This window comes from Lolium rigidum, chromosome 3, assembly GCF_022539505.1.
Source record: "Lolium rigidum isolate FL_2022 chromosome 3, APGP_CSIRO_Lrig_0.1, whole genome shotgun sequence".
In the NCBI taxonomy this organism is placed as follows: Eukaryota; Viridiplantae; Streptophyta; class Magnoliopsida; order Poales; family Poaceae; genus Lolium; species Lolium rigidum.
In genome coordinates, this window is record NC_061510.1 from 326,833,641 (window position 1) to 326,905,729 (window position 72,089).

General features: G+C 42.8%; 2 protein-coding genes across 2 annotated transcripts; one reads left to right on the forward strand and one right to left on the reverse strand.

The window, feature by feature from the left end:
• Nucleotides 1-23,962: 23,962 nt before the first annotated feature.
• On the forward strand, nucleotides 23,963-24,834 carry LOC124697013. Its single transcript, XM_047229657.1, has 2 exons — nucleotides 23,963-24,190; nucleotides 24,286-24,834. Exons 1-2 carry the CDS (start codon nucleotides 23,963-23,965, stop codon nucleotides 24,832-24,834), a joined length of 777 nt encoding a protein of 258 aa, XP_047085613.1.
• Nucleotides 24,835-26,234: 1,400 nt separating this feature from the next.
• LOC124700014 (ras-related protein RABA1f) lies at nucleotides 26,235-28,028 on the reverse strand. The gene is made up of 2 exons (XM_047232216.1): nucleotides 27,748-28,028; nucleotides 26,235-26,726 (listed from the first exon to the last, which is right to left on the reverse strand). The coding sequence occupies exons 1-2, from the start codon at nucleotides 27,963-27,965 to the stop codon at nucleotides 26,294-26,296; spliced, it is 651 nt and encodes a 216-aa protein (XP_047088172.1). The 5' UTR covers nucleotides 27,966-28,028; the 3' UTR covers nucleotides 26,235-26,293.
• Between the last annotated feature and the right edge of the window lie 44,061 nt (nucleotides 28,029-72,089).

Genomic DNA, 72,089 nt, shown 5'->3' on the forward strand with positions numbered 1-72,089 from the left:
AATAGTTGATACTACTTCCAATGACATGTAGAACAAGTATATGATGATGAAAGATGGACCGGGGTTCCCAGCTATCTACACTAGTGGCAACTCTCCAATAACAATTGTTGGGTGAACAAATTACGATCGGGCAATTGATAGGATTGAAATAGCATTAAGACAGAATATCAAGATCATTAATCATGTAGGCATGTTTTCCATATATAGTCGTACGTGCTCGCAATGAGAAACTTGCACAACATCTTTTGTCCTACCAGCCGGTGGCAGCCGGGCCTCAAGGGAAACTACTGGATATTAAGGTACTCCTTTTAATAGAGCACCGGAGCAAAGCATTAACACTCGGTGAAAACATGTGTCCCTCACATCACCGCCATCCCCTCCGGTTGTCCCGATTTCTGTCACTTCGGGGCCTTTGGTTCCGGACAGTGACATGTGCATACAACTTGTAGATACAATCTAAGCAATAAGTATAGAGCTTAAATCTAAGATCATGGCACTCGGGCCCTAGTGACAAGCATTAAGCATAACAAGATTGCAGCAACAATAACTTCATAAACTTTGTAGATAGACAATCATAACGTAACAATCCATCGGATCCCGACAAACACAACACCGATTACATCGAGATGAATCTCAATCATGTAAGGCAGCTCATGAGATCATTGTATTGAAGTACATAGGGGAGAGAATACCAACTAGCTACAGCTAGAACCCGTAGTCCATGGGGGAACTACTCACGGAGCATGATGGAGGCGATGGCGTTGATGGAGATGGCTTCCGGGGGCACTTCCCCGCTCCGGCAGGGTGCCGGAACAGAGAGTTCTGTCCCCCGAATTGGAGTTTCGCGACGGTGGCGGCGCCCCTGGAGTCTTTCTGGAGTTTCGTCAAGTGGTATTGCGTTTTTAGGTTGAAAGGGATTTTATAGGCGAAGAGGTGGCGCAGGGGGCACCTGGAGGCGCCACACCACGAGCCGGCGCGGGCCCGGGTCGGGCCGCGCCGACTTATGGTGTGGTGGCCCTCCGGCCCCTCTCCGACTCTTCTTCGGTGTTCTGGATGCTTCCGGGAAAAATAGGAGGTTTGGTCTTCGTTTCGTCGAATTCCGAGAATATTGCCCGAACAGCCTTTCCGGAACCAAAAACAGCGAGAAAACAGGAACTGGCACTGTGGCATCTTGTTAATAGGTTAGTTCCGGAAAATGCATGAAATCATCATAAAGTGCAAGCAAAACATGTAAGTATTGTCATAAAACAAGCATGGAACGATAGAAATTATGGATACGTCGGGGACGTATCGGCATCCCCAAGCTTAGTTCCTGCTCGTCCCGAGCAGGTAAACGATAAAAAGAATAATTTCTGTAGTGACATGCTACTTACATAACCTTGATCATACTATTACAAAGAATATGAAATGAATGAAGTGACTCAAGGCAATGATCTATAGTTGCTAACAAATAGATAACATATAGTAAAACTTTTCATGAAGAGTACTTTCAAGACAAGTATCAAAAGTCTTGCACAAGAGTTAACTCATAAAGCAATAAGTTCAAAGTAAAGGCATCGAAGCAACACGAAGGAAGATATAAGTTTCAGCGGTTGCTTTCAACTTGTAACATGCATATCTCATGGATAATTGTCAACACAAAGTAATATGATGAATGCAAATATGCAAGTATGTAAGAATCAATGCACAGTTGACACAAGTGTTTGCTTCTAAGGTGGAAGGAAGTAGGTAAACACACTCAACATAAAAGTAGAAGAATGGCCCTTCGCAGAGGGAAGCATTGATTGCTGTATTTGTGCTAGAGCTTTGGTTTTGAAAACATATAGAGAGCATAAAGGTAAAGTTTTGAGAGGTGTTTGTTGTTGTCAACGAATGGTAGTGGGCACTCTAACCCTCTTGCCAGACAAACCTTCAAAGAGCGGCTTCCATGAATTATTTTTATTTTTGGGTGGCACTCCTTCCAACCTTTCTTTCACAAACCATGGCTAACCGAATCCTCGGGTGCCTGCCAACAATCTCATACCATGAAGGAGTTCCCTTTTATTTTAGTTTTATTATGATGACACTCCTCCCCACCTTTGCTTACACAAGCCATGGCTAACCGAATCCTTCGGGTGCCGTCCAACAATCACATACCATGGAGGAGTGTCTATTTTTGTTAATTAATTTGGGACTGGGAATCCCATGGCCAGCTCTTTTTGCAAAATTATTGGATAAGCGGATGAAGCCACTAGTCCATTGGTGAAAGTTGCCCAACAAGATTGAAAGATAAACACCACATACTTCCTCATGAGCTATAAAACATTGACACAATTCAGAGGTGATAAATTTTGAATTGTTTAAAGGTAGCACTCAAGCAATTTACTTTGGAATGGCATGAAATACCACATAGTAGGTAGGTATGGTGGACACAAATGGCATAGTGGTTGGCTCAAGTATTTTGGATGCATGAGAAGTATTCCCTCTCGATACAAGGTTTAGGCTAGCAAGGTTGTTTGAAGCAAACACAAGTATGAACTGGTACAACAAAACTTACATAAGAACATATTGCAAGCATTATAATACTCTACACTATCTTCCTTGTTGCTCAAACACTTTTACCAGAAAATATCTAGACCTTAAGAGAGATCAATTATGCAAACCAATTTCAACAAGCTCTACAGTAGTTCTCCACTAATAGGCTTAGACTACATGAAAAAAACTTAATCATGATCTACTTGAGAGCTCAAAACAATTGCCAAGTGTCAAATTATCCAAGTCATATGAGGTATTTTCCTTTTCCAACCAAATATAAATAAGTGCAATAGCTTCCAACTTTTATCATTGAACATTAAAAGTAAAACGAAGAACACGAGTGTTCATATGAAAAAGCGGAGCGTGTATCTCTCCCACACAAGGATTGCTAGGATCCGAATTTATTCAAACATAAACAAAACGAAAAGTAAACACACAGACGCTCCAAGTAAAGCACATATGATGTGACCGAATAAAAATATAGTTTCAGGGGAGGAAACCTGATAAGTTGATGAAGAAGGGGATGCCTTGGGCATCCCCAAGCTTAGACGCTTGAGTCTTCTTGAAATATGCAGGGATGAACCACGGGGGCATCCCCAAGCTTAGACTTTTCACTCTTCTCGATCATATATCATCCTCCTCTCTTGATCCTTGAAAACTTTCTTCACACCAAACTTCTCATAAACTTCATTAGAGGGGTTAGTACTCAAAAAATTTGAATCCACCTTGGTCCTGTAGTGGCACATTGCAAGAACTCAATAAAACATTAGCTACAGCTCTCCACGTCTAGAAAACCTCGCTTAAAGTCCACAAGAGACAATGCAAAAAACGAGACAGAATCTGCCAAAACAGAACAGCCAGTAAAGACGAATTTTAATAAAATACTTCCGTTGCTCAAATCAGAAAACTCAAAACTAATGAAAGTTGCGTACATATCTGAGGAACACGCACGTAAATTGGCATAATTTTCTGATTTACCTACAGAGAATTAGACCCAGATTCGTGACAGATAGAAATCTGTTTCTGCGCAGAAATCCAAATCTAGTATCAACCTTCGATTAGAGGCTTCACTTGGCACAACAATACACAAAACTAAGATAAGGAGAGGTTGCTACAGTAGTAAAAAACTTCCAAGACACAAATATAAAACAAAGTACTGTAGCAAAATAACACATGGGTTATCTCCCAAGAAGTTGCTTTCTTTATAGCCATTAAGATGGGCTCAGCAGTTTTAATGATGCACTCGCAAGAGATAGTATTTGAAGCAAAAGAGAGCATCAAGAGGGTTCAAAACACATTTAAGCCTAACATGCTTCCTATGCAAAGGAATCTTGTAAATAAACACGTTCATGAAAAGAAAAGTAACAAGCATAGGAAGATAGAACAAGTGTAACTTCAAAATTTTAAGCATATAGAGAGGTGTATTAGTACCATGCAAATTTCTACAACCATATTTTCCTCTCTCATATTAATTTTCAGTAGCTTCATAAATAAACTCAACAATATAACTATCACATGCAGCATACTTTTCATGATTTCCAAACACATAATTTTTATCAAGTTCAAGAATAGTGGAATTAAAACTTTCAAACTTACTTTTATTAATAATATAACAAGGTAGTTGATCAATCTCAATAGATATGGGACTCATAGAATAAGTCAAGAACTCTCCAATCCCATTTTCATTAGTAGTACAATTAATATTATCAAGTAACATAGGACCATCATCTAGAGCTTTATCATAGACATTTGCCAAATAAAATTCTTTAGTACCATGCATTTCGACATCATGCACAAACAAAGCATTATCATAAGATTTATCAAAGTAGCATGGATTATCATAGATAACAGTAGCATAATCATTCTCACAAGTATTACTCATAGGTACTATTTCCAGAGAATCCACAGGAACATAACATTCAACCTCTTCCGGTAAGCATGGAGGACAATCAAATAGTGTAAGAGATAAAGAGTTACTCTCATTAGAAGGTTGACATGGGTAGCTAATCCATTCTTCCTCCTTTTGTTCGTCGCTCTCCTCTTCTTTTTCATCCAATGAGCTTTCAGGTTCATCAATTTCCTCCTCTTTTTCATCCAATGAGCTTTCTTCTTCCACCGGTTCCTGCAAATTGTGAGTGCATTCTTGTGCATTAATGTGTCTCTCTTTATAATCACGGATATAAGGATTCCTACTGTAGCATTCTATGCAAGAATTAAGGATAGTAGAGACATAATCTTTAAGGTCCTTACAAACAACACAAGTTTCATAATTCTCAACCATGAAGGATTCTATCTCGGAGGCTCCCATAAATAAGACAAATTGTTCTACCTCTTCGAACCCATAATGAATATAGCAATTCCGATTATAGCTCTTAATAAAAAATTCCTCACTAAAGCCACATTGAAATTTTAGATGTTTAGTATCCTGTTGAGAGCAACAGTTTATATCATGGCATTTAAGCAAGATTTTAGCAATTGTATTCAGTTTTTCTATCATAGCACTCATTAATTTACCAGTTCTTGATTCTCTATAACAATTATAACATTCCATAAGCTCCAAGTAGGTTGTTGGTTCTCCCATAACAGCAGTTTTTTAATTTTTAGATTTTTCAAATTTTTATGGATTTTTGGGTATATGAGACAAATAAAACAAGACAAAAATAAACTTGACAAAAGTAAACTAAGCACAAATAAAATAGACAAAAGTAAACTAAGCAAAACAAAATAAAACAAAATAAAAATAGAGAGAGAGGTAGAGTGTACTCCCCAGGTGAACTTATGAGTAGAGCTATGCCTCCCCGGCAACGGCGCCAGAAACAGATCTTGATGACCCACAAGTATAGGGGATCGCAACAGTCTTCGAGGGAAGTAAAACCAAAATTTATTGATTCGACACAAGGGGAGGTAAAGAATACTTATAAGCCTTAACAGCTGAGTTGTCAATTCAGTTGCACCTGGAAAAGCACTAGTAACATGGGTGATGTGAAAGTAGCAGTGATATGAGAGCAGTAGTACATGATAACACAACAAGCAGTAATAGTAACACGGAGGTAATGGCACCGGAAAATAGTTGATACTACTTCCAATGACATGTAGAACAGGTATATGATGATGAAAGATGGACCGGGGTTCCCGACTATCTACACTAGTGGCAACTCTCCAATAACAAGTGTTGGGTGAACAAATTACGATCGGGCAATTGATAGGATTGAAATAGCATTAAGACGGAATATCAAGATCATTAATCATGTAGGCATGTTTTCCATATATAGTCGTACGTGCTCGCAATGAGAAACTTGCACAACATCTTTTGTCCTACCAGCCGGTGGCAGCCGGGCCTCAAGGGAAACTACTTGGATATTAAGGTACTCCTTTTAATAGAGCACCGGAGCAAAGCATTAACACTCCGTGAAAACATGTGTCCCTCACATCACCGCCATCCCCTCCGGTTGTCCCGATTTCGTCACTTCGGGGCCTTTGGTTCCGGACAGTGACATGTGCATACAACTTGTAGATACAATCTAAGCAATAAGTATAGAGCTTAAATCTAAGATCATGGCACTCGGCCCCTAGTGACAAGCATTAAGCATAACAAGATTGCAGCAACAATAACTTCATAAACTTTGTAGATAGACAATCATAACGTAACAATCCATCGGATCCCGACAAACACAACACCGATTACATCGGATGAATCTCAATCATGTAAGGCAGCTCATGAGATCATTGTATTGAAGTACATAGGGGAGAGAATACCAACTAGCTACGGCTAGAACCCGTAGTCCATGGGGGAACTACTCACGGAGCATGATGGAGGCGATGGCGTTGATGGAGATGGCTTCCGGGGCACTTCCCCGCTCCGGCGAGGTGCCGGAACGAGAGTTCTGTCCCCCGAATTGGAGTTTCGCGACGGTGGCGGCGCCCCTGGAGTCTTTCTGGAGTTTCGTCAAGTGGTATTGCGTTTTTAGGTTGAAAGGGATTTTATAGGCGAAGAGGTGGCGCAGGGGGGCACCTGGGGGCGCCACACCACAGGCCGGCGCGGGCCCAGGTCAGGCCGCGCCGACTTATGGTGTGGTGGCCCTCTGGCCCCTCTCCGACTCTTCTTCGGTGTTCTGGATGCTTCTAGGAAAAATAGGAGGTTTGCTCTTCGTTTCGTCGAATTCCGAGAATATTGCCCGAACAGCCTTTCTGGAACCAAAAAACAGTAGAAAATAGGAACTGGCACTGTGGCATCTTGTTAATAGGTTAGTTCCGGAAAATGCATGAAATCATCATAAAGTGCAAGCAAAACATGTAAGTATTGTCATAAAACAAGCATGGAACGACAGAAATTATGGATACGTCGGGGACGTATCACACACCTCTGCAGAGTGTAAAGAACCGTGACCTATCACTCCCTGTTCCAGGATATGGAACTGCGAACGCTGCCGGAAAGGAGCTCCATGAAGTTCTACTAAACCGGTGAAGGCTGACGGACATAGTTCTTCTGAATAAAAGCAACCTTTTGAAGAAATGGTTATGAAAACCTGCATTGGTATTAGACTTTCTGGTCTAATGCCGTAGTTAGTGCATTAAACACCTCTTTCCTATAATGAACTTGTTGAGTACGCTCGTACTCATCCCACTCTTAAATCCCCGCTTAGATATGGAGGCCACGAAGGAGGATCTACGAGTGCAACTCGAAGACCGAGGAAATCAACAACTACTTCAAGGGACATGAACCCGTCAGAGGAGTCAAACACCACATCCAACAAGGAGACAACCTAGATTAGCAATAGAAGGAACTAGCTTCCTAAACTTAGCTCCTATTTAGCTAGAATCTATTCATAGCCTCTTTAGCTAGTTAAATACTCTTCAAATAGAGTTCGTGTTAGGATTAGACTACGAGTCGTTCTCCTGGAGTTTATTTGCAGTTTTACCTCATTGTAAAGTAGGAGGCTGTGCTGATCTTCTGTAACAGAGTCTGTATGTAATTCTATAGACATGCCTTGGACCCGCATATGTTTCTCTTGTACCACTCGAGCGATATAATACTAGTGGAACGGTGTTTCATTGGTGTTATATCAGACTTGCATACTACACCATGCAGTGGTATGCCGGGTCACCACAGTTGGTATCAGAGCAAATGCTTTGACCTTAGGATTAAAACCCTTTAAAGGAGACCTATAGGATTGGTAGTGTCTATAGGAAGTTGTATTAGCTAAGTCAACTATGCTAAACCAAATACTTCTTATGACTTGAGATGGATATTCACTTGAGAATAATCCTGACACACTTAAGTCAACCGTTCTTATCTATATTTCCTAAGTGAAATTAGTTAGATAATCCCAAGTATGTAGCACACCATTAAGACCCTAAAATAATATATGAGTAGATCACAGTTGGTATATAATACATGGTAGTCCAAAGAAAGGATACAACCATAAGGAAGATATCCTATTGGAAGATGTGTACCAACATATGTTATGATTAAGTAAGAGTTATCCAGACCTGTAATAGGAATGATATCAAGTAATGAAGATATGTATAGAAATTAGGTATCCTATTAGAAGGTGTGTTCCAAGACAAGTAATGGGTAAGTAAAGTTTATTCAAGTTTGTGAAACAACTGATAGAAAATAATAAAAATAAGTTCTATGAGATAGGATAGACCATGATGAGTCAATCATGGGAGGTAAGGAAGAGTGATTGGAGTAAAATAAGTCTACTTATATAGTAGAGATAGTAATCATATATGATTCACCTGAGAATCATTATATGATGAATTAGAACATCATAAATATTAGGAGGAGAATAATAAGAAACCAAATGTTAAAAGGTAATGCAAGAGTTATGATCCCAAACCATGGGAACTATGTCAAGCACATCATGACCATAGTCTTATGATAAAACACTTGGAAGTATAGGAGTTATATCCTAATAAATATGTATTCATAGTAGCCATGTTAGAATTAAATGTATCATAGGAAGTAGTCCTCAATAGCACGTATATATGGTATACTATGTTATTAGTACTTCCAAAGAAAAACTAGGTTAACTTCAACTATCCTAGGCCATTCTGTTTCAAGTTTGTCTCATTGCAAATGTGCAATTAAGATAAATGTTGAGACAAATAGTAGAAATCCACATATTTGTGCTAAGTATCACTATATAAACCTATCTTATGTGGTGTTATATACTACGCATCTCAGCCTGATGTTTAGAGATGTCTTACTCAACTAATATATTCAGGCTTATGATGGTATGTATTATAAGCACAAAGCTGAATCTTTTTGGATTTTATTGGATTTTCATTGTTTGACTAGATCCATACATGAAGTTTAACTTTGATATGCAAATGCATGTTGCAATATCAAGTTCTTACTTGGTGCTATAGATCTAGAGGGTAATAATAAACGTGTGAGGAAGTGACGAATTCTGAAGATTCTGAAGACAAGATGAAGATTCATCAGAAGAAGGATGTAAAATTGTGGGAAGCAACCACAATACTCTGAAGGAAGTACAATCAGAAACTCATGCTTACCTCAATAGAGGATTACTTTAGTACGAAAGAAGCATGAAGGTGAGAAAGATAATAATTATGGTGAAGCTCAAGCAGATCCATAATTAATGTAGAAGAGGGAATGCATGGGAAATCACCTTGGATACTATATTCATAGTGGTTTTCTTGCAAAATAAACCATGAATGAAGAAATATGAGCTATGAAACCATAGCAGATATAAGAAGACCATAGTTGATATCAGAAGACCACAATTGGTATAGCATTATACTGCGAGATAGAATAGAAGATGTCTCGTCCAGTTGATCAAAACCTATAATAGAGTACACTTTTAGATAACCAATAGCCACAGTTGGTATAAGATAAACCACAACTGGTAGAACAAATAAAATTTTTCGAGTCAAATAATTAAGACCTATAAACATTTAGTCAAAGGATTCATGTTGGATGTCCACAAATTGAGTGGATACACCACAAACATTCTTCGCGAGACCTTAGAATAAGTACAAACCATAAGCTAGACCCAGACCAATATTCTAATCATAAGCTCAATAGTTGGAAGAAAAGGGAGTTGAAGAACATAAGTAAACTCTAAGGGGTAGAGTAAAGATTGAGTTGGATGTACAATAACTCAATATTTTGAGCAAGATAGAAGAAGAAGGTCTGAACTGAGAGGAAGTTCGATCATATTTTCATAAGATTATCGAACACTACTTTCAGAAGGATATCAGACCAGAAGCCGAGGTTTATACCTCGAGGAAGTAAGAAGTGGACTATAACTTGAGAAAGTGAGTAATATCTACTCAGAAGTACTTAAGCTCAAGTCAGCTAATGTTAATGAAGTTGGACGAAGGAAATACCGTAGACCAAATACGGTTCGAGAAGGCCCAAGACTGAAGGATGTTGACTATACCAAAACTAAAGTCCATTTGAAAGATTCTTTCATGGAACCTAAAGAATCCAAAATAGTTCTAAGTATCAACTATAAACCATGATTGGTTGGACTATATAAGTCTAATCCATTATTAGAAAAATAAACCATCACGACCAATTCCATAGTTAGTACCTTATTAAGCACCATTACTACAATTTTGGTAGTAAGGGAAAACAAAGACCTATTTACCAATTAGGAGAAAGTTATCAAATTAGTCTTCAGTTAAGACTAGCAACAACAGAAGAAGTCCCAATCCTTGAATCTTCAATGAGAAAGGAAACAAGCTTATAGAGTTGGAAGAAATCAATGAATCAAAGTAAGAACCATGGTTCAGAGACAAACACTATTGGATTCCAGGAAGAATCTGGACAGGGGATATATTCAATTATATCCAAAAGGATCACCAGAGAGTTCGAGAAAAGTTGTAGTCTATACAAGTCAGATCCACACTCCGAAACGTAAGAGAGTTCAAACTTCGAGGACGAAGTTTAGTTTAAGGGGTAGAGACTGTAATATCCCAGGTAATGGGGTTACAAAAATAGAGGAAACAGATGTGTGCATTGCATTCATGCATAGAAAATGCTGGGAATTTTCGCGCTTTAAAGTAAAATAGTCACGATGAATCGAAGTTTCACTTGATCTTGGTGGAATTGAAGTAGCTCATCAAGTCAAGCGCTATAAACCTCAATGTGACTTTGATAAAACCTTGTTTTGGGTAGAGATAATTTGATCTACGGGATTAGATCAAATGGAATTAAAATCAACACAAGAACTGATTAATCAAGAAGCAACTACTTGATCTTATTAAAGATCACAACATGATATTCCTTGCCACAACAAATGAACATCCAGTGAATTGGAAATCAAGTAACAATAATTGGAGAAACTATTCTTCACTTAACTTCCCCATGTCTTAAACTAATCCATGCACTCATCATAAACCCTATGATATCCATTCTACTTTAACCTTGGAAACAAGACAAGGAGATTCAACTTAAGAAATATATATTCTTCCCTATTCCAAATAGTTTTACATCAAACCTAGAGAGGTGAGAGTTCTATTATAATTATTAAAGAAGCAATAACAAACCTTGAGTTAAACCTTGGATATACATCCAAGTATTCAAATCATCATCTTCAAGACAACCCTAGAGAGAGATAACCATGGATGTTAAACATAGATCTTGATGATCACATCAACCTCTATGGAGCCTAATATTAGGTTAGCATTGAAGTCCTTCCCAAATGAGAGAGACCATCCATACTAATCCTAGTTCTATTTATTCAAATACCCAAATGGTTAAATCATCAGTTCTTGAGAGAACTTTAAATAAATATCTCAGGCATTCTCCTGGGATATAAACTATAGAGACAATCATAGTAGTCCCATACAAGAAGGTAAATTAGAAGTGCTATATCTTAATTGATCATTATAAGTTAAGTGATGATCATAAACCCTAAGAATTTGAGGTAAAGATATTAAGAACAAGTTAATCATGCCTAATCCATGATCATGCTCTGGAGGTATGTGAGGATAAGTTAAACCCTACTAGAATAAGTAGATTTCATTCCCACATGAAATTATAGGAAGATAACTAGTAAGCAACCCTAGGCTTATATCTTATCTTTTACTCCCTCCGTCCCTTTTTAATTAACTCGCCCGTAATCTTGCGCAAAACCCCCTATCGCTTTCTACTATCTACCCGCCCGTCCCCGCCGCTGACCCGAGTCACAACCACGTTCCCGCATCCACTCCTCGCGTCCACGTCCGCAGTCCCCATCCACTCCTCGCAGTGGCGACTCCTTCCTTGTCGCCGGCGTCCCGTCGCCGCCGCTCCCTTCTCCTCCTCCTCCTCCTCTCCGACGCGCCTTACCACCACGCGCCACCGCCGCTCGCCATCCCCGTCCCCTTCTCCTCCTCTCCGACATATGCAGAACATCTCCATCTCCACACCAAGTCTGGATCGGTGAGAAAGATTCAATTTTTTCGACATTTTTCACGGATCCGGTGGCGATGATGCGAGATCAGGTGGCGGCTGCCTCGAATCTGTGCGTGCGAGGCCTCGCTCCACTTCGATTCGACTACCCCAGTCCCCATCCTCCGTCGATTTCCGTCGCAGAAGGTATCGTCCCGGCCGTAATCCCTCGATCTTCTTCTGAGTCCCCTTCCTGTTCCCCCAATTTCTTGTTTGTTGGGCGGTCGGTTGCGCCCTCCCTTTCCGTCTGCTAATCTTCGTCTCGCGGATTTCTCCGGCAGCTAAGATGAGCGACAATCTGATGGGGAAGGTGAACGCGCTGGGGGAGCGGCTGAAGGTCACGGGGGCGGAGGTAAGCAAGCAGATGGCTGCGGGGATGAGCTCCATGAGCTTCAAGATGAAGGAGCTCTTCCAGGCGCAGACGCCGGCCCACAAGATCGTGGAGGAGGCCACGGCCGAGGCGCTCGAGGGGCCCGACTAGGCCGCCAACCTCGAAATCTGTAGATGATGGTGACTCCCAAATTATACGATCCAATCTCAGGTTCGCCGCTAGTCCCGCCGGAGGAGGCCATGGAGACGCCGCCGCCATTCCAGGAGTCCGCCAACTGCGACGTCTGCGGCTGCACCTTCTCCACCTTCCGCTGCCGCGTACGCATCCACTCCCTCTCACATCCATGTCGATACTTCTCGGTTGGCTGATGCGAATCGCACCGTAGATCGGCTGGCAGCGGCGGGAACACCATGCCTCTGATTTTCTGACGAATTTTACGCTGTTGCAGCACCACTGCCGCTGCTGCGGGAGGACGCTCTGCCACGAGCATTGTTCGTACCACATGGTAAAGCTCTTGGGGCTGGGGAGTTGGGGTTGTGAAGCTTAATTGATTGAACTTTTTTGCTTCGACTGGTTGCAGGCCCTGCCTCAGTACGGGATATACACGGACGCCAGGGTCTGCTATGAGTGCTTCAACAAATCCTCCTCCAGGTAGCCATCCCGTTGCTGAAATCTGATAGTGTGTGGTCCCTTACGTTTGGTGACTTAATGCAGTAAATCTCGTGGTAGTTTGAGTTGCAGTAGGGAATCACGCTAATTCTGTGTTGTTACACGAGACATTCTTGATTAGAGTTGTTTACGGATGAATCATGTGTCTCGGCATGTTAAACCACACTTCTAAGATAATGTTATGCTAGTACGGAGAGAACACCAACCGCAGTGAAGTTAGTGATGCATGATAATTCTGATTTTTTTTAAAGCAAATCACTCCACACTATCTAAAATTTTGAATGTAGCCTACTCAAAGTTCGTATAGAATGAGTTCCCGTTGTTCTGATTACGGTTCGTACATAATGGAAACCACCTTTGGCTGACCAATTTTTTGTTAAAAAAATGAACGGTTTCTGTATGGCTTTTAATTACTCTTATGCATGTTAAATGATTCAGCAAGTACAAAAGCCAAAGAAGGATTTAGGCAAGCAGCGACAACTCCGGAGGAGGCAGAAGAAGGTATGGCATTACATCCTTTCAATTTGCATTAGCATGCTGCTGCACATATCGATTTGTATTACCAAATGCTCTCCAGCAGCATGCCTGCCACCAAAGGTTGTGCAATATCATAGTGTTATCGTCTCTATACCAAATGCTCTCCAGCAGCATGCCTGCCACCACGGAGGTCATTCATGCTAGGATGATGAACATTTTTCCTAAATAATAACCCAGTTTTGTCGTGTTGCATCACAGTCCCTAATAAAGCTGCTTGATGCTTCGGCATACAGATTCTGATATTCTTTGCACTGGTGGTTGGTTTCTTGCAGAGGTCTCAGAATCAGCTTGAGAAGAAGCAACAACCTCTCTGGTAAGGAAGGTGCTGCGAAACCGGAAAAGTCTGATAAGAAAGATGTGAAACCGGAAAAATCTGACAAGAAAGGCACAAGACGGGAAAAGGATAAGTCTGATAAGAAGAGGTGCAAGATTGAAAAATGAAGTTGTTTGTTTTCCTGAACTGTTGTAATTTTTCTGGTTAGCTATATCTTCCAGGCATGTTGTTATGGGATCATAGCAGGTTTGCTTCATTTTATTGCTCACTTGTGCATACAATGCAATGCTCATGATTATGCTCTCATCTTTGCAATGATCAGAATATAACCTTGACGAGCTGCCACTGCCGGATGAAGATGAGCTGCCGCTGCCGGATGAAGAAGAGCTGCCGCTGCCGGATGAAGACGAGCTGCAGCTGCCAGATGAAGACGAGATGCCGCTGCCGGATGAAGGAGCGTGGCGAGCAGCGTGGCGAGCAGCGTGGCGAACTGGAGGCTGGTGAGCTTGAATAAGGGGAGGCGGGCGGCGGAGCCAATCTGAGGCAAGCGGTTCTCCAGGAGGGTGTCGACGAGGAGGAGGCGGAGGCGGGTGGCGGAGCTGTTGCTCCGGCAGCTGTCGAGCAGGAGGGGCTCGAGGAGAAGCGAGTGGAGGAGGCCGTCGAGCGGGGAGGGGCCGAGGAGAAGCGGGCGGAGGCGGGTGGCGGTGCTGCCGCTCCGGCCAGCTGTCTAGCGGGAGGTGGGCGAGGAGAACCGGGCGGAGGCGCGTGGTGGAGCTGCCGCTCCGGCGAGCTGTCGAGCATGAAGTGGGCGAGGAGAACCAGGCGGAGGTGCCTGGTGGAGCTGCCGCTCCAGCAGCTGTCGAGCAGGAGCTGGGCGAGGAGAACCAGGCACATGCGCGTGGTGGAGCTGCCGCTCCAGCAGGGTGGAGAGCATGGCTCCGGAGGCACTGGATCGATCGATCCAGCTGACCGATCGATCGATCGATTCCGAGCTGGACGGAGAATGGATCCAGATCTGATCGGATCTGACCGATCAGATCTGAGAGTTTGTTTTGTTATGTTTTGAAATATGAAGGACTGGATTGTAAAATGATATTTGTGAATCGTTTTCCTCCCCCAAGTTAATTAAAAAGGGACGGAGGGAGTACTTGTGAACCATTTGGTGATCATAAGTAGAATCCTACCATATCCATATTTCATAAAATAAAGAACCTAAGAAAACCTTAGAGTAAAACTCCATATTTAATATGGTGAGAAACCATCCATCCATATGAACAAAGTTAACTATAAAAAGAACTATAACAACTTTAGTTACTTTAATGATAAATTGAGGATAGTAATAGAAGTTAATTGGTAGAATATAAAACCAATTATCAATATCTTAGTAACTAAAGGAGAACATAAAATGTTAATTAAGCCACCACCTCATCCTGGTTAGGGGAGATTAACCCTAGCACATGCAATATGGTGTCATCTCATCTCACAACCTAGAATTAAACCTCAACCCTAGTTTATGTATCACTATGGTGATCATAATATAAACCTAGGCCATAACTGAGATTCAAACCAATTGCCATTAGGTAAATATCATTAGAAACCTAGTATGGCATATTAATAAAGTCTTAAGCTATATTATTAAACCTGGGAAAACTCTTGTGATACATCTTATAATTAGAACCATAAGTGTGATTAACAACCACTTATCTTTATAACCAAAGTCCAACGATGAGGAGAGTGATGTCTACTCTAGGTAAATCAAAGTGTTATTAAAATATAATACTAGTGCTAACCTTGACATAGGGTGATAATCAAAATTACAAGATCTTAATAAATGGAAGATCACATAAAATCATATGCAGGGAACTAAATTCTCAATTAAGAGCTCAAACCCTAATGATAAATTCTAAAACACTTGTAGAAATTATCAACCCTAATAATTCAAAATAGATTTGATTACACAAGAAAAAGGAAATTAAAATGAGTGCATAAAATCATGATTAATTACAATTTGTAATAAAGCTCACATATGTGAAATGTTTAATCAAAACAATTGAGTATTACAATAATACTTTTATTAGTCTTCATAAAAGACCAATTGTCAAACACCTGCAACACAGAATAATTGAAATTTGAAATAAAAAAAAACAGAAATCAAAAGAGAAATACAAAACAGAAAATAAATAAAAGAGAAAAAGAAGAAAAGCCTCACCTGGACCTTACCTGGCCGAGCAGCCCACCAGCAGCCCAGCAGCATCGGCCCAGGGCCAGCCCAGCATACCGTTTCGCCAGGCCATCGTCTTCTTTCTCCTCCTCGCATGAACGCCACCGAGACGACGTGCAGGACTTCGCCGGCCACCTCACCGTCGTCGATAAGGACGAACGCGGACGCCATCGACCAAGCCAGAGCTGCCCATAACCTCTCTCGCGTCCACCTTATCCTGTATCGCCAAGATTCGTGCCCAAATCATGCACCGGCATCGTCGTGCATCCCGGCCAGTCATCGCCGTCGAGCCGACGCTCTAAGCCTCGCCATGAGCTATAAAGACTTTCTGAAACTCCCCGGCGAACCCTAGTGCCTCTCCGCTCACTCAATCGTCCTCTGAACCTCTCCTTCTCTCGCCATTTCCACCTACTGGCCGCCGGAGTCGAGGAAGAACCCGACGGTTGGAGCCACCCCAGCACCCGTGCGGAGGTCCAGGAGATGCGCCTTGTCGAGTAGAGCATCTAGGAGGAAGATAGCATCCGGGGGAGCAGTGAGTGATGCCAATTTGGAGATTCCCTTTCGCAGTTCATCTCTGGCATACAAGCAATTGAGCTCGTCTCCGGCCGCGATCATCATCGCCGACCACCTCAACAGAATCAGGGTATGAATACGCACCTGTAGCCCTATAATTTGCATCAAATGGCCACCCGTAGCTTAATTTCGACACTTGGCTGGAGCTGCGCCGCCGCAGACATGGTCTCCGGCGATGCTCCGGTGAGTTTCTCGAGAGGCCAACACCACCAGCAGCCTCAGTGCGTAGAGAGGGTTCGGAAAAGCCTAGTCGCGCGTCCGGGGGTGCCGTAAAACGGCGGCGCCGCCGCACGCTGACTCACCGGCGTTTAACCGCCGGTAAAGTCAAACTCCCGGTCAACTTTGACTGGTCGCTGCTCACATGGCAGTCGACGTGTCACTGACCCCACAGGTCAGTGACTAGGGTTAGGGTCTGCCACGGTATCGAACCGTTTTCTTTATTTTAATTTCAATTCAATTATTACTGAAACTTTATAGATATGTAGAAAATTCTTTATAACTCAGAAAAATATAAATAAGATATCAAAATTCTTAGAAAATTAAACTCTATCCAATAAAAATATAATATGAAATTTTTATTTTTAATAAAAATTTAATTGTTATAAACTTAATAATTAAGTCTTTTCTTTTATTGAAAATGCAACAAAAATTCAGAAATTAAGAAAAAGTTCGAAAACAAATAAAAACCAGTAAGTACATTAGGAAAATACTAAAACTAATTTTCCTTTACTTATAACTTATTAAATCCTTAATAAGAGGATTTAAACCCTAATTAATAATTGTCTTAATTATTAATTCTTTAAAAATAAGATAAAGACAAATCCAATATTATTTTTAATTCAAAGTTATTAATAACTTCAACTTTATAATGAAGTTATCAAGCTAAGAACTATATGGTGATTAGTAAACACTAATTCCATAGTGAATAAAGATCACAACCTCATAATTGTATGTGAAACTCCAGAACCCTAATTCCACTAGAAACCCTAGCTCCACTATTTCATGTGAACTCTAAATTGCTTCTAACCTAAAACCTAGGTTAGAACATGTGATCAGGGTACTTTATTTCAAATCATAGAGCCATGATTAGCAACTAAAGACATACCTATGTCCACATAAAATGTAGAACCCTATCACTAGCAATGTAGTATTCCATGGATGCATACCCGTAAACCAAGATGATCAAGTAGGATCAACCAAGTGTAAATCCCTAGTCCCTATTTCCAAGACCACCATCCTTAACTATCCATGATTAGCATCACACCAATGTGATGAACCTCAGGAGCAACTATGCCAAATCTTGAGCAATACCTAACCATATTCCACTAAACCCTATTAGTATTAGGCACTTCTGAACCATAATATCCAGGAGCCAACTATGCCCTATTTTAGTGGATTCCATAATAAAAACTAGATCACCTCAACCCTAATTGTTATACTTCTTATTACTTAAGAAGTATGTTCTTCAAAAGTTATACTTTTGAAGTAAATAAATAATCATCATCAACCCTACCTAACAGGACCTATTAACTCTAGCTAGCTATCACCAGCAAAATGAACCAATCCTGATAGCAACCTTGTATGAATCATTGCTTAGGATGCCTAGGCTTAACTCAACCTTACAAGCCCTAGGTGTTGATGAATCCAACTTTGTTGGGATCCATCTACTACTTACTCCAGAAGCAATGAAAACCATAGTAAACCATAGAACCCCACAACCCTAATTATCATATTTGTTCTTTATTAAAGAACATGTTCTTCAAAAGTTATTCTTTTGATGTATATGATAATTAATCATTAACCATGCCATGTAGTGTTAAAACCAACCACTATTCATTAAATGTTAAGATTATACCAAATGTTATAGTTATGTGCTATTAATATTATTGTTATTATATATTGCAGCACCTGTTCATGATACCATGTAACCACACCTGAATAAGAACCTTGTTTGTGAACCACTCTAAAAGTGCAACACACCTAAACAAATCATTTCAATTCATTAATCCTAAATCATCGGGGTTAGGTCATGCTTAGAGCGATTGCATCTCATACTTATGCATTATTGCATCCTTGCCAATCTTTTAAACATCGTCCTTACCGGACGATGATGCTATTTCAGAATTTGGAGTTATTGCGTATTGAAGACCTTGCCTGCATAATCTTGCAGTCAAGAAAGGCAAGTTCATCACTTTCTCATGTCATTTGAGTATTTCTATCAAATTACTTGCAAAGAACTATGGTTATCACTATTGCATAAAAACCAAAACCACTATTTTCATAACTATGAATATGACTATGTGGTTGGCAATGGAACCATGGATTGTGTTGATATGGTGGAGGTTCCATTGCAAGGGTTTATATCCATCTAGGATTAAACAACAAATGTCGCCAGTGATTCTTGTGCCGTAATAACCGTGTTAACCATAAGATCCGGAGTGGGACAGAGTAGTCAAAAGTGTTTCCACCTCTCGTTCATCAATGGATGCGCTTTACCGTAGTACACTTGTAATCCAAGGGGGCAAGCGGTGAGGCTGGGGAGTCCTAAGTCCCCACGGCATTGTCCGTAGTACACTTGTCGCCTGAAGGAGCAAGCGGTGAGGCTGGGGAGTCCTGAGTCCCCACGGTATTGCGGTCTATGATGGGTTGCAGCTACCGGCGTAGGAATGTATGGTAGAGCCCTGCATTGACGTCGTGGTTGGGGTCCACCCTGAAATCTACGGGAATAATGAGACCGGTGTGGACCCAGTGTCAGGGCATGCAACAAAGGGTGGGTGTTCGAGGTAGTGGAGGAACATGATTGGCTAGACCTTATGCCGGGCCTCACACCGAAGGAAGTGTGGACGGGAAAGCTGCCCGGTTGGCACCAAGGTTAAGATCTCTTATGGGTAAAGCAACACACCTCTGCAGAGTGTAAAGAACCGTGACCTATCACTCCTTGTTCCGGGATATGGAACTGCGAACGCTGCCGGAAAGGAGCTCCATGAAGTTCTAGTAAACCGGTGAAGGCTGACGGACATAGTTCTTCTGAATAAAAGCAACCTTTTGAAGAAATGGTTATGAAAACCTGCATTGGTATTAGACTTTCTGGTCTAATGCTGTAGTTAGTGCATTAAACACCTCTTTCCTATAATGAACTTGTTGAGTACGCTCGTACTCATCCCACTCTTAAATCCCCTGCTTAGATATGGAGGCCACGAAGGAGGATCTACAGTGCAACTCGAAGACCGAGGAAATCAACAACTACTTAAAGGGACATGAACCTGTCAGAGGAGTCAAACACCACATCCAACAAGGAGACAACCTAGATTAGCAATAGAAGGAACTAGCTTCCTAAACTTAGCTCCTATTTAGCTTGAATCTATTCGTAGCCTCTGTAGCTAGTTAAATACTCTTCAAATAGAGTTCGTGTTAGGATTAGACTACGAGTCGTTCTCCTGGAGTTTATTTGCAGTTTTACCTCATTGTAAAGTAGGAGGCTGTGCTGATCTTTTGTAACAGAGTCTGTATGTAATTCTATAGACATGCCTTGGACCCGCATATGTTTCTGTTGTACCACTCTGAGCGATATAATACTAGTGGAATGGTGTTTCATTGGTGTTATATCAGACTTGCATACCACACCATGCAGTGGTATGCCGGGTCACCACAGTGTCCTCCCAAAATCTAACAGTCCTACCATTTCCAATTTTCCATTTATAACCAAATTTAACAGCTCTAGATGCCCACATCATACACTTCCAGAAGACAGAGGGATTTATGTCTTGGCAACAAAAGATATTAGGATTTCTAGTATTATATTTAGCATCTACTATCTTTTTTCCAGAAACTACCTTCCTCATATATGTATCTTTTAATCCAAGAGCCAACTAGACAAATATTTAAATCCTGGAGGTTTGGTATACCAAGCCCCCCATATTCCTTCCTCATACAGATAGAAGGCCAATTAGCTAAGTGTATTTTCTTATTGGGAGCGGCTAGGAAACAGTCGACTGAGATATCGACGCGTACAACATGCAATATCTCAGCCGTAGCGTACCAACATGCAGCGACTACAGCAGTATGTCTACCCGGCCATGTCTAGCTAGCTTCCTACATGTACCTTGAACAGCATGTCGTACAGAACTTTTAATATGGACTGAGCTAACTAGTAATAGTTTGGATTCCACTTAGCTTAGTACTGGAATTTCACGGAAAATTAAAATTAAAACATGCTTTAGACAAATGTCCACAATTTAATTGAAAAGGTGACACTGATCTAAAATCGAAGAGCTTTCTATGTCTCAGTTCGACTGAGAATTTCTTAAGTCGTAATCATCCACAAAATAATGATTCAGTTGCACTTTTGTGTTAGAAAAGTGCAACTAGGCCGAGTTGTATTTTTCTTTAAAATGCAGTTGCACTTTTCTTAGGTGATTGAGACTTAAGAAAATCTTAGTCGATCGAGACATTAACCCAAAAAATTACAAGCAAAAATATGAAAACCAAAAAGAATATGCTAGTTGCACATTTCTTGAGAAAAAGTGTAACTCATATAAAAAAAATCGGTTGCTAGTTATACATTGCTGAAGAAAAGTGCAACTCACATAAAAAACTTCTAGTTGCACATTTCTTTAGAAAAATGTAACTCGTATCAATAACCATTTGCTAGTTGCACATTTCTTAAGAAAAAGGGTAACTCAAAATGGAAAACCAGATGGATTTGCACATTTCTTTAAAAAGTGCAACTCACATCAAATATAGGTTGTTAGTTGCATATTTCTTTTAAAAAATTGCAACTCATATCGAAAATCAAATGCTAGTTATACATTGCTGGAGAAAAGTGACACTCATATAAAAAACTTCTAGATGTACATTTATTTAGAAAAGTGTAACTCATATCAATGACTAGTCGCTAGTTGCACGTTTCTCGCGAAAAGTGCAACCCATATTGAAACATGATAGAGTTTCACATTTATTTTGAATAAATGCAACTCATATCGAATATAGCTTGCTAGTTGCATTTTTCTTATAAAAAAGTGCAACTTGTAGTTTTTTGCTAGTTGCACATTTCTTCTCTATCAAGAAAAACACATGTTGATAAATAGTCTTGAAAAAATAAAAGCACGACTCGTGGTGTCACAAGATAAAAATAGAAAAAATACTAGTTGTACTTTGGTTTAAAAAAATGCAAATGTGGAAGTGCAATCTATTTAAATGACAAAAATATTACCAATATAAATAACAAACCAAAGAAAATAGATATAAAGCATGGTGGCACTAAGGTGCAACCACGGAAATGAAAAATAAGAAGTATACAAATAATGAGAAAGAAGGCAAAACAAAAAAATCAGAACAAATGTCCTCTAGTTTGCTTTTTGTACTAAATGGAGACAGATCAGCATACAGTATGCGACCGTAATTATGTTGTAGCGCGGAGAGTGGCTGTCCTAGTGGTTGTGTTTCCGCACCGTGAGACCAAAGGTTGTGGTTTCGACTCCGCCCGCCTAGCTCTAATCTGTATTTTTTTGATTCCGTCCATAGTTTGCACGAATCTTAAAGATGATCCAATGGTTCTCAAGGTCGACTGAGACATAAGGAAATCTCAGTTGCCTGAGACTTAGTAAATCCGTTTCTTATTTCCATCTACATCATCCCACATACAATTAGCAATCTGATTATTGATAAGATCTATGGCCCACTTGGGGAACTTAAAAAAGGAAAGCATGTATACAGGGATGCTAGACAAGACAGTTTGAATGAGGATTCTTTTTGCCTCCAAAGACAACAATTTCCCTCTCCATCCTGCCATTCTACTAAGTAAACTATCAACCAAAGGTTGCAGATCTTCTCTTTTAAGCTTACTAAAGTGTAGAAGGAGTCCTAAATATTTAACACGAAACTTCCCAGCCACACATTGAAAGATATCTAGGAAAGGAGCAAGTTCATCCTCTTCCATGTTAATAGCCATCAGTTCACTTTTATGATAATTGATTTTCATCTCTGATACTTGTTCAAAACAAGTAAGAGTCCATTTAAGATTTATGGTATTTCTTTCATTTTTTTTGTAGGAAGAGTAATGTGTCATCTGCATACTGCAGACTAATCACTCCCTCGGGGACTAAGTGTGGACATAATCCTGTGATCATGCCACAAGATGCGCCCTTATTATCATTTTGGAAAAGACAACAACCACAAAATTAAAAAGGGGAGGAGCAAAAGGATCCCCTTGCCTTAAACCTTTACCAGTGAGGAAAAAATCTCCCTCAACATCATTTACCTTAACCCCAACAGAGCCCCTTGGGTAATCTGTTTAATCATAGAGATAATTTTCTTCCCAAAACCTGTAAGATGTAGAATTTCATAAAGAAAGTCTAAATTTACTCTATCATATGCCTTTTCATAATCTATTTTGAAGACTATGCCTTTCTCTTTTTTCCTATGCACTTCATGAATGATCTCGTGGGCTGAAGATTTTGCTGCTTCTTTTAGTATTATTTTGCTGCTTTCAATGGAACATGTCGCATACTCGTCTATTCTATAGTAAAGCCACAGGAACACAGCCATATTCATCATGGCCCATGAATCCACATTGAAAGCACCTGGAGAGTGGCCCGTTGTCTCGTGCACCGGAACCTCGTGTGCACTATTTTATTAGGTAGCATTCTGTTACAATTTGTCCACGCAAACAAAAACAAAATGAATCACACTGAAACTTGGTGAAACGGTGAGGCACAAATCTTAAAACAGAAAATCGGCGACACAAACATGCATGGGATTCCCGTGCAAGGGATAAAAGCATTTCTCAGAAGACCAGCACCTGCTTGCCTTGGCCCTCCAGGTGACGTGAGTGGTGAGTCTGTAAGCGGCAATCATATGGTAAAGCCACATGAACGCGTAAAAGTTCATTCAGCTTCTCCCCCTCTTTTTCCAGCATCAGAAGCACTCCTAGAGTTCTTCGTCTTCCCATGCAGTCAGTCTACTGCTCTTGTACGGTAGATCATATATACGCACATTGTTGTTGGACTTGGCTTCAGGATCTACTCATTTTCCTGAAGAACTGATCGTTTCTTGTAATGTCATGGAGTCCTTGAGTAGTTGAGTGCAAGCAAACGCGGCACATCTGTGTGCAAGCCGCGTATATAACTTTGATTGTTTCTTGTTACAAATATCAAAAAAGGTTGACCAATATTTCTGAAGTTATTCACAGGGCATTTCCTCGAAGCAACCTATATTTCTGAAGAAGGAAAAAAACAAATAAAAGACGATGTTGCGTCTGCCCATTCTTGCAACCAAAGCAGCAACCGGTTCATTATTAGTCGGAAATCCGCAAGCAACTATTGAACTGAAAACGAACGCTCATTAGTGAAACAGTTTGGCAGGGATCACACACAAACTTAAGCAAATCCCATGTCATCATCATATACCAAGATTTGCACACTATCAAAAAGAGAAATGTGCAAGTTGAAGACGAACACAAGAGAACGGAGGAGAGAAGTGCACAGCCTGGCGACGAAGATGATCAGCAAGGGATCCATGGACTTGGTGCTGGTCCCTTGCGGGCTTGCGATCATGGTCGGCTACCACCTCCTCCTCCTCTACCGGATCCTTCGCCACCCGCACACCACGGCCATCGGCTACGAGAACCACAACAAGCTCGCCTGGGTCCAGCGCATGGCGCAGGTGCTTGTTGCTTATCAGTTCCTGTTTCTTCTCTTCAGCTTACGCATGGGAGTAATCGCTGGTTCTCGTGGCTGATCGCGTTTTCGATCATGCAGGCGACGGCGCCGGAGGAGACGGCCCTGGCGCTGAGCGTGATCTCCGACAACATCTCGGCGTCCACGACGCTGGCGTCGCTGTGCATCGCGTTGGGCTCACTGATCGGCGCGTGGGTGAGCAGCGGCAGCGCGCCGGAGGCGGCGCTCACGAGCACGGCGGCGGTGAAGTTCACGGCGCTGCTCCTCTGCTTTCTGGCCTCCTTCACCTGCTTCATCCAGTCCGCGGGCCACTACGTGCACGCGAGCTTCCTGATGAGCGCGCTGCAGGGCGGGCCGGACGCGCCGCCGGCGAGCCACGCGCAGCGCGCGGTGATCCGGGGCGGCAACTTCTGGGCTCTGGGGCTCCGGGCGCTCTACTTCGCCACGGCGCTGCTCATGTGGGTCTTCGGCCCCGTGGCCATGCTCGTCTGCTCCGTGCTCACGGTGGCCGTGCTGTGCATGCTCGACACCAGCTCCATGCCGCTGCACCGCCACCAATACCTCCCTCGGTCCACGGCCCGATGCAGGGCTGCGAGCGAGCGAAGCCACAGCCTCGGCGCGTTGTTTTAGCAGGCGTACTATCTTCATTGACAGTGGAGACAATTGCTCGTGCATGATGTTGGAATATTGTTTTTCTCTTACTGTAGTAAAATGAGTGCTGAGCTATCTTGACAAATTTCTGGATTGTAGAAAAATAAATGGATATATTTCTCGATGCTTCACACGCCTATGATTTTCCTCAGTTAATGGAAGAGGTAGTTTTCAGAGTCAAAATCAAGATCATGTAAACTTCAGAAAAAAACTGACACTTCGAATTTCTCCAGTGTCAAAGTATTGCTTCCATAAGACGAAAACGCAAGGGAGTGCAAAGAATGGAACTAGGCTACAGACAACCTCATTACCTCAGTACGATCATGGGACAAAAATCATTCCCAAACGATTTAAATGTTCAGAAAATTTGTTGAAACAGTTCAGTTAGGTTGGTCATGCTGTGACGGGTCACTACATTTCACTGTTCCGAATTTTACAGTCACAGATAGACCTCATCAACGTATCCATCCCACCCAACAACACCCACTTAAAAAAGTGCTACTCCCTCCGATCCATAATCACTGTCGGGAATTTAGTTTAAATTTGGACTAAATTGAACTGAAGTTCCGAAACTTATTATGGATCAGAGAGAGTATCATCTTGGTTATATTAGCATTACTCAACACAATAAATCATTGAAATAATGGAGGTAGCGATAATAAATAGTCCAAGGAAAATGTACGGATGGGTCAAAAATAAATCTTTAATCACAAGCTGTAGCAATTCTGTAAGGCTGAGATATGTAAAATTGTATCACAGCTGCGAACAAAAAATCTAGCTCGTTTTGGAAACCTTCCATCTAAGTAGTTTGCATACACAGACAAGCAAATATGATGCTAGTGAAAACAGTACACAATACCCAGCGGGAAAGCAAAATACATGAAATGGGGTCATCTCATGTTCAGTTTGCTATTTAAGATAATTAATGTTTTGATGTCACGTGTAAATAAGAGCATTTCAGCTAACTATAATGTTCAGAAAGAACAATATAAGTACTTCTAAAGAGCCACCACACTGCCAAATGCAGCCTAAAGAAGCAGCATAATCAATACTACAGACCTAAAATGGTAGCATATGAGAACATATAAGGTGATAAGAAAACATGGATCTTTAACGCAATTTCTGTACATCTGGGGAAAATACACAATATAACGGTATAACCATGTAAACCTCATACTGGCTACCAGTTACAGATGACATTTACCAAGTAGAACATAACCTATTGTGATACAGAAGATACAGTACCATCTCTGAGGGCTATATAGTATACAACCTTCCCAATCTGGGGTTAAATCTTGATATCTAAATGAATTTCTTGGTGCACCAATATAATCTTCTCACAAACATCCAGGTTAGGTGGCAAAAATGAAGTCCATACTTGAAGTTCCCATCATATAATCAGGTGAGCATATGGTCCCTCTTCACGAGCAAAACGAATTTAGGATGAACAGCACCCTGCCTTCTTCACAGCAGAGACATCATCCTTGCCACCGACATTGATGGTTTGCCCTCTTGGCGGAGCAGCAGGGTCATCACCTATGTCGAGGGCCTTCTTACTGACCACACGATAGATCTGAGTTAGAACCTCAGTGAAGGCGTTCTCAACATTCATGGCCTCCAACGCAGATGTTTCCATAAAGTAGGTGCTTTCCCTCTCAGCGAAGGCCTTGGCATCCTCCACTGATACAGCCCTAAGGTGGCGCAAATCAGCCTTGTTGCCGACAAGCATGATAACAATGTTTGCGTCTGTGTGATCCCGGAGCTCCTTCAACCACCTCTCCACATTCTCAAAGGTCACATGGCGTGTCACATCATACACGACAAGCGCGCCAACAGCCCCTCGATAGTACGCACTTGTAATTGCCCGATATCTGCAGAGGAAGATAAGAGCACATGTTAAGATCATGCTGCAGCAACTGAAATATTGAGGACTGATGTAGGAATTGTGCTGATGAAACTAGAGATTGACCGAGAGAAGACTGAGTAAGCTATGTTAGGACATGTTAGACAACACATTCTCAATAGAACCCCTAAATCAGATTGTCAAACACATGTGGCCCGCCGTGCCATCCCAAGTGCTAATATTTGTCAGGAAATGATACAAGAATAATTCGGTAAACACCATCTGACTAATCCGTGCATGAACAGAGGAATATGCTTCGTACTCCAGCATGGTGCTGTTTGGGCAACAATTAGAGGAATTTAATACTTGATCTATAGCTGGTTACAGGTAGCGTTTAATTTAGAGCCAGATTCGCAAACACAAGGTGCACGTATGCCTCTTACAGTTACAGATATTGCAGCCTGCACTATAATGTTTTTTAAATACAATGTCAGGTGGACGATAGGATTTAAGTAGAACCAGCTCACATATCTATACATCATTGTCAATATGACAGAACAAACAACACGTATTCCAATAGCGATTTCACAGAGGATCTGCTGACAGCGATGGTTTGAATTAACTTAGATTATTGACCAACACAATATAAAATATTTTATTCGTCGAAACAGAACACAAAGCAACCCTCTGACTAACATTCAGGGTGAATAAAAATCCAGTACTCTACAGAACAACACGCATAATGAAGGTTTCCCTGTTTAGGACCGCCGTGATGACTCATGAGAAGAAGAACAATGCTCCATGAGGGCAAAGTAAAATACTATAGCATTCTTAACATGATACTTCGTCATTTCGCTATTGATCGTGATTATCCTAGAACAAGCCTATACAATGGATTAAGAGCTACAACAAGCCATTAATTATTTACCGAAACCGACCGAATTTCCTGGAGAAACGGCAAGCTATATGAAACGGAAATACTGGTACGGCGGTGAAAGCGGGAAGGAAAGCAAGCGATAGAGGAGAGCAAGAGCAAAGGCGTTAGTTACCTCTCCTGCCCCGCGGTGTCCCAGATCTGCGCCTTGACGACCTTGTCGTCGACCCTGATGCTCCTGGTTGCGAACTCGACCCCGATGGTGGACTTTGACTCGAGGCTGAACTCGTTGCGCGTGAAGCGGGAGAGCAGGTTGGATTTGCCGACCCCGGAGTCGCCGATGAGCACGACCTTGAAGAGGTAGTCGTAGTCGTCCTCCGCCCTGTACGCCATCGATCGTGGTGCGTGTTCCCCCGACCCGAACCGGCGACGACCGCCTTCCTTCCTGGCGGTAGGCGGGTGGGGAGGGGAGGGGAGGGGAGGCCGCAGCAGCAGCGCTTGTTCCGGGCCGCGGCGGTGGGAGAGGCCGAGGGGGAGGCGCGCGCGGTGGGTGGCGTATAAGAGAGGGGTGGAGGAGGAGAGGTGGGGAGAACGTTGAGGAGAGGGAGCGCACGCAAAATAGAAAACACACAAACTGAAACAGGACACGGGTGCGCTGCCCTTTCGTCTTCAGGTTGTTGTTGGTTCGTTGAATCCCCCGCTGGCTGACGGCCGTTTTGCTGCTGTTTTTCTCTAACCAACACATGAGGATGTTCCACCACTGCACATGACTCCTCCTCGGCTTGTGTCAGATATATAATTCCATCGTCCATGCCTGGGCAGCTGGGATCGTGCAGGCGAGCACGGCGGTGTTGTTTCTGTGTCGACAATGATAATACCCACTCCCGTTAGTAAGAGCAACTCTAGCACATCCCATAAATGCATCGGAATTGTAAATAAGTTGCTCGTTTTCAGTTGTTATTGGAAAACTCACGCAGATCATATCTCGTAAACTCGTCCGAACCGGGGTATATTTTAAAGGGGTCCGAGAAACCCCTTTAATGTTTTACGAGGGACATATATTTTCCCTCCTCCTTTCCCACCGTCGATCTCCGGCGCCACCAGCGGTGGAATTACAGGAAAATGGTGCAGGGTGCACAACCTTTCCGGATACAAGACAAGGCAAAAAATTCAAACCAACAGTACACTAAATTGTAAAATAGGCAACGACTTGAGCACATACCCTTCACATGAAGAAAAAGTCAATGAAATTTTATTAGAACATAGAGACATGGATGGAGCTGACAAACAAAGTAATACTAATAAAATGGAGAGTCCATTGACATTCGATAATACTGGTTAACTACAGTAAAATGGGAAACCAAAGTTGACATTGACTAATAAAATATGGTGCTGCCAGCATGGCTTCCTTCACAAAAAAAAATACAGTATGTCCCAATAACCTACAAAAAGGACAAATATGGAAAATCTTCAGCAAGAACTATAGATTGTACATGTAAAATGAGAAAATTGATTTACTCAAGTGGATATGTTACCTTTTAGAGCTCTCAATTTCATGAAGCAATCAACAACTCCATCATTAGTGACTTTCTTCATTTCTTCATTCTCCACATAGCAAATAAGGTTATCCCTCAAAATACCATCATTGAGGCAATTGCGCAAATATGTTTTCACAATCGTCATTGCCAAAAAAACATCTCTCAACTATGGCCGTGGCAACAGGCAATACTAGTACAAGCTTCAATAGCTGGTAAACCAAAGGATGGCATAAATGCTTTCTTGTTTTAACCAATATATGGGAAAGCCCAACAACTATTTGTATATTGAAGAATCGTAGAGTTTTGCCGAACTCATCGAATTCTCCGAATTAAAATCATGGAATGAGTCTCTTGGACTTAAAGATGTGTACCAAACAAGCATTCTAGAAGTTGTGTCATTGAAGCGACCATCAAGCTCTTGAAAACTAGCCAATCAAAAACGTCATTGAAACAATCCACCTGAAAATGGTGTTTGTTGGTAATTTTAGTTCTTTGGCATTTGTTCTTTGGGTTAACATAGGTTTCCATTTCCAACTTTTAAGATCACATTTATCACAAAATGCAAACACTTCATCGAGGAGAGGTCCTCATTCGTGGCCTCTAAGCTGAACTAAATGGCTTCTTGTTGATTTCAGGATTTCATTGCATTCACTATGTCTTGATTTACACTCGAGTGATTGTGACAAGATGTTTGTTACTATAAAAATAGTCAACATGAGCTGCAAATAGAACACAAAATCAGATGACTGAAAGTACAGTAAAAATCCCAATGCTTGATCTCTATTTGTTATGTCTGTGTCCTCCTCTTACACAAATTTTAACACTTCGATAATTGTTGGGAACAAGTCGACCAAGCTTTTAAGTGCTTTCTCCATGAGTTACATAGTAAGAAGCTGGATGGACTCCTTTTTAAAATTGATTTTGAAAAGGCATATGATAAGGTGAAGTGGCCTTTCCTCCAGCAGGTACTTCGGATGAAGGGGTTTGATAAGATTTGGTGCGATCGTATTAGAAGTTTAGTTGAAAGGGGAAGTGTGAGAATTAAGGTTAACGATGATATTGGCCATAATTTTCACACTCGTAAGGGATTAAGACAAGGAGACCCGTTATCAGCTATTCTCTTTCATATTGTTGCGGATATGCTGGCCATTTTGATAGCTCGGGCCAAAGAGGAGGGTCAAGTTGGAAGTCTTATTCCACATTTAGTCGAGGGTGGGGTATTGATGGCGTGTATTTCACACGTTCGTTGGGCAACCCCAAGAGGAAGGTATGATGAGCACAGCAGCAAGTTTTCCCTCAGAAAGAAACCAAGGTTTATCGAACCAGGAGGAGCCAAGAAGCACGTTGAAGGTTGATGGCGGCGGGATGTAGTGCGGCGCAACACCGGAGATTCCGGCGCCAACGTGGAACCCGCACAACACAACCAAAGTACTTTGCCCCAACGAAACGAATGAGGTTGTCAATCTCACCGGCTTGCTCGTAACAAAGGATTAACCGTATTGTGTGGAAGATGATTGTTTGCGAGAGAAAACAGTAAAAACAAGTATTGCAGAGATTGTATTTCAAGTAAAGAGAATTGGACCGGGGTCCACGGTTCACTAGAGGTGTCTCTCCCATAAGACGAACAGCATGTTGGGTGAACAAATTACAGCTTGGGCAATTGACAAATAAAGAGAGCATGACAATGCACATACATATTATGATGAGTATAGTGAGATTTAATTGGGCATTACGACAAAGTACATAGACCGCCATCCAACTGCATCTATGCCTAAAAAGTCCACCTTCGAGGTTATCATCCGAACCCCTCCGGTATTAAGTTGCAAAGCAACAGACAATTGCATTAAGTATGGTGCGTAATGTAATCAACAACTACATCCTTAGACATAGCATCAATGTTTTATCCCTAGTGGCAACGAGCACAACACAACCTTAGAACTTTCGTCACTCGTCCCAGGTGTCAATGCGGGCATGAACCCACTATCGAGCATAAGTACTCCCTCTTGGAGTTAAAAGCATCTACTTGGCCAGAGCATCTACTAATAACGGAGAGCATGCAAGATCTTAAACAACACATAGCATAACTTTGATAATCAACATAACAAGTATTCTCTATTCATCGGATCCCAACAAACGCAACATATAGAATTACATATAGATGATCTTGATCATGATAGGCAGCTCACAAGATCCGACAATGATAGCACAATGGGGAGAAGACAACCATCTAGCTACTGCTATGGACCCATAGGCCAGGGGTAGACTACTCACTCATCACTCCGGAGGCGACCATGGCGGTGTAGAGTCCTCCGGGAGATGATTCCCCTCTCCGGCAGGGTGCCGGAGGCGATCTCCAGGATCCCCCGAGATGGGATCGGCGGCGACGGCGTCTCAGTAAGGTTTTCCGTATCGTGGCTCTCGGTACTGGGGGTTTCGTCACAGAGGCTTTAAGTAGGCGGAAGGGTAGGTCAAGAGGCGGCACAGGGGCCCCACACCACAGGTCGGCGCGGCCAAGGGGGGGGCCGCGCCGCCCTAGGGTTTGGCCACCCTGTGGCCCCACTTCGTCTCGTCTTCGGTCTTCTGGAAGCTTCGTGGAAAAATAGGCCTCTGGGCTTTGATTTCGTCCAATTCCGAGAATATTTCCTTACTAGGATTTCTGAAACCAAAAACAGCAGAAAACACCAACTGGCACTTCGGCATCTTGTTAATAGGTTAGTTCCAGAAAATGCACGAATATGACATAAAGTGTGCATAAAACATGTAGATAACATCAATAATGTGGCATGGAACACAAGAAATTATCGATACGTTGGAGACGTATCAGCATCCCCAAGCTTAGTTCTCGCTCGTCCCGAGCAGGTAAAACGATAACAAAGATAATTTCTGGAGTGACATGCCATCATAATATTGATCATACTATTTGTAAAGCATATGTAAAGAATGCAGCGATCAAAACAATGTGTATGACATGAGTAAACAAGTGAATCATAAAGCAAAGACTTTTCATGAATAGCACTTCAAGACAAGCATCAATAAGTCTTGCATAAGAGTTAACTCATAAAGCAATAATTCAAAGTAAAGGTGTTGAAGCAACACAAAAGAAGATTAAGTTTCAGCGGTTGCTTTCAACTTGTAACATGTATATCTCATGGATATTGTCAACATAGAGTAATATAATAAGTGCAATAAGCAAGTATGTAGGAATCAATGCACAGTTCACACAAGTGTTTGCTTCTTGAGGTGGAGAGAAATAGGTGAACTGACTCAACATTGAAAGTAAAAGAATGGTCCTCATAGAGGAAAAGCATCGATTGCTATATTTGTGCTAGAGCTTTGATTTTGAAAACATGAAACAATTTTGTCAACGGTAGTAATAAAGCATATGCATCATGTAAATTATATCTTATAAGTTGCAAGCCTCATGCATAGTGTACTAATAGTGCTCGCACCTTGTCCTAATTAGCTTGGACTACCCGGATTATCACCGCAATACATATGCTTTAACCAAGTTTCACAAAGGGGTACCTCTATGCCGCTCGTACAAAGGTCTAAGGAGAAAGCTCGCATTTGGATTTCTCGCTTTTGATTATTCTCAACTTAGACATCCATACCGGGACAACATAGACAACAGATAATGGACTCCTCTTTTAATGCTTTAAGCATTTGACAACAATTAATTCTTTCTCATTAGAGATTTGAGGATGTTTGTCCAAAACTGAAACTTTCACCATGGATCATGGCTTTAGTTAGCGGCCCAATGTTCTTCTCTCACAATATGCATGCTCAAACCATTCAACTCAGTGTAGATCGCCCTTACTTCAGACAAGACGAACATGCATAGCAACTCACATGAAATTCAACAATGAGTTGATGGCGTTCCCCGATAAACATGGTTATCGCACAACAAGCAACTTAATAAGAGATAAAGTGCATAATTACATATTCAATACCACAATAGTTTTTAAGCTATTTGTCCCATGAGCTATATATTGCAAAGGTGAATGATGGAATTTTAAAGGTAGCACTCAAGCAATTTACTTTGGAATGGCGGGAAAATACCATGTAGTATAGGTAGGTATGGTGGACACAAATGGCATAGTGGTTGGCTCAAGTATTTTGGATGCATGAGAAGTATTCCCTCTCGATACAAGGTTTAGGCTAGCAAGGTTATTTGAAACAAACACAAGGATGAACCGGTGCAGCAAAACTCACATAAAAGACATATTGAAAACATTATAAGACTCTACACCGTCTTCCTTGTTGTTCAAACTCAATACTAGAAATTATCTAGACTTTAGAGAAACCAAATATGCAAACCAAATTTTAGCATGCTCTATGTATTTCTTCATTAATGGGTGCAAAGCATATGATGCAAGAGCTTAAACATGAGCACAACAATTGCCAAGTATCACATTACCCAAGACATTTTTAGCAATTACTACATGTATCATTTTCCAATTCCAACCATATAACAATTTAACGAAGGAGAAACTTCGCCATGAATACTATGAGTAGAAACCAAGGACATATTTGTCCATATGCTACAGCGGAGTGTGTATCTCTCCCATAAAGTGAATGCTAGGATCCATTTTATTCAAACAAAACAAAAATAAAAACAAACCGACGCTCCAAGAAAAAGCACATAAGATGTGGCCGAATAAAAATGTAGTTTCAGGGGAGGAACCCGATAATTTGTTGATGAAGAAGGGGATGCCTTGGGCATCCCCAAGCTTAGACGCTTGAGTCTTCTTGATATATGCAGGGGTGAACCACCGGGTGCATCCCCAAGCTTAGAGCTTTCACTCTCCTTGATCATGTTGCATCATACTCCTCTCTTGACCCTTGAAAACTTCCTCCACACCAAACTCGAAACAACTCATTAGAGGGTTAGTGCACAATATAAATTGACATATTCAGAGGTGACACAATCATTCTTAACACTTCTGGACATTGCATAATGCTACTGGACATTAGTGGATCAAAGAAATTCATCCAACATAGCGAAAGAGGCAATGCGAAATAAAAGGCAGAATCTGTCAAAACAGAACAGTTCGTATTGACGAATTTTAAAATGGCACCAGACTTGCTCAAACGAAAATGCTCAAATTGAATGAAAGTTGCGTACATATCTGAGGATCATGCTCGTAAATTGGCGTAATTTTCTGAGCTACCTACAGGGAGGTGGACCCAGATTCGTGACAGCAAAGAAATCTGGAACTGCGCAGTAATCCAAATCTAGTACTTACTTTTCTATCAACGGCTTAACTTGGCACAACAAAACTCAAAACTAAGATAAGGAGAGGTTGCTACAGTAGTAAACAACTTCCAAGACACAAAATAAAAACAAAGTACTGTAGGTAAAAACATGGGTTGTCTCCCATAAGCGCTTTTCTTAACGCCTTTCAGCTAGGCGCGTAAAGTGTGTATCAAGTATTATCAAAGGGTGGAGCATCAACATTATTACCAGGGGTGTTGGGAGTTTTATCAATTTTAGGCCTATAGTAATTCTTTGGTTTAGGCACCTTAGAGACATACATGAATTTTTGCTCCTTACCCACATAAGCTTTCTCATTAAATTTAAAAGAAGAAAAAGTTGAACCCAATTTTCCCATAGCTTCTTCAAGTTTACCAATCCTATGGGTTTGATTATCATGGATAGCGCAAGTTTCTAGAGTAGCAATTCTTTTATTAATTCCCTCTAGGATTTTATCAAGTTTATCAGTATTATCAAGTAATGTTTCCAATTTAGTTTCAACACTACAATTTTTCTCTATGATTTCCAGTTTTTTCATAACATCCTCAAGGGAGGTTTCAATTTTAGTTTCATTAACAGGTGGTGTTCCAAATAAACTCTCAATAATGCAACTAGCTTCTAAAGCGGAAGCGCCTAGGAAGTTACCTCCCGCGAGACAATCAAGAACATATCTATTCCAGCTAGAGATAGCAACATAAAAATTCCTGAGTAGGATAGTGGTGGAGTGTTTCTTAGTGCACCTATTATGGGCATCACTAATTCTATACCAAGCATCTTTTAAACATTCTCCCCCTTGTTGCTTAAATGAACGAACTTCAACTTCAGGATTACTCATTTTAACAATAGTAAATAAAGCGAACTAGATAAAGTAAATGCAAGTAAACTAATTTTTTTGTGTTTTTGATATAGCAAATAAGATAGCAAATAAAGTAAAACTAGCAACTAATTTTTTTGTATTTTGATTTAGTGCAGCAAACAAAGTAGTAAATAAAATAAAGCAAGACAAAAACAAAGTAAAGAGATTGAGAAGTGGAGACTCCCCTTGCAGCGTGTCTTGATCATCCCGGCAACGGCGCCGTAAAAAGAGCTTGATGGCGTGTATTTCACACGTTCGTTGGGCAACCCCAAGAGGAAGGTATGATGAGCACAGCAGCAAGTTTTCCCTCAGAAAGAAACCAAGGTTTATCGAACCAGGAGGAGCCAAGAAGCACGTTGAAGGTTGATGGCGGCGGGATGTAGTGCGGCGCAACACCGGAGATTCCGGCGCCAACGTGGAACCCGCACAACACAACCAAAGTACTTTGCCCCAACGAAACAATGAGGTTGTCAATCTCACCGGCTTGCTGTAACAAAGGATTAACCGTATTGTGTGGAAGATGATTGTTTGCAGAGAAAACAGTAAAAACAAGTATTGCAGTAGATTGTATTTCAAGTAAAGAGAATTGGACCGGGGTCCACAGCTCACTAGAGGTGTCTCTCCCATAAGACGAACAAGCATGTTGGGTGAACAAATTACAGTTGGGCAATTGACAAATAAAGAGAGCATGACAATGCACATACATATTATGATGAGTATAGTGAGATTTAATTGGGCATTACGACAAAGTACATAGACCGCCATCCAACTCGCATCTATGCCTAAAAAGTCCACCTTCAGGTTATCATCCGAACCCCTCCAAGCATTAAGTTGCAAAGCAACGGACAATTGCATTAAGTATGGTGCGTAATGTAATCAACAACTACATCCTTAGACATAGCATCAATGTTTTATCCCTAGTGGCAACAGAGACAACACAACCTTAGAACTTTCTCATCACTGTCCAGGTGTCAATGCAGGCATGAACCCACTATCGAGCATAAGTACTCCCTCTTGGAGTTAAAAGCATCTACTTGGCCAGAGCATCTACTAATAACGGAGAGCATGCAAGATCTTAAACAACACATAGCATAACTTTGATAATCAACATAACAAGTATTCTCTATTCATCGGATCCCAACAAACGCAACATATAGAATTACATATAGATGATCTTGATCATGATAGGCAGCTCACAAGATCCGACAATGATAGCACAATGGGGAGAAGACAACCATCTAGCTACCGCTATGGACCCATAGGCCAGGGGTAGACTACTCACTCATCACTCCGGAGGCGACCATGGCGGTGTAGAGTCCTCCGGGAGATGATTCCCCTCTCCGGCAGGGTGCCGGAGGCGATCTCCAGGATCCCCCGAGATGGGATCGGCGGCGATGGCGTCTCAGGAAGGTTTTCCGTATCGTGGCTCTCGGTACTGGGGGTTTCGTCACGGAGGCTTTAAGTAGGCGGAAGGGCAAGTCAGGAGGGGGCACGGGGGCCCCACACCACAGGTCGGCGCGGCCAAGGGGGGCGCCGCCCTAGGGTTTGGCCACCCCGTGGCCCCACTTCGTCTCGTCTTCGGTCTTCCGGAAGCTTCGTGGAAAAATAGGCCCCCGGGCTTTGATTTCGTCCAATTCCGAGAATATTTCCTTACTAGGATTTCGAAACCAAAAACAGCGAGAAACAAAGAATCGGCACTTCGGCATCTTGTTAATAGGTTAGTTCCAGAAAATGCACGAATATGACATAAAGTGTGCATAAAACATGTAGATAACATCAATAATGTGGCATGGACACAAGAAATTATCGATACGTTGGAGACGTATCAGGTATCAGTATTGCAGTACGTTGATGATACCATCCTTTTTATGGAACACGATTTAGCTAAGGCCGTAAATATGAAACTCATTATGTGCATTTTTTAGCAATTATTTGGTCTTAAGATTAATTTTCATAACAGTGAGTTGTCTTGCTTTGGTAAAGCTACAGAAATGGAACATCAATATAAGATCATCTTTGGATGTACATCTGGAACTTTACCTTTCCGGTATCTTGGGATTCCTATCCACCATCGGAGGCTTCGTAATTCTGAATGAAATCCGGTGAAAAACCGTTTAGCCTCAAAATTAGGATGCTGGAAAGGAAAGATGTTGTCTTATGGCGATCATCTTGTGCTCGTAAACTATGTTCTTACGAGCTTACCCATGTTTATGTTATTATTCCATGAAATTCCTAAAGGGGTGAGAAGGAGACTTGATTATTATCGCTCTCGCTTTTTTGAAAAGAGGATGATGGCAGGAAGAAATATAGGTGGAATATAGTGTGTCGGCCAAAAGACCAAGGTGGCCTGGGAATTGAGGTTCTTGAGTTGAAAAACTTGTGTTTGTTAGTTAAATGGATTTTCAAACTTTTACATGAAGAGGGGATGTGGCAACAATTACTGCATAATAAATATATCAAAAATAAAACATTGGCTCATGTTGAGTCCAAACCCAATGATTCACCTTTTTTGGAAGGGACTTATGCGGGTTAAACTGGAGTTTTTTACGAGAGATACTTTTAAGGTCGGCAATGGGACGCAGTGCGTTTTTGGAGGACACGTGGCTTGGGGATTCTCCTCTATCTCTCCAATATCCATCGTTATATAATATTGTCCAACGGAAAAATATGTTGATTTCTATGGTATTGACACAACATCCTCCGAATATTGGTTTCGGGAGAACGTTCAATGATTATACAAATAAAATTTAGGGATTTCTATTTTCGTGCCCTCAGGTCCTTAGTTGTACTCAGTTTTCCCCAGCTCCTTAGTTTTTCCTCAGTTTTCCCCAAGCCCTTGTCTGAACCGCAGAAGGAGCTCGGACGGAAGGAATCCGTTAAGTTGACCGTTCCGTGCCGACGAGTGGGGTCGTGTCGTTTGTGGGGTCGCGTCGTGTGGGACCGCGTGGGACGAGACGAGGCCGTGTTTGTGTGGCCGTAGCGTGTGGGGCCGTAGCGTGTGGAGCCGTGTGGGTCCGGGACGGGGGCACGAGTGGTTTCGTCTCTTCCGCCCGTATTAGCGCTTTCAATGTACCTTTTTCCTCTCTATCGCTCGATCTCATTCATATTTGATAGCCCAAATTGGTAGCAAATCTAGAGCAGCTTCTCCTTCTGTTTTTTAACGCCATTCATTTCTTTATGCCTTCGTTTTTACCCAATCGGGTAGGAAATCTAGGGCACAAATCCAGAGAAAAAATATAGGATAAGCCGCATACAGCAACCAACATAGCATAGATATATTCAGGACAGATCCAAAAGTAGTACCGATAGATCCAACATAAGCTACAATTTACATGAAATTAAGCTGCTCTACGTATAGAGCAAATCACATACGAGAGTGCAAGAGGCACGTTCAACGCCTCCGTGTAGCGCGTGTGACTCGCTTGGAGGTTGCGCAGTGAATCCCAAGTGCTTTGTGTTTGGCCATGTACGCATGCACGTTCACGGTCCTTCCAACTCTAGCGCCACATCTGCCAATGGATTCAGCATGGTTCACCAGGGAGTTGAAGTCGGTGGCGCGGAGCTTCCTGTTGCGTAAGGGGCACTTGTAAATGCCTCGAGCAAAAGGGCCATCGTAATGGCCGGACCGCAGCCTCCCGAGGACGTGACGAGTCTTGGTGTGGAAGGACTCGTCGTCGCCTGCCGACGTCGCTGCTCCGCACCCGTCACGTAGCACCAAAGATCGTGCAAAAAACACGGAGTCAATTGCAACGATGATGGAACAGAGAGTGAACAAAAAATCATGCATGATAATATGGGCTCGAAAAAAGAGGTAGCCTCGGTTACATTGGACACACTTATATCCAGGATTTGAGTCAGCAAACCAAAGATCATGCACAACAAATTTGTACACACCAATTGTTTACCGACCAAACCCCGAATCAATTTATGCCCAAATATTCATCATCATCGGCACAAATCTTAAACAAAAGCAAATCACAAACACTAATAACGCAAGATCTAACACAAAAGGATCGAACTAGGAACAGACGAACAAGAATAACGCAAGATCTAACAAAAAAGGATTGAACTAGGAACGTGACGAACCGTAATAACGGTAGATCTAACACAAAATGATTGAAATGAGATAAGAACTAGGGAACAAAGGGTTACCTCCGGCTCGTTGTCGACGATGGTGGTGTCGTAGGGGTTCTCCGGCGCGTCGTACCGCACCGGTTCGTACGGGTCCCAATCGACGGGGACCGGACGGTGGCGGCGGCCGATGCGCCGGCCGCTACGTTGGAAGCAGCGACAGGGGCCTCGGACGGGGCGGCGGCCGATGCGCCGGCTGCTACGTTGGAAGCGGCGACAGGGGCTCGGGCGGGGCGGCGGCCGATGCGCCGGCTGCTACGTTGGAAGCAGCGACGGGGGCCTCGGACGGGGCGGCGGCCGATGCGCCGGCCGCTACGATGGAAGCAGCGACAGGGGCCCGGACGGGGGCGGCGGCCGATGTGCCGACAATGGGCATCTCATTCTTCTCCATCGCCGGCGGTTTTCTTCGGGGTTTTTTCTTCGGTTGTGGAGAAGATGATGGGACCGGGAGAGGCGGTTGCAGTGAGCCAGTGAGAACGTGCGTCGAGGGAGAGAAAGAGGGGCTCTATAAAGACGAAGGTGGCGTGTACCGCAACACGCGTCCGCTATGCACGGCAACACGCGTCCGCTATGCACGGCTGCAGCGTGCACCGCTACCCGAGTCTAACCCCGGGACGTTTGGTGTACTCAGTTATAACCTCGGGCCTTATACGTAAATTTTATCCGTACTCGCTTTTCCCCTCGAGGACTTAGACCGGCAAGTGCAATATACTCAGCTTTACCCTCAAGTAGCTGGTCAACGGAGAGTCAACAAATGAGATTAACATAGCTAATTGAGTCATTTCATGCGCAAAAAAATCCAAAAAAATAAAAACATAGTGGCAACTACTCATGGAGTCTTCCTACGCAACTCCGCCACCTAGAAAACCTTAACAAACATATATAAATCAAGTTTTACCACAAATTTCCACTTCTCGGAATCACTAGTGTAGCTATGAAGATGCATGGTTTTCCACCCAAACCCCTTTGCAAAACATCTTTCCCAAAACATAGTTTGTCTAAATGATGCCATAATTGTCACACTCATGTATATTTGAATTGCAAATAATTTGATGTAGCCCAATATGAATTATATTGTACAAAACACACATTTTTCATTTTGTAATTCTTTTGTTTGAATCCCTTAGTCTATTTACTATTTATGTGCCCTTGGATTCTTAGTACTACTCAGTTTTGCCCTCAAGTACTATCACACATGCTCTGAGAAGCCCAAACTTATCCTGATTTGTTGAGCCGTTGTCACACGGATCGACTCCACGAACCGTTGATCCACTGATCTAACGGGCAGTATACCCCTATCCGTCTCTTTGTGGCAACCTCTCTCTCTCTCTCTCTCTTCGTGGCCACCCATCTCTCTCTCTCTCTGTCGGTGGAGAATGCAATGACGAGTTTGCCACTTAATATATAGTATTGGTATAAACATGAGGCATACATATTTGCGGATTTCGGTGATTGCATTATTTGTCAGTCCTCTAACAATTATCAACTATCTTGAGCTGTCCTTTTATTTTAGGGAATATAGTTTGGGATATAGTATTGGTATTTTGAAACGGCCTAAAAGTGGTATAATTTTGTTATAAACATGAGGCATACATTTTTGCAGATTTCGGCGATTGCATTATTTGTCACCCCTCTAACAATTATCAACTATCTTTAGCTGTCCTTTTCTTTTAGGGAATATAGTTTGGGATATGGTATTGGTATTTTGGAAAGGACTAAAAGTGGTATAATTTTGGTATAAACATGAGGCATACATTTTTGCGGATTTCGGCGATTGCATTATTTGTCACCCCTCTAACAATTATCAACTATCTTTAGCTGTCCTTTTCTTTTAGGGAATATAGTTTGGGATATAGTATTGGTATTTTGAAACGGCCTAAAAGTGGTATAATTTTGGTATAAACATGAGGCATACATTTTTACGGATTTCGGCGATTGCATTATTTGTCACCCCTCTAACAATTATCAACTATCTTTAGCTGTCCTTTTCTTTTAGGGAATATAGTTTGGGATATAGTATTGGTATTTTGAAACGGCCTAATGGTATAATTTTGTTATAAACATGAGGCATACATTTTTGCGGATTTCGGCGATTGCATTATTTGTCACCCCTCTAACAATTATCAACTATCTTTAGCTGTCCTTTTCTTTTAGGGAATATAGTTTGGGATATAGTATTGGTATTTTGAAACGGCCTAAAAGTGGTATAATTTTGGTATAAACATGAGGCATACATTTTTGCGGATTTCGGCGATTGCATTATTTGTCACCCTCTAACAATTATCAACTATCTTTAGCTGTCCTTTTCTTTTAGGGAATATAGTTTGGGATATAGTATTGGTATTTTGAAACGGCCTAAAAGTGGTATAATTTTGTTATAAACATGAGGCATACATTTTTGCGAATTTCGGCGATTGCATTATTTGTCACCCCTCTAACAATTATCAACTATCTTTAGCTGTCCTTTTCTTTTAGGGAATATAGTTTGGTAATTTCGGTGAATGCACACACTAACTTTGAAAACAACTACAAGTACATCCCAACTCGAATAATGGATTTGTAACTAGGTATCCCTTGTAACAACTTCTAGCGCCCGGTGAGCAATGATAAGAATCCGATCGTAATTATACAACAAAAAAACAACCAGCCATCGATTAGCTTGCTTCTTCAACTCGATCAGCCTGCCTTAACCGCTTGTTCATTTTCTTCGCTTCTCCCTTCACTTCCACCAGCTTCCGCATTGGGAGCATTAGGCATAATCGGAAGGTCCCTAATCGGAACGGCTCCTCTCTCCGCCGCATTCTCTACAGCAAGTCCCCCCTCCCAAATTGCGCCCCCAATAGCGCCAATTGATTCCTCGCAACCGAAGCCTCCGAACGTACACATCGATCCACTCGAAATGCCCGCATTTCTTCAAGATCCGAAAACAACAACGTGAACCCTAAATCCCAAATTCGAGGGAATAACAAGAAAATCGAGAGAAAACAGAGAAATTGGAGCGAGATCTAACCTTATCCCCCTCTCTATATGGCAAGCTCTCGCATGCAACGAACTCACGTCCACGGTTGCCGTTCTCGTCCGTCTTACGGATCGACCGCTTCGCAGGCTCCCGGCGTGGGCAGTCGGGGCATCTTGTCAAAGGCACGGGTCCATACCGCGGCCATGAAGAACGGGAGGTCGAAGAGAAACTAGACATCACCCGCGTGCCGGAGAAGGGCTGCCGCTGGCGGAGAAGAAGAACAATGGGGCGCGGAGAAAGAAAGGGGAAGCAATGGCACGGGCATGGGCGCGGGGCTAGCTCGGGCTCCCATTTTGCAACGGTCACCTGGGTAAGCTGTGGGTCCGGCGCTCTCACGTGGACAAGTTGTGGGTCCCACGATGATCCGGATAAGTGGAGACGTGTCCACCGCGGGGCACCAACAGCGGCCCCACTTGCCAAGCACCAACCAACGTCAACTAAACGGGATTCCTTCCGTCCGAGCTCTTTCTGCGGGTTATAGACAAGAAGTTGGGGAAAACTGAGGAAAAACTAAGGAGCTGGGGAAAACTGAGTACAACTAAGGACCCGAGGGCACGAAAATAGAAATCCCTAAAATTTATGGTTACACTTTTGTCAGCGGCTTATGTCTATTCAGCTTTCTAATAAACCTGACAAATTTGTTTGGAATTTAAATGAATCTGGTCTATTCTCCGTTAAATCTATGTACCTTGATCTTATGAATGGCCACACTAGATTCTTACCGAAATATCTTTGGAATATTAAAATTCCTCTTAAAATTAAATTTTTTATGTGGTTTCTCAAATAAAGTGTTGCTTACTAAGAATAATTTGGCAAAGAGAAAATGGTCGAGATGTAAAAAACGTTGTTTCTGTAACAACATTGAAACTGTTGATCACCTGTTTCTTCATTGTCCTTTGCAAAAAAAATTGCGGATGATATATTTTACATATAACATTTCACCTCCCTCTAATGTGACTAATATGTTTGGTAACTGGCTAAATGGAGTGAAGAAAAATGATAAAACCCATATTCGAATTGGTAATTCGACAATTTGTTGGTCTATTTGGACTTGCCGAAATGATATTATCTTTAACAAACAAAAGTGAACCAATTTTTGCAGGTTATTCTTCGTGCGGCGCATTGGATACAACTATGGGTGTATATGCTTCCGGAGGACCAGCGGGGTACTATGGCTACCGGGTGCAACCGTCTGCTGGAGGTCATTCATGACTGCTATTTCCAGGCTATTGGATAGCGGCACATTAGCAGAATTCTGGATGGATAGTTTTTGTGTACTTTCCATCTACCTTTCCTTCTTTTGGTTTCAACAATAGCAGACACTTCGTATGTATTAAGCACTTTTTGGCGACAATTATCAATAAATGGTTGTGTGCATCGATTAATGCAGAGGTCATGGCGCTGCTCCCATATCTTAAAAAAATAGAGCTCCAACGAGTGTATCTTGGCCTTTTAAGGCATTGCTCTTGGTTTAATCCTTTTCGGGTTTCAAGCTGCATGCCCACAACCTAAGGCCTTGCTCACTTCATCGAGATTAATATCTCGAATCATGTCCCTCCATTTAGCTGATCCACCAACCACATTCAACAAGGTAAAAATCATTCCAAAGAAATTATTAACACCTCGGTGATTCCTTACTATAGCCACAACAACTAACTGGAATTGTTGAGCAAAACAATGGACATAGTAGGCTATGCTACTTTCTCTCAAGATCAATGATTTGAAGCCATTGATTTCACCTTGCATGTTACTAGCACCATCATAACCTTGGCCTCTGACTTGCTTGAAGCTCAACTTATATGTTGTAAACAAAGAATCAATTGAAGACTTAAGGTAGGAAGAGGTTGTATCCTTGACATGAATTTCTCCTATAAATGTTGCAACACTACCCAGCCAACCAGAGGGTCTGAGAGGGGCAAATCAATCTGGTTCGTCCAATCCCGTAGCAACAGTAACTTTGCAAACCCACTTTTCACCATGACCGTCGGATGCGTTAATTTGTTTCTCACTTATTGGTTGTCTGAATAGGTCGATGACGGACGGGCCCTTGCGTGCGTGGGGTCGGCGAGCAGAGGTAGCGAGAGCGCTCGTTCAGGTCGTCTTTCTTCCCTTGTTTTTCTGTGCGCGTGCTGGTGGGTGAAACCCTAGATCGGACCCGGACCCGTGGTGAAAAAATCCTCCCTGGTTCTCTCTGGTGCGTGGCGGCGACGATGGCGTGCAGGAGGAAGAGGGAGGCGGAGCTGCGCCGGCCTGCCCAGGTGGCCGTGCGCGCCCTCGAGCTCGTCCAGCCGCGGTTGCCCGCGCGCCCTCGATTTCATCCAGCGGCGGCTGGCCGCGCACGCTGGCGGCGGAAGGCACCAACCGAGCGGCGGCGGCAGAAGGGAGCAAAGGAGCGGCGGCGGCTGGACGCGCGGTCGCGCGGCCGGACGATGGTGGTCTCGGCGACGCTCATAAGCTCGTCCTCGTTCTCTTGGAGGAGCGGCGGCGGCTGGACGCGCGGTCGCGCGGCCGGACGATGGTGGTCTCGGCGACGCTCATAAGCTCGTCCTCGTTCTCTTGGAGGAGAGCCACCCTCTCCAGGCTCGTTCAGGCCTCCCCTCCTCCCGCTTCTCGCCGACAACGGCGCCTGCCTGGCGGCGGCAAAGAGTGGACGACCAGTGGCAGGTACGAGTCCCGTTCCCCGGTGACTTGCTCGTCTTCACGCGCAGCTGTCTGCTATCCTGCTCGTCTCCAACTGGGCCGGCCCTCCGGCCTCCGGTCCGCGCGCTGCCTTTTGCCTCTCCGCGTTAGATCCGCTTCTAGAGTTTGATGTATCCTACACAAATGGTGACAGCGGACAGTATTGGTGATCTGCTGCGGGTATGCTCTGCTTTTTGATGTTTAGGTCTCAACTCCATATGCACTCTGTTAACCTCCATACTGACAGGATTATCTCATAAATACTTCGGTTTGGTAGAGGCTGAACATGTACTACATATGCTTTAAGCACTAAGCGGTTGTTGATTGTAACCTTACTCAGTTTTCCAGAAGAATGATGGCTTGTGAAATTTGCGGAGTTAAATGGAATGTTGGCACATGGCACTTGCACTCAGGTTGTTTCCAAGGGAAGATGTTTGCCCTTCCACACTGCTTCACCTAAAAGAAAGATGCATGCCCCCATTCTTTTTGTGATATGATCACGTCTTCTTGTTTCTCTAACAGGTAACTTACTGTCACTTGGTGTCATTCTCTCTGGTTTTTTTTTTGCTATTACACATCATGCCCTCAACATTAAATTATGCAACATCTGTATCTACCTAATATTTCTAAACAATGTCAGGATTCAGAGGGCTTCAGTCTGCCCAGTGCAGAGCATTGGTGACACCAACATCTCTTGGGTCGCTTGGTGATGGTTACATTTAGAAGAGGCCAATGAAATCTATATAACTGATGAAATGTTCCCGTTCTACAAATAATCAAAGCATGAGAGCCTTCTCTATTTTTCCCAATCAATTTTGTATGTTTGTTGACTTTTGTCATTTGTTTCCCACTTGCAGAGGGTTTTCTGCAGCACTGCTGGGTGTCGAGGTAGTCTGGGTGATGTGGGTTCAGCTCTGATCCATGACCTCCTTCATGCTCCAGATCAAGCCCTCCATCAAGGTGTGGAAAATATCACTCTCGATAAAATTATGGCGATTTCGGGATTTGCGTAACTATCTGGATTTGCGTAACTATCTAGATTTCTAAGTGAGATTGGAATTAGAATATATTGTTTTTACTAATTGGCTTTGTTTTCTTAAGATAATTCGTTGATGGCTGATTTTTGGCAGTAGATGCTGCCCCTCTGAACAAGATTGGATTTTGATGAACCCAAGCGGTACTCCTCTCGGCGTTTCTCTCATTTGTCAGGTAGTTTTGTCCTTCCATTGTGTTTCCTTTTCATTCTAGATTGGTGCTCCTATTGTTTCATAAAGCACTCAGAGCTATAAAATTATTTTACCCGGTAGTTGGATAATTTATAAAGATGAAACTAGCTTTTACCAATGTTGGCAGCTTCTTTTTGTACATTTGCTTCTGCTTTCTGCTGATCGTCTGGAAGGACCTATATAACTAAAAAATTAATAATAGTGTCCCATATTCAGGAGACCCAAAATGGTTGTACCTTGCATCTTAGTATCGTGCATCTTCCGTCAGGATTCTACGATTCTACCTATGTTCTGCCGGTGCAATATTTGGGATACAGTATACCTTCTTAATCTGCGTATGTCGTTGGGCTACAAGTGAATGGCCTGATTAGTGAAACAAGCATCGATATAGCCAATGTTTTCTAATTGATACCAGAATATGTCAATGCTTGAAGCCATTGGCTATATCAAAGAGGTTAGAGCCCTTTTTCTCTTCTTCACGGAAAATCAGATGAGGAGAGTGGCAGCAGTCAGAGGTTGGAGCCCTCTCCAATGCGTCGATTGCTATCCTGACCATTTATACATACAGCCTGGTATGTCTTGGACTCTTTTTTTCTGTTATGCGTTTATTCAAGGAAATTTGTTACGCGTGCTTGTTGATTTTGGTGTTCCTCATTTGAGGCATTATCTGGGTAAACCACGAAGTTCCCACTTTGTCTTTGTTTTACTAGAGGTGCTAGAATTCTAGGTGACTGCTCGTTGGCCGATTAGCATTGAATAAGCAAGAATTATTTTCTTACGTGTCTCTATAGGGTCTTACCGATTATCAACAGTCAATTTTGTTTTGTTTGATATTATTCCATTTTTTCAGGTTTTTGCTTTTGTGGGTGAGCTTGGACCGGTTTGGTTTTCTGCTAAGGCCCTTTATATAAATGAACATAGTTCATTCATCCGCTACGAGGTCCACAGAGAAGGTTGGTACTGATTTCTGCCATGTCTGAGATCATGTATGGTTGGATATATTTGTTTCTAACTTTCTGGTGGTTATTTCTGTTTTGAAATATATTCTTCAGTCCATGTTGATGCTCTACATTCCTGAACTTATATATATATGCCTTCCAGTCTATTGCCTATGCTCCAACGCTTTTTTTTCCATTTACCAATATCAGCAAATAAGGAACAAATAGTCATTTAAAGATTTCAGTTTGCCCAACTTTGTGGACTAAAATAATTAGGCAACCTAAGAACTGATTCACTTTATTGTTTTGCTTTGTTAGCAGCCACTGGATCATCTCTGTATCCTGACTTGGACTTCACAGAATTTTATGACATGTTGTGTTGTTCTTAGCAGCCATATACTAACTTTTCACAAGTACATCTTTTAGCAGGCACACAAACATCTTAATACATGACAAGGTCATATGAGTACATTTTGTTCCTTTATAGTTTCATAGTGGACAATTCTTTTTTTTGTCCGTATGTTATTTGTGTTTGAGCCATTCATTTGTTTGGTTGGTTCCTAAATTTGTTGTATTATTTCAAAGATGTGTGTTTTAAGTTCTACTTGCATTTTTTGCAAAAGAGTGTGTAGCGAGGTTATTCGTCAAAAGTATTTACAAACCATGGCACGTCTAATTGTAAGCCCCTTGACCTGGCTAGGATCACAACCCCACAGATCTTTTTCGTCGTACTCTGGTCTTTATCGTAGCCTACCGGACATAGGGCATATAAGTTGAGATTTTAACATGTGTGTGTGTGATTGTAACCTCCGAATGAGCTTTTTTTATCTTCTGCTATTAATATATCGAGATCATTCACAAACTGGTAAATATGGTTATTTTCCTGCTATATTTACCATGCCACCAGAAATGTATCATTGTTCCTGCTATGTGCTTTCACTGCCACTACCTCTCCAAGCTTGTGCTATGTGCTCTGCTTCCTTTCTCCTTTCTCTTGAAAAAATAATATCATTGTTATATCTGCAAACAAATATACTTGGTTGAAATTTCCTGCCATCAATGGGGATTAGTAGATTTTAATTCTATTGTTCATTCCACTGTTTTTCATGCCTTTGTAGCTGAAGGGTTAGTGTGAGAACTTGGACTGAATTCAAATATGTAGCATACTTATCTTCCTGAAACAATAGCAGAGAAAAATCAAACAATAGTCCGTTCGTTAATAATCAGTTGGACAAACAGTATACTAAATTTTACATTTGCACGACTACGGGTTTATGATGCAATAAGGGATATATACGTCAGTTGTAATATCTCCTTGCACTATCTAGATTTCCTTTCTCGGTGATACATGTTTGGCGATCTATTAGTTCTCAGAACTATATAATCTGAAGGTGAGATCCTTTCCAGTGTGTCCTCCATCCTCCCAGTTTTTACATGGCCATGTTTATGTTGGAGTTGGACTGTTGATTCGCAAGTGGTTTGGCAGTGTGTCTGTGCTGCCTGCAGGGAGAATTTTGATAAGCACGTTTTCTGCTATGTATTTCAGATCAGCTTTTCATGTAGTTCATTGGTCAGTTGGTTGTTTGTGAGAGATAAAGATTATTACACTATTATTAAAATAGGAAAAAAACTTTATGAACCATTGCAGGGTTAACTTGCATTTCTCTACCTTGGATGACACCGGGATCATATGATCTACTATTTTTCCCGGTACACCTTTTTTGGGAATGAAAAATTCAAGTGCATTTGCAATTATCTCCATTACACATTTTGACATGTAATGATGTTTTCCGCAGTGCGAGGAATGGATATCGACCCCAAATGGAAATTGCTATGGGGATACCAAAAGTGGGTCAGCGGCTCTGTACACTGCAGGTTTCCTACTGAATTTTGCATCACCGTCTTATGGACCCAGTAGCTCTGAACCAGTGTATGGATCACTACATGTTCTGTTGATGCAAGGTAAGGTCCTATTTTTTCGATTCATCGTTTGAACACTTGCTTTCCCTGTCTTTTAAGTTGTAAATCTGCACCCGCTCCTCTATTTTAGTGACATAGTAGATGTTTACTTCTCTATTAGAGAAACATAAGGGATTTGCTGAGTACTCCTAAAGAAAATGTTGAATATGTAGTATAAGTAGTGATTAACTACCACGGGAAAATCCAAAGGAAATGTGTTCTTGTTTTTTGTTGTTCGTTATATTGCCACAGAGGCAAGTGTGCCGAAAATTATGGTTCTCTGGGTACTGTTAATCTCGCTAATTCAGGCTGTTCTGCTCTTGGCCGTCGGTGCTCCTGGCCTCCCAACCAAGATTCCCTTCCCTCGCCAACAAAGACTCCGGGAGGCCAGTGAAGCTAGAGCGAAGTGGTGGATATGTGGCGTAGCTTTTCATCAATGGCACGCTCTTGTTCAGCTTGAAGGTTGAGACCTTCCTCCTCTCACCGGTTTGCTTTGGTTAGTAGAACAAACTACACGGCATATGCTTGTTCAAATGCTTCTCTCACAGATTAACATCACATCTCTGTTTATACTTGTTCAAATGTTTTTTATGTATATATTTGAATATGATAACAGAGGTCAGGTACAACCTCATAATTTCAGTTTTGATCAATCCTGCTGTGTTGGCATGGTAGGTTGGTAGCGGCTTAAGAAGTTCAAGCAATTGCCCTGTATTTGTACGAGTAGGCCAGAGTACATATCAGTAAAAGCAATATAATATTTATGAGCCAGTTTTAGGTGTGGTAGCCAAATATCAGCAAAAGTAGTTGATATTTTGCATGACCATTTTAACCATTACCTCAAAATCTCAAATGGAACCACTTTATAGTTTGTTGTTAATTACAAAGATGATAATCTACTTTTATACAATGATAATCTACTTTTTATGTAAATATGATTATAGAGGTTTCCAAAGCTGAGCACAGCCTGCCCTGCCAGGCACTATGCTTGTCGGCGCCCTGGCCGCGCTGCCTAGCGCCTTGGTCATCTACTCTTGAGTTTTCCCATGTGGTTCTGTTTGAAAACCATACAAATAGCAGACCTGTTAACACTACAGTCACTACCTGTTTCATTGCCAAGAAATAATGGCATATTCTGATGGAACTTTCATGTGCAAGTATCGGCCATGGGGTATGAAGTATGAGGGTGACTATGAATCGGTGACTATGTTGATTGACACTTCTCCCGGACAAATGGGTTAGGAATGAGCCATAATGGATACTTAAACAGTGAACTAGCGCCAGGAAACCTGTTGTGAAATGGTGATGGATCAGCTTGTGATCCCCCTGTCATCTCCCTCCCTTGACCTGATGGTGCTGGACCCTACTGGTATTCATCTCCTCTTTATGTTCTTGAGGTATGCTTTTAATCTCTTCCATGTTCTGCTATTCATTGTAGATCCATGGTGATTGGTTCAAGGCATGCCAGTCTTGCTGTACCATTTTTGGTGTGATCTATTTCAGTGTTTCTTTAGCTCTCCTTGCCTTTAGATAAGTAGTGGTTTGCTAGCTGTAGATGAGGGGGTATGGAAGCTCGACCAAAAGCTCGATTGAAGGTATACTTTGACTGTTTCTTCTTTCAATTTTTCTGCAGTTCCATTTAGTTACACATGTTAAATTTAGACCTGATTATATCTAATGACTGCTATATGACTGTCATATGCTCTTTCTTATTAAATATTATTCTGGTTTTGCTTGTTATGGAGAAATGAATATTATGTGATTAAGTGCATTCTTTGCATCATTGTTTATTGCATGAAATGGCCAACAAAAAAATGGTATGGTGTGTTCTAGGCTAACTTCACTTTTGGTCGTTATTTCAGTGGCAATGCTAAAGAAGCTTCAGCAGACCTTCCATTTGATGCTGGTTTCAAGGTAACTAATGCCCCATATGTTGTTTTGTGTAAAACACACGACACACCATCTTTCTGATATCTGGAATTCCCGAGCAGTGAATTGCCTTTAATAGTTTGATGATGCCAGCATAGCAAAGAAGTTTGTACTAACAGCTGAGTTGTCAGCCTTTGCTATAATATTCAACTTGTTGTGAAATAATAATAAATCATGTTAATAACTCCTCAGGGCCAAGCCAACTGCATCATCACATAAATTATGGCTCAACTGTTAATTTTATATGCTTGTGTGGGTAAGGGTCCTATGGGAAAGGATAGCATGCTCGCTCTTGACCGACTTGCTGTAGACTCTTCCTCCTGGTGTAGATGCAAGGTTCCGGGGTTATTTCTGGAGAGTATAGTTCTGATAAATTCATTATTTTAATTGTGTTTTTTATTGATTTTGACGAGATGCTTCCAATTGGAATATTGGGCAACTAAAAGATTACCTTGGTATTTCAGGAAGGCAGGCATATGACTAGCACAAAATGTAGATGTTTCCTTTTCTGTGAAAAGATTACATCTGTATTGCAGGAAGGTAAAAATTCTTTGTTTGAACGTTTTTACCTTTGTAATATTTTGAAGTGTTTTATTTTCTCTGTGTTCAAAAAGTGAGTACATTTTCTATCTGCTTTCAAGCATGATAATGAGTCTTGCTTTCGTTGGGAAAACAGAACTATCTGGTGCTCTGTTTTTGCCTCAAAGACTGGTAAGCATAGTCATGCTAAGTGAACTTTGTTGCCATTGATATATTCATCTGAGCGTCGCCGAATCAACACCGGAGGAGGTCATGGAAGAGAGGAAGGAGGCGTGGCGATGTTGTGGCGAACGGTGCCAGTCAGCGATGTAGCGCCGTCCACAGGCGACGACCAGGTCAGGCATGTCGATCCCCTCCCTTCTCCTCTCTCTCTCTCTCTCTCTCTCTCTCTCTCTCTCTCGTTGTGCACTGTCGTAGCTAAAATGGTTCATTTAGAGAAGGGAGGAGAAGGGAGTTTGACCAAGTTTTTATTTGCCTTAAGTTTTTACATTCTGTGATTCTGAAGCAAATGTTACACATGTTAATGCTCTTTCATGGCCCATGTTGTTAAGAAACATATTGTATTGTTTCCTTTTTATGAAAGCAATGTTGTTTTCTGACTCTGAGGTTCTCCATGCATATGGATTGATCATATTTTCAGTGTTCTGAAGTTTTCATATGAGGGTAGGCAGGTACAGATTAATGTTAAGGCATGAAAATTAGGGAAATGCTAATCGGTGTATTAGAAGTTTTCTCTTTGAATTTTGAGCATATCTACATGCTGCCATTGATTTTTTGTACTGGCAATGTATTTGGCTCATATGTGATGATAGATTTCTTGCAATGTACTGGCATAGAGTAAGTTCGTGTAACTGTTATTACATTTTGTATATAATAATAATAATTAGCAAGTTACACTCATGTTTAGGGTACGAGCATTCAGAGTCAGAGTTAATCTTGCGCTGTCGGTATGGGTTACAGGAGTATTCTGTATTAACACATTTGTAAATGGGAAAATTTGTTGCTTTAAAGCATTTCTAATATTTTTGCATTACTTCGCACCATTGATTCATTGATCATGTCCTTATTCGCATAGTTTTTTAGCATATGAAAATTCACACTCCAATGTAATATTAGTAAGTAGGCGATCTGGTTGCCATTATGGACATAAATACTACTATTGCTTCTGCGGTTCATTTTTTAATAGCAAAATGTGTATGTTAACTTTCTTTTTGTCAAGCTCTTAAACAATTTTAATGGCCAAACTATTTAGTGTGTTTTTTGTGAGTACAGGCATGGGTGGATCTAGCTCCCAGTGACACCGAGCGGCTGCTCAGGCTGCTCTGGCAAGTTTTTCTTAAATAGTAGTGTACTTTTTTCAGGACGATTATATGCCCTTCACTACCCTGGATGTAGTTTGAAGTGGCAAGGAACTTGTGATTCATGGCAGATAGGAAAGTCTGGTATAATAGCCGTCGTATGCAATATGGGGTAGACATAATTCAGGCAGATCCCTCTTGAGTTGTTACTCCTTATATAGCATGATACAACAATTGTCGCCTTTTATTCGCTTGCAACATGAGGTATAATCATGTTGCTGCTTTGAGTACAAGAAAATAAAGATCCCAGGCACGGAAAACATCTTTATTTGTAGCTGAACTGGATCAACACTTCTGATGTTGTTTTGCAATCATGATATATTCTGAATTTCTATTGGCAGGGTGGTGATGATGTCGCTCTCTAGATAGACTGGCAGAAGATGAAGCGGCTGCCGATTACTTGAAATTGTTTTAGTGTGTACCTTACTACTAAATCTAAGACATCTATATTGCATGGTTCATTGTAATCTGGCACCGTTGCCATAGAGTTTTATGATGACATTATTTGCACTTTACTTGCAATATAGTATTGTTGCTTTACTTGCAATATAGTTTTGTTGCTGCTTAAAAAAATGTATTATTTCTGAATATTTCATTGACATTCATGTAAATAATGAACTATACTTTTTTATTCATAACATCAATGTACCTTCAAAATATTTAGTACTTCTATTGCCAGGGTGGGGATGATGTCGCGCAAGATGAAGCTGATTACCTAAAATTGTTTTATTCTTTAGCTTACTACTAAATCTAAGACATCTTTATTGCTTGGTTCATTGCAATCTGATATTGTTGCCGTAAAGTTTTATGATGATATTACGTGGTAATTCTTAATATAAAAATAAGCTAAAATTTATGGTTTAAATTCTGATTTGATTATGTCATTTGCGCGATAGCGCAACAGGTCATCTAGTAACACAAAAAGGAGAAGGACTTCATGCATTCCAGGCCGTCCCAGGCACCCCACCATGGCACGGGCTACTCCATCATGACAGTCGCTAGCCTGAGAGATGCGTACAGCTCCCTTAGCTCGCGCACCATCCAGTTTAGGCCCTCCTTTTCTCTTGACTTGCATTTTAGGCTCCACAGCTGCAAAAAAATGATGATTTTGTAAACGATGTCAGCTGGGTTAGCAATAATTTTCTTCTCAATAGCAAGTTTATTGCGCACATTCCACAGCGCCCAAGACTGGGCAAGGAAAAGGATCCACAACAGCTTTCTGGGGTAACCCGAGAAGCTAGACAAGATATCATGGAACTGAGCAAAGTTAGCGGGGCGCCAGTTGCACCCGAGCAGCTGGCGCGTGGATCGACCACGCGAAGATCGCCAAAGAGCAGGAGAAGAAGATATGGCTAACATCCTCCGGCGCACCACACAGGGCACATAGGCCGTTTGACGGACCATGTCGAGTAAGGATCTGCAGTGCCGAGGGCAGCTTATCCAGGGCTAACTGCCAGGAGAAAATCTTGATTTTTAACGGAACCGAGGCTTCCCACAGGTCTTTGAAATGAGTCACCGTCGTGCCCGTCGACAGCATAGCATACATGGATCTCACTGAGAATGCTCCGTTTTGTTCCAGGTGCCAAGAAATCTTGTCTTGACCCGTGGTGAGAGTCACCGCGGCCAAACTTCTTTGGAGGTCTTCCCACTGCCGCACACCCTCCGGATCAAGAGAACGGCGAAAACGGACTTGCAGATTGTCTTGAAACAACGCATCAGCGACCGAGATATCTTGATTGTCACAGATGGCAAATAACAAAGGGAAGGACTCCAGTAGGGGGCCCCTTCCCCACCACCAGTCCTTCCAGAAGCTAGTTCTATTGCCGTTCTGCAACTTGTGCTTGGCTCCAACCTTAAAGAGGTTCTTGACTTTGTGAAGGCTTTTCCAGAAGGGGGAGCCTCCATGACCTGATCCCGCAAACAAGTCGGAGGCGTCCACATACTTAGCACGGATGATGCGAGCCCAGATCGTGTCCTCTTCCTGGTACAATCTCCAAATCCACTTCAACATCAGTGCCACATTCATCTTTTTGGTGTTGAGTAACCCTAGCCCTCCATACTCCTTGGGTCTACAAACAGTTGGCCAGTTCACCAGGTGGTACTTCCTCTTCGGTCCCGCTCCTTCCCAAAAGAACTTAGAGCGATGAGAATCAAACCTCGCATGAATCCCATCATGGAGGAGGAACAGGCTCATCGCAAACATCGGGAGATTGTCTAGGCATGCATTAGAAAGGATAAGTCGTCCCCCTGACGACATCAGCCTTCCTAACCAAGGTTCGGTTTTTGAGGCGAGTTTCCGCACAAGAAAGAGCCACTGCTCAAGGGTTAACTTTCTGTCAGAGATAGGGAGGCCCAGATAAATGAAGGGGAAGGAGCCAAGCTTGCAGTTAAGTTTGTTAGCAATTGCAGTCCGCTCTTCAAACCGCTGGCCCAGCACAAACACCTCGCTTTTGTGATAGTTGATCTTGAGCCCCGACATATCCTCAAAGCACATCAACAGAAATTTAAGGTTAGCAATATCCTCATCCGAACCTTGAATGAGGATAAGCGTGTCGTCTGCATACTGAAGATGGGAGACTCCCCCGGGCAACAGGTGTGGAACCAGACCGTGAATGTGTCCTGCTTTGGAAGCCGCAGAAAGAATACCAGACAGGGCCTCACCAATGAAGTTGAAGAGCAGCGGTGAAAGGGGGTCTCCCTGGCGAACCCCTCTCTTATTTCTGAAAAACGGCCCCACTTCACCGTTGATAGAGATAGCAGTTTGTCCCCCAGAGACAAGTTGTAAGATCCTATGGATGTATCCTTCGTCAAAACCCTTGCAACGAAGAACTTCCCCCAAGAAGTCCCAGTTCACTCTGTCGTATGCTTTTTCAAAGTCCAACTTGAGGAGCACCCCATATTTGCATATAGGTAATGGACATCATTGCAGTTTTAGCACTGCCAAACCTTGGAGGTGCTATTCACATCGGATGGCATCAACTGCACCGACCAACAGAAGGTAACTTCTATTTTTGAATTATTTAAATGCGCTAAGCTTCTTCGGTCTAGAACAGGGTTATTTGTCTACGAGCCTGGTCAGATTTGCTGAACCCATCTAGTACATGTGTATATGTCGTCAATCGGACGGTAACTCTTGGAATTTTGTCTTGCGGCTTCACAAGGTATTTCTCAGAGATTATAACATATTATCTTGCTATGAAATTGTTAATATTTTACAAAATGTGTTTCTTGATCGTGTAGTTGTTCCTCTGCAGGTATTACTCCGCGAAGATTTTTCAAGCGGCACAATGTCAAGAGCAAACAAAGTCTGCAGAAGAAGTGAACTAGCGCATCAAATCTAATAGATAAATTCATATTATATTTAGGAAACTACATATGAAAATTATAGGAACTTGTTTAGTGGTGTATGCCCAGTATTTGTAAGGATGTACTTTTCACTTGTAAAGTACTACAAGTACCATCAGATAATATAATTGATGTTGTTTGCAGCACAAGGATTTTTTGTAATTCTTTTTTGTTTTGTGATGGCTGGTATTTGATTTCCATCACATGATGTGCATTGCTCCAAATTTTGCAAGGATTTGAAGAATGAATTGATTTATATAACACACACACACAAAAAATTCATTCAAAGATGCAATAGCCTGATTCAATGTTGATAGAGACGATATGTTGGGCCTCCATAAAGTGGCTCTATCAAGATAAACACGCTTTTGAAAATGTCTCATCTTATTTTTGGGACGCTGACACATGCGTCTTTAAAGTATTTGAGACGGTGCATAAGAAGACGCTTCTACGACGCTTTATAGTAGCGTCTTTACAACGGCGTAGAGATGAAATATAGCGTCTCTAGTCTCTAAATTAGACGTCTCTACATGCTTATTTTCCTGTAGTGAAATCACTGAGGGTGAAATCCTCATTCTTCGTGGTGACCACCGTCATGGCGGTGGTGAAGCTCTCGTGGTCGTCACCGAGACCACCAAGTATGTAGGAGATGATCTCATCTTCCTCCAAGGGGTTGCCAATCGTGGCCATCGTGTCGGCCAGTTTCTTCATGTGGTTGTAGTAGTCCGTCATGGAGGTTTCCCTCTTCTTGGGCTTCACCATTGCCCTTCGGATCTGAATGATCCGTGCCTTCTACTTGGATGAAAACATCCGGTCGAGTACACCCCACACCTCGGCCGATGTCTTGAGCAGAAAGACATGGCCCATCACCACCGGCGTGAGGGATCCCAACAGGCCACTCAGCACCTGCTGGTCTTGACGGAACCAGGTGGCGTACTCCGGATTGGCCACCTGCTTAGATCTGCCCTCGGTGGCAGCGATCTTCTTCGGCGGCGCTGCCTTGGTTCCATCGACAAACCCGTACACATCATGGCTGTACAGGGCTGGCAGTGCTTGGGCTTTCCATAGGAGGAAGTTATCCTGGTCAAGCTTGATGGTGATGGCTGCATTGAGAGCAGCCGTGATGTTGATGGGAGAAGTAGAATGCGACGGCGGTGGAACGATGGGCGCCATGGTTGTGTAGGCTGGATAGCTCTGATACCATATAAAACAGTATAGATTGGTTTGTGCCGTACCTCTCAGGGTCAGCATCATGACATATATATACAGCGCATAGTGCTTAGGGTTTACATGGTTAGGATTTACAAGGTTGTTACAACCACCTAACTAACATATCATAACAGCAATGGTTAGCTAGCCATCGTGATCGTCTATCCTACACAACCGGCATTGTTTAACGACATCAACCCTGAAATTGGCATCATGTACTCACGTCGTGTGGGTGATGCGTGTAATTGACACGTCCGTTGGAAACCCCAAGAGGAAGGTGTGATGCGCACAGCGGCAAGTTTCTCTCAGTAAGAAACCAAGGTTTAATCGAACCAGTAGGAGTCAAGAAGCACGTTGAAGGTTGATGGCGGCGGGATGTAGTGCGGCGCAACACCAGAGATTCCGGCGCCAACGTGGAACCTGCACAACACAACCAAAGTACTTTGCCCCAACGAAACAGTGAGGTTGTCAATCTCACCGGCTTGCTTTAACAAATGATTAACCGTATTGTGTGGAAGATGATTGTTTGCAGAAAACAGTAAAACAAGTATTGCAGTAGATTGTATGCGATGTAAAGAATAGGACCGGGGTCCACAGTTCACTAGAGGTGTCTCTCCCATAAGATAAAAGCATGTTGGGTGAACAAATTACAGTCGGGCAATTGACAAATAGAGAGGGCATAACAATGCACATACATGATATGATAAATATAGTGAGATTTAATTGGGCATTACGACAAAGTACATAGACCGCTATCCAGCATGCATCTATGCCTAAAAAGTCCACCTTCGGGTTATCATCCGAACCCCTTCCAGTATTAAGTTGCAAAACAACGGACAATTGCATTAAGTATGGTGCGTAATGTAATCAATAACTACATCCTTAGACATAGCATCAATGTTTTATCCCTAGTGGCAACAAGCACATCCACAACCTTAGAACTTTCCGTCACTCGTCCCGGATTCAATGGAGGCATGAACCCACTATCGAGCATAAATACTCCCTCTTGGAGTTAAGAGCAAAAACTTGGCCAGAGCCTCTACTAATAACGGAGAGCATGCAAGATCATAAACAACACATAGGTAATAACTTGATAATTAACATAACATAGTATTCTCTATCCATCGGATCCCGACAAACACAACATATAGTGTTACAGATAGATGATCTTGATCATGTTAGGCAGCTCACAAGATCCAACAATGAAGCACAATGAGGAGAAGACAACCATCTAGCTACTGCTATGGACCCATAGTCCAGGGGTGAACTACTCACTCATCACTCCGGAGGCGACCATGGCGGTGAAGAGTCCTCCGGGAGATGAATCCCCTCTCCGGCAGGTGCCGGAGGAGATCTCCGAGAATCCCCCGAGATGGGATTGGCGGCGGCGGCGTCTCGGTATGGTTTTCCGTGTCGTGGCTCTCGGTACCGGGGGTTTCGCGACGGAGGCTATTTGTAGGCGGAAGGGCAGGTAAGAGGCGGCACGAGGGGCCCGGACGACAGGCCGGCGCGGCCGTGGGCTCGGGCCGCGCCGCCCGGTGTCTGGCCACCTCGTGGCCCCACTTCGACTCTCCTTCGGTCTTCTGGAAGCTTCGTGGCAAAATAGGACCCTGGGCGTTGATTTCGTCCAATTTCGAGAATATTTCGTTACTAGGATTTCTGAAACCAAAAACAGCAGAAAACAGCAACTGGCTCTTCGGCATCTTGTTAATAGGTTAGTTCCAGAAAATGCACGAATATGACATAAAGTGTGCATAAAACATGTAGATATCATCAATAATGTGGCATGGAACATAAGAAATTATCGATACGTCGGAGACGTATCAGCATCCCCAAGCTTAGTTCTGCTCGTCCCGAGCAGGTAAAACGATAACAAAGATAATTTCTGAAGTGACATGCCATCATAACCGTGATCATACTATTTGTAAACATATGTAATGAATGCAGCGATCAAAACAATTGTAATGACATGAGTAAACAAGTGAATCATAAAGCAAAGACTTTTCATGAATAGTACTTAAAGACAAGCATCAATAAGTCTTGCATAAGAGTTAACTCATAAAGCAATAAATCAAAGTAAAGGTATCGAAGCAACACAAAGAAAGATTAAGTTTCAGCGGTTGCTTTCAACTTGTAACATGTATATCTCATGGATAATTGTCAACATAGAGTAATATAACAAGTGCAATATGCAAGTATGTAGGAATCAATGCACAGTTCACACAAATGTTTGCTTCTTGAGGTGGAGAGAAATAGGTGAACTGACTCAACATAAAAGTAAAAAGAATGGTCCTTCAAAGAGGAAAGCATCGATTGCTATATTTGTGCTAGAGCTTTTATTTTGAAAACATGAATTTTTTTTGTCAACGGTAGTAATAAAGCATATGAGTTATGTAAATTATATCTTACAAGTTGCAAGCCTCATGCATAGTATACTAATAGTGCCCGCACCTTGTCCTAATTAGCTTGGACTACCGGATCATTGCAATACACATGTTTTAACCAAGTGTCACAATGGGGTACCTTCATGCCGCTCTGTACAAAGGTCTAAGGAGAAAGCTCGCATTTTGGATTTCTCGCTTTTGATTATTCTCAACTTAGACATCCATACCGGGACAACATGGACAACAGATAATGGACTCCTCTTTAATGCATAAGCATGTGGCAACAATTATTATTCTCATATGAGATTGAGGATATATGTCCAAAACTGAAACTTCCACCATGAATCATGGCTTTAGTTAGCGGCCCAATGTTCTTCTCTAACAATATGCATGCTCCAACCATTAAGGTGGTAGATCTCTCTTACTTCAGACAAGACGGACATGCATAGCAACTCACATAATATTCAACAAAGAATAGTTGATGGCGTCCCCAGAAGCATGGTTATCGCACAACAAGCAACTTAATAAGAGATAAAGTGCATAAGTACATATTCAATACCACAATAGTTTTTAAGCTATTTGTCCCATGAGGTATATATTGTAAAGGCGAATGATGGAATTTTAAAGGTAGCACTCAAGCAATTTACTTTGGAATGGCGGAGAAATACCATGTAGTAGGTAGGTATGGTGGACACAAATGGCATAGTGGTTGGCTCAAGGATTTTGGATGCATGAGAAGTATTCCCTCTCGATACAAGGTTTAGGCTAGCAAAGTTATTTGAAACAAACACAAGGATGAACGGTGCAGCAAAACTCACATAAAAGACATATTGTAAACATTATAAGACTCTACACCGTCTTCCTTGTTGTTCAAAACTCAATACTAGAAATTATCTAGACTTTAGAGAAACCAAATATGCAAACCAAATTAGCAAGCTCTAGGTGTTTCTTAATTAATGGGTGCAAAGTATATGATGCAAGAGCTTAAACATGAGCATAACAATTGCCAAGTATCAAATTATTCAAGACATTTTAGAATTACTACATGTAGCATTTCCCAATTCCAACCATATAACAATTTAACGAAGAAGAAACTTCGCCATGAATATTATGAGTACAGCCTAAGGACATACTTGTCCATATGCAACAGCGGAGCGTGTCTCTCTCCCATACAGTGAATGCTAGGATCCATTTTATTCAAACAAAAACAAAAACAAAACAAACCGACGCTCCAAGCAAAGTACATAAGATGTGACGGAATAAAAATATAGTTTCAGGGGAGGAACCTGATAATGTTGTCGATGAAGAAGGGGATGCCTTGGGCATCCCCAAGCTTAGATGCTTGAGTCTTCTTAGAATATGCAGGGGTTAACCACCGCGGCATCCCCAAGCTTAGAGCTTTCACTCTCCTTGATCATATTGCATCATACTCCTCTCTTGATCCTTGAAAACTTCCTCCACACCAAACTCGAAACAACTCATTAGAGGGTTAGTGGACAATAAAAATTAACATGTTCAGAGGTGACACAATCATTTTTAACACTTCTGGACATTGCATAAAGCTACTGGACATTAATGGATCAAAGAAATTCATCCAACATAGCAAAAGAGGCAATGCGAAATAAAAGGCAGAATCTGTCAAAACAGAACAGTCCGTAAAGATGGATTTTATTGAGGCAACAGACTTGCTCAAATGAAAATGCCCAAATTGAATGAAAGTTGCATACATATCTGAGGATCACGCACGTAAATTGGCTTAATTTTCTGAGCTACCTACAGGGAGGCAGGTCGAAATTCGTGACAGCAAAGAAATCTGAAACTGCGCAGTAATCCAAATCTAGTATGAACTTTACTATCAAAGACTTTACTTGGCACAACAAAACTCAAAACTAAGATAAGGAGAGGTTGCTACAGTAGTAAACAACTTCCAAGACTCAAATATAAAACAAAAATACTGTAGTAAAAACATGGGTTGTCTCCCATAAGCGCTTTTCTTTAACGCCTTTCAGCTAGGCGCAGAAAGTGTATATCAAGTATTATCGAGAGATGAAACATCGACATTACCTTGGGCTTTACCCTTACCTTTCTTGTTCTTTTTCTTACTCTTTGTCTTAGGGAATATATGGCTACCCCCGGGTGTAGAGGTGAATTTTAGGGTGCCTTCTCTCACGTCTATGACTGCTCCCAATAGTTTCAGCAGGGATCTTCCGAGTGTGATTTGTCCTGTTCCTGCGCATTCAATGACAAGATAATCAATGGATATTGTTCTCCCAAGAATGTTTGTATGCACACCCACAGCTATTCCTCTAGGAATTATAATAGAGTTATCAATAAGAGTTATTCCTTCTCCCCCTTCAGCGAATTCCCAAAGTTTCAAAGATTTATGAATACTCTTAGGCATTAGGCAAAATTCAGTCATAATATCACAATTAGCATGGAGAGTTTGGTCACCTATGACAATTTTAATAGTAGGATCCCATAATGAAGGTTCAGAGTTCACTAAAACTTGATCAAGACGGTTACGAATACATCCATAATTTTCATTTAAGCGAGATGCACTTGTCTCAAGAGTGTTTAATCTATTATAAATGCTAATAAGGGCTGAATCAAAGTTATTAGCTGAATCATGTGATGCAACCAACTTCTTTATGGCATTAAAAGCTTGATCCCCATTGCAATGAAGGAAATCTCCTCCCACTAGAGTATCCAAGGCATATCTATAGCGAATCATAAGACCAAAATAAAAATTACTAAGGAGTAAACTTAGAGTCATTTGAGGTTCAGCTTTACGATAAGAAGTAAAAATCCTGGACCAAGCATCTTTAAAACTTTCCTCATCCCCTTGTTTAAAAGTAAAAACTAATTCCTCAGGTGAAGAAGTAGCACGTACAGAGCTAGACATGATAACAAAAGTAAACTAAATGCAAGTAACTAATTTTTTTGTGTTTTTGATATAGCAAACAAGATAGTAAATAAAGTAAAGCTAGCAACTAATTTTTTTGTGTTTTGATATAATGCAGCAAACAAAGTAGTAAATAAAATAAAGCAAGACAAAAACAAAGTAAAGAGATTGGGAAGTGGAGACTCCCCTTGCGGCGTGTCTTGATCTCCTCGGCAACGGCGCCGGAAATTTGCTTGATGCGTGTAATTGACACGTCCGTTGGGAACCCCAAGAGGAAGGTGTGATGCGCACAGCGGCAAGTTTCCCTCGATAAGAAACCAAGGTTTAATCGAACCGAGTAGGAGTCAAGAAGCACGTTGAAGGTTGATGGCGACGGGATGTAGTGCGGCGCAACACCGGAGATTCCGGCGCCAACGTGGAACCTGCACAACACAACCAAAGTACTTTGCCCCAACGAAACAAGTGAGGTTGTCAATCTCACCGGCTTGCTGTAACAAAGGATTAACCGTATTGTGTGGAAGATGATTGTTTGCGAAAAACGAGTAAAACAAGTATTGCGATAGATTGTATGCGATGTAAAGAATAGGACCGGGGTCCACAGTTCACTAGAGGTGTCTCTCCCATAAGATAAAAGCATGTTGGGTGAACAAATTACAGTCGGGCAATTGACAAATAGAGAGGGCATAACAATGCACATACATGACATGATAAATATAGTGAGATTTAATTGGGCATTACGACAAAGTACATAGACCGCTATCCAAGCATGCATCTATGCCTAAAAAGTCCACCTTCGAAGTTATCATCCGAACCCCTTCCGGTATTAAGTTGCAAAACAACGGACACTTGCATTAAGTATGGTGCGTAATGTAATCAATAACTACATCCTTAGACATAGCATCAATGTTTTATCCCTAGTGGCAACAAGACATCCACAACCTTAGAACTTTCTCGTCACCGTCCCGCATTCAATGGAGGCATGAACCCACTATCGAGCATAAATACTCCCTCTTGGAGTTAAGAGCAAAAACTTGGCCGAGCCTCTACTAATAACGGAGAGCATGCAAGATCATAAACAACACATAGGTAATAACTTGATAATTAACATAACATAGTATTCTCTATCCATCGGATCCCGACAAACACAACATATAGTATTACGGATAGATGATCTTGATCATGTTAGGAAGCTCACAAGATCCAACAATGAAGCACAATGAGGAGAAGACAACCATCTAGCTACTGCTATGGACCCATAGTCCAGGGGTGAACTACTCACTCATCACTCCGGAGGCGACCATGGCGGTGAAGAGTCCTCCGGGAGATGAATCCCCTCTCCGGCAGGGTGCCGGAGGAGATCTCCAGAATCCCCCGAGATGGGATTGGCGGCGGCGGCGTCTCGGTAAGGTTTTCCGTATCGTGGCTCTCGGTACGGGGGGGTTCGCGACGGAGGCTATTTGTAGGCGGAAGGGCGAGGTAAGAGGCGGCACGAGGGGCCCGGACGACAGAGCCGGCGCGGCCGGGGCCCGGGCCGCGCCGCCCGGTGTCCGGCCACCTCGTGGCCCCACTTCGACTCTCCTTCGGTCTTCCGGAAGCTTCGTGGCAAAATAGGACCCCGGGCGTTGATTTCGTCCAATTCCGAGAATATTTCGTTACTAGGATTTCGAAACCAAAAACAGCGAGAAAACAGACAATCGGCTCTTCGGCATCTTGTTAATAGGTTAGTTCCAGAAAATGCACGAATATGACATAAAGTGTGCATAAAACATGTAGATATCATCAATAATGTGGCATGGAACATAAGAAATTATCGATACGTCGGAGTCGTATCAGTGGGCTCCCTGGTGTCTGTGACAATTGAGTCCTGGACGAGCTACAACGGCGGTGGCGCTTGCGTCCTCCACGGTGTACGGAGGCGAGTGACAGTGGGCAAGGCGTTTGGTGCGCCTGGAGCAGAAGGTGCGAAGGCGCGGGACGGATGCGGCGAACGCAGTTTAGAGTCGTGGATGGTGGGTCGCGGCGACGCCGGCGGAGAGGACATGGGTATGTTCATGGGCGGACGCACCTTCCCTGTTGCCCGGGCCACTCGGGCTTCTCTGTCAGTCGGCGCGGGTGCAATGGGATTTTTCTTAGCGATGAGCATTCTCAAAAGGAAACTGCTGGGCGTCCCCCGGGGGATCTGATTCCCCAGCCCCTGGGTCCCCACCCGTCTGATCAACCATTTTGACGGTTAGATTTGCATGTAGCAAAAAAACATCTCCCGGCAGCAAAAAATCACCCCCGGCAGCAAATGACCGAAGTAAAAAACGGTTTGTTCAGAAAAGAAAATAAAAAGGCTGGGCTCGCCGGAGACATCGCCGAAGACCACGTAGCAAACATATTACGCAGATGTAGCAAAAACGCAAATAAATTGTAGCATATTTTTTTATTCATATGCTGCTAATCCTCTAAGACATCAACGGAGACATCGCCTGTAGCCGGCAGCAACGCCGTCCGAGGTTGCAACAACTCCGTCCGTCCAGAACAGCAACGCCACAAGCTGCTAGTAGCAACGCCCTATGCCTATGGTAGCAAAAAACCACCCTCCACCGGTAGCAATACCGGACACCTTAAAAAGCAAAACCGACCTCCACAGGTAGCAACACCGCAGGCCTAAGGCAGCAAAACTCCTAACGAAGCAGAGGAGCGCGAGATGGAGGCGGCGCTGGTAGCATCGGCGGCGACCGCTTGTAGCATCGACGCCCTCGGCTGGTAGCACCAGTGACAGCCACTAGTAGCATCCCAAATTGGGCTACACAGCAGCGACGTCGACCGCCGGTAGCAAGGGTGCCCACGGCAGGTAGCACCTCCACCGACGGGAGGCAACAACGGCGTCCTTAGTAGGCAGCACCTACACCCACGGCGCGCAGCAACGACGACCATTGGTAGTAGCACGTCCGCCGGCGGGAGGTAGGAAAGGCGCCTGCCCGCAGGCCGCACCTCCGACCACCGCAAGCAGCAGCGGCGCGGCGGCACTTCGTCGCGCCTTGGGCGTGGGGCACAGCGGCGGCGGAGGAGCGGCGCGGCGGCGCTTCGTCGCGCCTTGGGCGTGGGGCACGGCGGCGGCGGAGCAGCGGCGCGGCGGCGCTTCGTCACGAGAGTGCCTTGGATCACCGCGTGGCGGCGGTAGCTTATGGGGCCACGGCGGCTGGATCAGGGCATGCGGCGTCGCTAGGCACGAGGACGCGGTGGCTGAGGGTCCTCGGCGGCGGTGGGACGGAGGGGATACGGGCGCGTGGCTGGGCACGGCGGCGGAGCGCGGTGGCTGGCTGGAGAACTCGCCGGGGAAATTAATGGCATTCAAGCGGTTGAGCACTGGGGCTAAAACGTGTGCTGGAGAGATGAAGAAGGAAGGAAGCGGTGGAGATAAGGTGAGTCCCTTGGACACGTGTCGCGCACGCGAACAGGAGGTCGGCGGGGCGTTCCGTCACCCGGGGGAAGAGAATCATTTTCCTTCTCAAAAGCTTCTGTGCCCGGGCTACACTGGCCAATTCCTGGGCAATGCCCCACGCTAGCTCTTCACGGGCCACACAATGAGCCAGGATATTCTTAATACTCACATTTGGCCACTGTTAGCTGAACAGTTACGGACGGTTTCCCAGCTAAACTCGAACGTCTGCTAAAAACAAAAAGCTAAAATCGATCGATGCCACAGAATCCCAATTCCCAAATCGACTCATCTTGTCAATCCTCGTCCATAAAGAAATCGATCGAGGTACCATTATATAATTATCATATAATACTCTAATCCAAATAGTCGATTGTTGGAGCTTCAATAATGTCTAGTACCAACCAATAGTTCCGAGCTTTCGTGGCCCGCCGTTGTTAAATTTGACATTCTCATATTTTTTTTCTCGAAAATGCACCCTAGAAGATATATCAATCATATAGAAAAATAATATTCTCACATTTGGTACTAATATATGTATCATGCTTTTTCTGCAATGTGTGTCCATGTCCATCTTTATACATGAAATTTTCCCTATGTGATGTTTATATTCGGCTCATATCGTTCCCATTGGCGGCTTGGGTGAAACCCTAGCCGTGGCCGCCAAAAACCCTCCTTCGTCGCCGTCGTGGGAAGCTAGCTCGTTCTGCATGGCAGACAACGAGCTTTCGTCTCCTCGCATCTTCATGTGGCGGGAAACTCTGGCTAGAGCACGACGGTTGACCGTGGACGGCGGAGCTGCGATGCGAATCTTGGACTTCGGGACGGCACGGTGAAACAGTGCTGGCTAGGTAGGTCTATGCTCTTTTTCGAAAACCTAAGATCTATGATCGGACGACGACAGCGTTTGTGCACTGTTTTCTTGATGGAGGCGTCGCTTATGGAGAAGCTGATCTTCTGGTGTTGTCTTGGTGGTGTTTGATGTTTAGAGTTTTCGATCTCTGTAACGGGAATTTTCCTTTTTGTAATTCTTCTATATTTTTTTGGTTGTGTGCATCCTTTGTGCCATTGGGGCATGATGTTGTTGCAGAGGCTAGGTGTAATTAATATCTACGCGATATTAATATATGCTCTTTATCGAAAAATGCTCTTTTTCGGAAACAATGTGTTTACATCCGTTGAGCGTGCATCTGAAATTTTTTGGTCACACTTTGGCTTGCCGAGGCTTAAAAGAAATCCTGGGTCCGCCTATGGGTATGTTGCACTGTGGAGGCGGCGATGCCCCCTTTTTTTTTATGCCGATGGAGAGGTCGTGGGTATGCAAGTGCTCTAAACGCTGACGGAATATGTGGAAAGTTAGAGGTGAAGTTATTTGCTTTTTTTTATATGGACGTTATTTGCTTTCCTTTTTTTAACAAAATCAAATCTCTCTGTTATTGGCAGTACATAATATGTTTCCCTGACTTTCGCAGATTGAACGCTGATTTCTTGATCGTTGCTTTTGATCGTACGGTCTGGATGTGTTGAATGTTTAACATCAAATATTTTTATGACGTACGAACTGCAATATAATACTAGTAAAGATAAAGATTATTGATATGTGACTCTGATGGTGCTCCGGTTCTCACCTGTTCTCATTTCCTGAATGATTGTGAGAACAAACTGGATGCCGAACTAAGGGTTTGTGCTGAAGGATTGAACCTAGCGCTCCAACATAGCACGCTTCCGATCATTGTTGAAACGGACTGGGACCAAGGCAACTACAAGAGATAGACGACCTCTTGTACAGTTGGTCTCACAGATTAAACAATTTTCTTCGCAAGATAGAGTCTGTGTTTTGTAAAGTGGAGGGTAGTCAGGTTAGGGTTAGCCACTACCAAGCTAATTTGGCTTGGGTAGAACATCGAAGTCTTTCCTGGTTAGGCTCCAGCACTGAAGATGTCTTTCGGATGCTGAACCTTGATCTCTCTATAATCCATCATGTTCAATAAAGTTCCAATTTTACCCGTAAAAAAGCAAACAGTTCCTTTAAACCATAGATAATTTCAACATTCAAGGGCATGTGTGGGAAGCCAATCACATTGATCTATTCACAAAGCAATGTAACTTGTACAAGAGATGGCAATATATATATAGTGTTTTCCAAAATAGAAAAGTAGAAAGGCACTCTAAAATCTAGAAAATCATGGTAGCTACTTCTTGTACTTTTAAATTGAATTATTTCTTGTTAAGCATGCAGCCATTCATTTATTATACAACATGGCTAATTCTAGTTATTGATTATCTTCTTAATTTGTTCATGTGTAGTAACATGCGGGTTACATGCTTTTACTCACAGACAGTGGTGGTCTGGCTGAAGTTGTGTGCCGTGCACTATTGTGAATTGCCCCAGTTGCATATGCGACACTTGCGTAGCGACTTCCACTGCGTCATAGTGCAACTCACTAGACTTCAGGTTCAACCACCACCCGCTAGTCTACTATGGCACAATAAGTAGTAGTAGTAGAATTGCCCCGGCTAAACTCGAACGTCTCAACCAAATACCCTAGGCGATCTAGGGTTTTGCTACCTCACCGGCGATCGCACCGCCGGAGACAGGTTTCTCTTCCCCACGTCTGATCCATCACATCCGCGCACCGGACCACCGCTCGGGCTGATCCAGGGGTCGACATAGTCGGCTGCCCGGCCTTGGCGGCGTGTTTTTTCCGGAGCAGGGTTGACGATCGGATCTTGGACATGGCGGCGACACAGGGGAACGGGGAGGCGAGCAGGACGAAGGATCAGGCGACACGTGAGCCGTCGCTTGAGGAGATGTTGCGCAGTCTGGACCTTAAGGGAGAGGATATCGGTGGCGTGTTTGTGGCGAAGAGCGGTGTGGAGGCGTTAAAGGAGGAATCGAAGTGGATGGCGGTGATGAAGCTGTTGACTCCGAGACCTTTCAGCTCGGCATCTCTGAAGAAGACCATGATCTTTGCTTGGGCCCCGGCTCAGGAGATAGGGTTCCGGGAGTTGGAGGGGAACAAATTTCTTGTACAGGCAATCTGTCTGGGTGATTGGAAGAAGATTACGGAGCAGGGCCCGTGGCTGTTTCGGGATCATGGGTTGCTAATAGAGAAGTATGATGGCAGCTGTCGTGCGACAACGGTGGAACTGAACCGGATCCATGCATGGGTGAGGATTCTGGATGTGCCCGAGTTGTACCATAAGAGGGTTCTTGTTACGGAATTGGCGAAGGATATTGGCGAAGTGATCGCCATTGATATGAACAACAATGGCTCGGAGGAAGGCGACTTCGTCAGAGCAAGAGTCTGGATTGATTTTCGAAAGTGCCTAACGCGTTTTGTTTCCTTCAAGCCGGAAGGAGGGGAACAGGTGATTGATACGTCCAAAACGTATCTACTTTCACGAACACTTTTGCTATTGTTTTGCCTCTAATTTGTGTATTTTGGATGCAACTAACACGGACTAACGCTGTTTTCAGCGAACCGCTTCCGGTGTCTCGTTTTTGTGCAGAAATCCAACTTTCGGGAAAATCCTCGGAATTTATGCAGAAGGCCCTATTTTCCCAGAATAATGACGGAGCCAGAAGGACAATTGAGGTGGAGGCCCGAGGGCCCCACACCATAGGGCGGCGCGGCCCGGGGGGGCCCGCGCAGCCCTGTGGTGTGGCCCCCTCGGCCGGCCTCCGACGCCCTCCTTCGGACTACTTATCGGCCTCGACCTAAAAACGCCGGGGAAGAAGTCGAAGTCGCCAGAAACCCTCCAGAACGCCGCCACATCGCGAAACTCCGTCGCGGGAGCCGAGAGTCTCCGTTCCGGCACTCCGCCGGGACGGGGAATGGAGGAGATCATCGCCATCATCACCGCCAACGCCTCTCCATCAACCAGCCATGCTTCCCCCATCCATGTGTGAGTAATTCCCCCGCTGTAGGCCGAAGGGGATGGTAGGGATTGGATGAGATTGGTCATGTAATAGCATAAGATTGTTAGGGCATAGTGCCTAGTGTCCGTAATTGGTACTTTGATGATATTGTTGCAACTTGTTATGCTTAATGCTTGTCACTAGGGCCTGAGTGCCATGATCTCAGATCTGAACATGTTATTGCTTCATCAAGATATTCATTGTTTATGGTCTTACCTATAAGTTGTATACACATGTCGCTGTCCGGAACCGATGGCCCCGAAGTGACAGAAATCGGGACAACCGGAGGGAATGGTAGTGACGTGAGGATCACATGTGTTCACGGAGTGTTAATGCTTTGCTCCGGTACTCTATTAAAAGGAGTACCTTAATATCCAGTAGTTTCCCTTGAGGCCCGGCTGCCACCGGCTGGTAGGACAAAAGATGTTGTGCAAGTTTCTCATTGCGAGCACGTACGACTATATATGGAACACATGCCTATTGATTGCTTTGTACTTGGACACCGTTTTATTATTATCTCGCAAATGCCTCGCTATGATTGTTACATGAGTTTCTCTCATCCATGCAACGCTCGTCATCCGTCCCCGTGCCTACGATATTGTAATCCTGCTCGTTTACTAAAATCACTACTGCTGTTTCGTTACTCTGCTGCTCGTTATTTCACTACTGCTACTTGCTATAAAACTGTTACCATCGATAAACCCTTGCGAGCAAGTCTCGTTTCCAGGTGCAGCTGAATTGATGACTCCGCTGTTAAGGCTTCCAAGTGTTCTTTGTCTCCCCTTGTGTCGAATCAATAAATTGGGTTTTACTTCCCTCGAAGACTGTTGCGATCCCCTATACTTGTGGGTCATCAAGAATATTTTCTGGCGCCATTGCCGGGGAGCATAGCTTTATTTGGAAGTTCACTTGGATTAACATTGTTCGCTGCAAATTCTCCATCATGGGTAAACCCCGCGATACTAAGATCGGCATATTACCATCCACTACAAGAAAAGGTACAATTCTGAATACCTCTGCTGCTCTTGATTCACCATCTGTGATTGATAAACTTGTTTCACCGCCGCATGCTTCACATGCTGGTACTTCTGCTGAATCTGAAAACTCTCATAATATTGATAATATTTCTGCTGTGCTTGATGATAGTGGTTCATTGGGATCCTTTCTAGATGCTACAATTGCTAGGTCTAGACAAATTGAAAATACTGAAACTCCTAATGCTACTACACCTATTAATTCACACGAACTTGATTATTTTAGTGATGATCCTGATGAAGATTATGTGGAGCTTAATGATGATTTTATTGAAAAATGCAATGCTACTACTGATGCAAGAAAAATTAAAAAGTTGCTTGCAGAACATGCTTCGTTAGATATAAAGCTGTCTCCCGATCCTAAGTTTGCCACATCTCCTATAAACATTAAGGATAAAGATTATGATTTTTCTCTTGATCTATCTCATATAGCTATTGTTGAGAAAACACCCTTTTGTGGTACTGAAAAAGAAAGTGCTGTAGAACACATGACTGAGTTATCTACTCTGAGTAGTTTGTTTTCTGATGATGTCAAGATGCGTACTTACTTTGTTGCTAAAATCTTTCCATTCTCATTAAAGGATGACGCTAAAACTTGGTATAATAATTTGTCACCTAATTCTATTAGAAGTCCGAAAGAATTGCTTGATGTTTTCTTCCGCAAATACTTTCCTGCTAGTGCTCAACATATTGCTTTGCAGAGAATTTATAATTTTGATCAGGGAGATGAAGAGAAATTGCACGAGGCTTGGGCTAGATTTTGCTCTCTTATTAGAGCTCAGCTCGATCATGATCCGGAAAAGCATGATTTACTTGATATATTTTATAGTGGACTAACCATTGAGTCTAGGGCATACCTGGATAGTT

Excerpts from the sequence above, each read along its gene's own strand:
- LOC124700014 (XM_047232216.1), bottom strand. The coding sequence starts at position 27,965 with ATGGCGTACAGGGCGGAGGACGACTACGACTACCTCTTCAAGGTCGTG. Across the intron at positions 26,727-27,747 it reads GACACCGCGGGGCAGGAGAG|ATATCGGGCAATTACAAGTG; the intron begins GTAACTAACGCC and ends CTTCCTCTGCAG.
- LOC124697013 (XM_047229657.1), top strand. The coding sequence starts at position 23,963 with ATGTGCAAGTTGAAGACGAACACAAGAGAACGGAGGAGAGAAGTGCAC. Across the intron at positions 24,191-24,285 it reads GGGTCCAGCGCATGGCGCAG|GCGACGGCGCCGGAGGAGAC; the intron begins GTGCTTGTTGCT and ends TCGATCATGCAG.